General features: G+C 47.2%; 4 protein-coding genes across 15 annotated transcripts in view; 1 reads left to right on the forward strand and 3 right to left on the reverse strand.

The window, feature by feature from the left end:
* Positions 1-4,893: 4,893 nt before the first annotated feature.
* LOC309381544 (uncharacterized protein) lies at positions 4,894-12,248 on the forward strand (the record flags this gene model as incomplete). 2 transcript variants are annotated; one of them, XM_081932678.1, is made up of 4 exons in its annotated part: positions 4,894-5,426; positions 7,394-8,041; positions 9,952-10,155; positions 11,218-12,248. In XM_081932678.1, exons 2-4 carry the CDS (start codon positions 7,576-7,578, stop codon positions 12,246-12,248), a joined length of 1,701 nt encoding a protein of 566 aa, XP_081788804.1. In that variant the 5' UTR covers positions 4,894-5,426; positions 7,394-7,575. The 2 variants fall into 2 exon arrangements, with proteins under 2 accessions (XP_081788804.1, XP_081788805.1); XM_081932679.1 differs by lacking the exon at positions 4,894-5,426 and adding an exon at positions 6,395-6,458.
* Positions 12,249-14,666: 2,418 nt separating this feature from the next.
* On the reverse strand, positions 14,667-21,462 carry LOC309381545 (uncharacterized protein; the record flags this gene model as incomplete). Of its 4 annotated transcripts, XM_081932683.1 has the most annotated exons (5): positions 21,331-21,462; positions 18,932-19,260; positions 18,034-18,166; positions 16,599-16,712; positions 14,667-16,042 (listed from the first exon to the last, which is right to left on the reverse strand). In XM_081932683.1, the coding sequence occupies exons 3-5, from the start codon at positions 18,158-18,160 to the stop codon at positions 14,667-14,669; spliced, it is 1,617 nt and encodes a 538-aa protein (XP_081788809.1). In that variant the 5' UTR covers positions 18,161-18,166; positions 18,932-19,260; positions 21,331-21,462. The 4 variants fall into 4 exon arrangements, with proteins under 4 accessions (XP_081788809.1, XP_081788807.1, XP_081788808.1 ...); XM_081932681.1 differs by having other exon boundaries at positions 18,034-19,260; XM_081932682.1 differs by lacking the exon at positions 18,932-19,260 and having other exon boundaries at positions 16,599-16,691; positions 21,331-21,458.
* A 2,837-nt stretch (positions 21,463-24,299) lies between these two features.
* Positions 24,300-48,542, reverse strand: LOC309382008 (zinc finger protein 398-like). 2 transcript variants are annotated; one of them, XM_081933440.1, is made up of 8 exons: positions 48,402-48,542; positions 45,360-45,761; positions 44,150-44,276; positions 42,996-43,118; positions 41,766-41,876; positions 40,891-41,013; positions 25,476-25,973; positions 24,300-24,940 (listed from the first exon to the last, which is right to left on the reverse strand). In XM_081933440.1, exons 1-8 carry the CDS (start codon positions 48,423-48,425, stop codon positions 24,876-24,878), a joined length of 1,473 nt encoding a protein of 490 aa, XP_081789566.1. In that variant the 5' UTR covers positions 48,426-48,542; the 3' UTR covers positions 24,300-24,875. The 2 variants fall into 2 exon arrangements, with proteins under 2 accessions (XP_081789566.1, XP_081789565.1); XM_081933439.1 differs by having other exon boundaries at positions 24,300-25,973.
* A 12,870-nt stretch (positions 48,543-61,412) lies between these two features.
* LOC309381542 (uncharacterized protein) overlaps positions 61,413-70,264 on the reverse strand; it is a 137,487-nt gene continuing 128,635 nt past the window's right edge. For 4 of the 7 annotated variants that reach the window (XM_081932673.1, XM_081932674.1, XM_081932670.1 and 1 more), the window contains 5 exons: positions 69,028-69,108; positions 66,441-66,522; positions 64,578-64,690; positions 61,821-61,974; positions 61,497-61,637 (listed from right to left, as the gene is read on the reverse strand). In XM_081932673.1, the coding sequence (XP_081788799.1) occupies positions 61,630-61,637; positions 61,821-61,974; positions 64,578-64,690; positions 66,441-66,522; positions 69,028-69,108 (438 nt within the window). In that variant the 3' untranslated portion in view covers positions 61,497-61,629. Of the gene's footprint in view, positions 61,638-61,820; positions 61,975-64,577; positions 64,691-66,440; positions 66,523-69,027; positions 69,109-70,264 lie in introns of all 7 variants that reach the window. The other 3 variants (XM_081932676.1, XM_081932675.1, XM_081932672.1) reach the window with 2 other exon arrangements.

Raw genomic sequence — 70,264 nt, forward strand, 5'->3', positions numbered from 1 at the left:
TGAAATGAAGGAAATTCCTACTAAAGGTTTGCCTTCAACCTGAGTAAAAACCCTCTGCACATTTTTCTGACCAACCTACTCTATTAGTCCTAAAGTAAAAACCTGGCCTCCAGAAGGCAGTTTTGATTTAGATTTTGTCAACAAATTTGCTGATTTTCTGGCCACCATCAGATGAATCAAGGGCCCCACCCAGATGCAAATGATGTGTTAATGAAAGTCTCTATACATCTTGGATCTTTAAAAATATGCCAGCATGTGCTGGGAGAGCCAACCTGGCTGAATGCAAACAATGTGTGGACAAACATCTCTGTACATTGTTTCTATACATCTTGATATTTAAAAATGCCAGCGCGTGCTGGGATATCAAGATAGAATTTGGATCTTTAAAAATTAGCCAGCGTCCGCTGGCAGGTCCAAATTAGAAACGAACACCCCAGGGCAGAGACAGGCATTAACAATCTAGTGCGTGATCATTTCCAGACCTGGAGGGAAGTTGAGATCCTTTAATAATAGAAAATGGAGCTCATTGGCTTATGTACAGCTCCCTGAAATAATTGTAATAACTGCCTTGCATGAAGAAAGAATGAAATGGGATTTTTGTATGTGAAATTAATGATTGCAGTGCAAATGTGAGTATGTTGATGGTAAAAGTTGGTATGAATGTAGTTTGATTCCCTTTCATATAAAGAAGCAGTAAGTTACAAGGTTGTTTAATGGTATGTGTGTGTATGCATGTGTGTTATCATTTCCAAACCTGAAGGGAGGGTGAGATCCTCTAATAAAAGAAAATGAAGCTTGGTGGCTTGTGAAAAAAAAAAAAAAAGCTTCCTGAAATACCTATGATTGTTTGGCATGAGCAAGCATGAAGGTCTGATTGCAGTATGAATGTATGTGTCCCCCATGCCCCAGGGAGTGATAAGTGAATGGATCCAGAGATCCACGTGATTGCCTGTGTGAATCCCCCCCCCCCTTCCTTCTGGGTCATTCTTTGGAGGGAAGCAGGAAAAGCGGGGAGAATGAGTGTCTGCTCATTTTTACCCTGAGTGTGTGTATGAAACGCCCCAGTGATACCTGTGAATGCCTCTGGGCATCCCCCCCCTCCTTCTTTCCCTCTTTCCTTTTGGGTCATTAAAGGCTGAAATTTTTTCTCCTCACTTTAACCACTTTCCCCCCCCCCCCTCTCTTCTGAGAAATTTGGAGTAAATGGGTGATCTGCTCCGCTTACCTTTCACTATTGTGATCTTTCATCTGCATATAAAAATTATGCAGTTACATTTCTTTGCTCTGAATACAATTTTCATTTTTTTTTCTTCTTCTGGAAATTTTTGAGGTTTAAAATGCTTAATTAAACCTATAAAAAGAAATGATTTTGAGATATTTTGCTTACATTTGTAAATGTTTTAACATACTTAATGAGAATTTGCTTCCATCTGAATGGAATTTGATATTTTGGAGTGTTGACTCAAAGTACCTTTTTTTAATTGCAATTTTTTAAAGCTGTTTTTCTTCCCTCCCTCTTTTACACCTGAGTGCATTTTTAAATGTTTATGAGTCAAGGTGCTCTACCCTATGACATTTTGTTTGTTTGTTTGTTTGTTTGCAACACAAGTTGTTGTCCGTCTTGGAAATTTACTCATCTTACTGCAAAAGTGTTTCAATCATACAGGCAGTGGGAATGTCATGTTCCATGAAATTTACATCGTCTGCCTCCTGAAATAATGTTTGGATTTCCACACTTGGACAGAATTGGTGAGATTCCACAACATGAGACTAAAGATATGTCTGTAAAGAACTGTATTCTTGGCCTCTCCTCTTTTTTTACCTCAGAAACAAAGGACTGCTAGCTCAAACCATAACTCTCCAATTTGCTGCTGGTGATTGCGTGCTGATAAAACCTGACATGAGGAAAAAAACTTAGCCAAGCCTGGAACAGACTACCAAGACTGACTGACCACTCTTACCAGCCTTACCACCAAACCAAGCATGCCACCCTAGCAGACATGAAAGAACCCTGAAGGAGATGAAGAAGTAAAGACCAAAAGACTCTCTTCTATCCCCAGAAGACAGCTGTAAAGACTATGGGGGAGGGTGAAAATTGTTTGAAAAAAAGTTTTCTTTCTTTGCCTCCTTCACAGAAATTGTAAGGTCTTCTTTCCTGTCTCATTTATATTGTAATCGGTTTAATGTATTTATGTAAGAATTGTATTTGAGAATGGCTAGCACAGCAAGTCCTGAACACCTTAGATTTCTGGCTGGTGGGAGGGAAATTTTGTCCAAAATGTCTGTATTTTCTGTATTGTAGAAGCAGCTACACACACACACACACACACAGACAAAGAGAGAGGGAGAGAGAGAGGCTCCATTCAGAATTAGATTGAAACTATCTCCTTGACTTAACTCCACAAAGCATTTCCTAGGTTGATTTTTGTCTTTGCACAAAAGCCTAAACAGTGATATCTCCCTTTTAATCCCATGGGGGAGGGTCAGTTCCCCTCAGGCAATTCCCCCACTTGAAGAGTAGTAGAAAGGATCTTCAAAACTCAAACCCTGACAGTGACCCCCCCCCCCAAAAAAAATGATGTTGCCCAGTAAAGCAGGACATGTTGCACTGGTGGTCTCTGATAGGAAGCCCAGGGCTCATTGTGTGTAGTTTTAAAAATACTAAATAGTCTGGATTGCACACTAGCTAATCTCAATTTGGCCTCACTAAAATAAGAGCTAGGGCAGATTAAAGAACCATCCCCTGAAAATGGGTAGCCTGTACTTCTTTAAAAGGCAGAACCATGGCTGTGAAGGATTTTTGGGATTTGTGGCTGCTTGTAACCTATCTGGAAGCTCACAGAAAGTGATATCAACCATCTGAAAATAATTGGCATGGTAAATTGGATATTGTAAAAATTTTTCCAGAAATTGTGCCCTGGTTGCTAAGACCTTCATGGTTGAAAGCTCTCTGGGAGCCACTGAAGGGATCCTTCTGCTGTCTCTTTCAATGCTTTTCCATCAGAAAAATTAAGTTTCCCTGATCTGACCAATTTTATCTTTTGTCAAAAACATGTGCGTTCCACTCACATTTTTTTGAAAAAAAAAAAAGGAGGGATTGTAGGAAGTTATCACCTAGCCCTCTCCCAGAAAAATGAAATATCCTAGGAAATATTGATAAGGCAGAATATTATATTTTCCTGGATGTGAAAAAGGGAGAAACACATTTTAAACACAGAGTAAATTCCTGCAGCTTCCCCGCTTTGTCAATGGGCCATTAAGAAGGCCAAGCTAGTCCACTTTACATAATAAAGAGTTCTCCCCTTCAGCTCCAGGGGGGATGGCAATGAAGGCAGGATAATATTGCCTTTTACTCAACTGACCACATGGCATCTAAACTCAACCAAACCTGGATTCAAAACTCAGCCTAGAGAGTTGCCTCTGCATGGGCCTATGGGAGTCTGGCAACCAATCAGAATACATTTCTTACACAGGAACAGGAAACAGATAGGTGGGGCCGAACAGATTATAAAAATCCCTGCAAGCCCTTCTTCAGGCCTTCTCTTCCCTTCTCTTCTTCTCCACCAACACTGAAGCATGTGATCACCTTTTCTGTTCAGGGCTCAAGCCATGTGGTCCTGTCCACCATTAAACCATCTTTCCAAGCAGCCTCCATGTCTCCAGTGTCTTTTTCCCCACTTGGAGCCGAACCCAGAAGGACATTTCTTTCAACAGTGCAATATAAAAAATGCAAATATTTTTTTCTGTGGACCACCACAATTTTCTCACAGACCCCCAGTGGTCCACGGATCCCCAGTTGGTGACCGCTGTTCTAGTCCAACCCCTTGGACAGGGCAGGAATTCTTATATTTTGCACACTTCCCCATTTTTGCAGGCTTTCTGTAAGTGCTAGCAACCGCATTCCAGCCTGCAAAATGGTTGTAAGAAAATAAGAGAAAGAAAGACCTCGTGAATACTGTAATTTCCTTTAACCATCCTTTGCAAGGGGGGAAAAAAACTCCATAGATTACGTTTTTGCCCTTACTAAAAATGTCCGTATCATCTTTAAGAAACTCATTTTCGGCTTCTTGCAAAGCTGGGCTTTTGCTGATCCGGCAGCGGCCATCTTTGAAACTGGAATGTCCGTTTCAAAATGCCTCCGGCTCGGAACCAAAGCCAGTTAAAACGAGGACAGGATGGGGTTAAAGGTCCCCTCATGCTGGCTGGGGAATTCTGGGAATTGAAGTCCAGCCCTCTAGATCAAAGAGTCCAAGGTTGAGAAGCATCGTTGTAAGGGGTCAGGAATAAAATTCACTTTTCCCCAAATTTTAAACCTCCTTTCAGGCAAAGGACAATAACTGATCCTTGTATTATTAAACTCTCTGCCTGCAGCCCCAAGAGATTTTTACTGGATTTATTAATCTGGCCCTGAGAGTGAACAATTCACTGAAACTGAAACCATCCACTTCTTTTACAACAGACAATTTCAAGGACAATCAAGCCCTTTCCAACATCCTTGCAATTTTTTTTCTCTGTTTCACCAGATTAAAAACAAAATAATTTAAATACTTTTATTAATTCTGCGCTTCCATGGAAAATCACCACGGATTTAGGAAAATAAAGGGGAACTTTTGCAAAGGCTCTGAATTCACTTTTTAAGATTTTCTATGTTGTTTTCTCAAAAAAGAACCCCGGAATGGATAGGATGGATATAGCCAAATAAAATGAAATGAAAATAGCAAGGAAGGATTCTGCTCTTCTTTTTTCTTCTGCTTCCTTCTTTAGTTTCCTTTTCTCTTTCCTTCTCCATCCTTTACTTTTCTTTCCTTCTCTTTTCTCTTCTCCTACTTTTATCTTCTCTTCTTCCTTTTCTTTCCCCCCTCCTATTTTCTATTCCCTTTCCGTCTTTCCTCTTCCTTTCCCTTCTTTCAGCTTTCTTCTCCCCTTTCTCTTCTTTTCCTTTCCTCTCTTCTCTTCTCCTTCCCTTTTCTTTCTTTCTGTTCTCCTTTCCTCCTCTATTTTTTCTTATCTTTTCTTCTCTTCCTTCTTTTCATTTTTCTTCTTTCTTCCTGTCTCTTCCCCTCCTTCTTTCCTATTCTCCTCTCTTTTCTTTTCTTCTTTTCTTCCTTCTCTCCAGCCACGAACCCATCCACCCACCCGCTCTGGACCAGAGTCTGAGCGCAGACACCCTTTGCCGGAGTGAAAAAACTTGGGGAGAAAGGTGGGGGGCTCTTGCAAAAGCCCAGCCGGGCAGCCCACCCCGTGCCAGGCGCTTGCAAGAGGCGCGCACCAGCGTCATCCCCGCGGGCTTCAGCAGACGGAGGGCAGGGCCGGGGGGCGGGTAGCCGGTTGGGGCCTCCTCTTCGTCGGCGGGCGGGACCCGCAGCCATTCAGCCCCCGTTGCTGCCGCCCCAGCCAGAGCGGGACTACCGGCCCAGTCTCAGCAGGTAAGGCGCCCTCGGACGCCAGGTCTTCTTCTGGCCGGAAGGGAGGGGCAGACTCTCCGCGCCCCCTCACCCGCTTTGGGAGGGGGCGGAGGGGGCTCCACTTCACCAGGGGGGTCCTTTGCAATGATCCCCGCGTTTTGCACAGAGATGCGCGCTGCCCGGGCTGGGGGCGCCGCCATCCTTGACCCAAAGATCGGGGGGCGCATTTGCAACCCGCCCTTCCCCGTTTGCATGGCGAGGGCCTTTGTCCTTGGAGGGGGCTTTGGGCCCTGAAGCGGAAGGTGGAGCGGGCTAACTCCCAATTCACCCCACACTTAATTTGGGGTGCAGACACCCCATCTTCCTCCGCACAGTTTTGCAATCAGGCCAAAGCCGGGAAATTCTCGCATTGCTCTCGGCGAAACCCGGTCGCTTTATTCCCGCGAGCAGGGCAGGCCGGAAACGGATCCGGCGCTTTCACACGTGCTACCCGCAGGCATGCGCCCGGAATGAGGGTCAGCACGGTGCAAGCGTGTGGAAGGAGATTTCCTTCCCTTTGGCGTTGGGAATCAGGCCGGATATTTTTTTCTTCCGATCCTGTGAAAATGAGGAAGGGAATGGGGTCGTGGGGAAGGGTCCTGTGTCCCCAACACGAGGGATTCGCGTGGAAATACACATTTCCGGTTCGTTTCGAATAGATTTCTCATCTTTTTTTTCCTTTCATCATTACCCTTGCAAAAAAAACCAGATGGTTTGGGGAAAACATTTAAAATAAAGCTTGAATTACATTTAAAATACTTTTATTTTATATATAATTTTATATTTGATGCTTTAAAGCAGGAGAGGATTATGGGAGTTGAAGTCCACACATCTCCAAGCTATGTAACCCAACACTGTCCTAACAGCAAACAATGGAACGTCATTTGTTAAGCCAAGCCATAGCTAAGTCGGTCTTTGCCCAGTTTTATGACTTTCTGCCATGGTTGCTAAGTGAATCATGCGGCCGTTAAATGAATCCAGCATCCGCCATTGACTTCGCTTGTCGGAAGCCAGGTGGGAAGATTGCAAAGGCCAATCACGTGACCCCAGGATGCTGCCACCAGAACCATCCATGAGCTACATTTTTTCAGTGCCGTACCTTTGAACGTTTATTAAATGATTAGTTGTAAGTCAAGAACTGTCTGTAAATCGATTTTTAAGCCATAAAAGGCGAGGCTTATTACGCCCTGCCCCACCCCCATAACCAAGAGGAGTATCCCCTAACAGAGATTGTTAAGGTGCCTTAGACTACCGTTCTCAAGATCCCATCAATTACGAGAATTCTCTTTAGAAGGCACCCTAGAAGTCATCTAGACTGACCCCCCCCCCCCCCCCCCGCTTGTTAGTTCTAGCCTTAACCCTTTTCCTTGGAGCTGTAACTTAGACCTAAAATAATCATTTTAAAGGCAGGATTTATTTATTGTTTTTGCTAAGTTCCCCGGGTGAAAAAAAAATTTTTTTTTAATAGTTACAGATAGTTCTTGACTTACAACCCCAATTGGACGGGAACTTCCATCCCTCAGTGATGTATAAGTGATCCTCAGCATATGACTGCAATTCAGGCCGAAATTTCTGTGGCTAAGCAAGGCAGTTTATAACTGAGATTTGCCCCGTTTTACAACCATTTTTGCTACTGTTGTTAAGTGAATTACAGCCGTTGTTAAGTGAATCAGAATCACCGGTTTCCCCTGTGTGCTAGTCAGAAGGCATAAAAAAAAGGATCCCATGACCCCCGGGGCACTGCAGCCGTCCTAAGTAAATGCCAGTGGCCAGGTGTCTGAATTTGGATCATGTGACTCGGGGCTGCTACAACGTCCGTTCGAAAGTCACTTTTTTCAGGGTGGTTGTAACTTTGAATGGTCACTAAATGAGCGCTTGCAATGCAGACGACATCTTTTTGAAAGTTTGTTATTCTTTTTCCTTTTTTCCCCCCCTCCACCTTTTGCTAGATGTCCTCGAGATGACACTGCACAACCTTGGACCACAGCTTTAGTCGACCGCAAGTCAGAAAAGACCGCACGGACCTCCAATCCCATAGGGTGGTCCAAGCCTTAAACCCCACCCCACCCCACTCTTTCCTCCATCTGAATTTTCACGATCCTCCTTGCAACCCGTTTCGGCCCGGGACTCCATGTTTTCCTCAGCCGCGGCGAACGAGCGATGGAGCGTCCAGTTTGACCCTTCCCCGTCCACTTCGTCCGTGGCATCCCTGACCGTCGTTCCTGGACGCAAACGGAAAGCGAACTTCTCCAACGATGAAACGGAGGCCCTCGTCTGGAATGTAGTCCGGCATTTTGGCGCCTTGTACGGCTCCGAAACCTTCCGAGCGCACCCCATACGCCGCAAGCAGCTCTGGACCCAAATTCAAAGCCGCATCAACTTTCTCGGCTACACTGAGCGCTCGATCGATGATCTGAAGCACAAATGGCGGGACCTGCGGCTGGACGTCAAGAAGAAGATCACCGCCAAGAAGCCCCCAGCTGCCCACCGGGCCGGAACCCCTTACAAGCCACAGTTGACACCCCTGGAGAAGATGGTGGCTTCCACGTTCCTTCAGCCCACCCATGATCCAGAACCGGAGATCGTCCTGGACCCTGGTGAGCGGAGAAGATTTGGGCCTTAAAAATTGGGAGCGCCATTTCAGGACAATAAGAAAGGTCTCCCAGAATTCTCAGTCAGTATCTGGGCTGGGGGATTCTGGGAGTGGGAGTCCTTCCCTCTTAGAGCATCCTGGCTGGGGGATTCTGGGAGTGGGAGTCCACACCTCTGCAAGCTGCCAAACGTGAGAAACTAGGATCCAGATAGTTAAGGAATCAAATCGACTTTGAAGGGACCCTTAAGGTCATCTAGTCTAACCCCTTCCTTGGCAGAGTTCCTATATTCAATGTCACCCTCTAGTGACCATCCTCGTGCAGTGAATGCCTTCCGCATCCTGGATTAGTCATTCCACTAACAACTGCTTTGAGAATCCTAGAATGGAAACTGTGCCCTGAGGTCATCTAGTCCACCCCCAAGGGATTACAGCATCCCCCAAGGGGTAACTGTCCAAGGCAGGTTCAGTGAGAGGGAACTGCTGGGCCCCATGGGGAGGACCCCTGTGAAGTGTGTGGAAATATTGGGAGTCTTTTTGTTTCAGTTTCGATTAAGAAAAGTGGGAGGAAATGTCATTTCCTTGATTTTAGCTGAGGCAGGAAGCTGTGAAAAAGGGAATGAAGAAGGATAAGCAGATAGTTGCCCTCAACTTACAACCGCAATTGAGCCCAACAATTGTTGCTAAATGAGACAGTGGTTAAGTGAGTTTTGTCCCCTTCTGGAACGTTTCTTGCTACCGTAGTTAAATGAACCCGTGCAGTTATTCAGTTAGTTGTTAATTGTTCAGTGATCGTTTGTGAAGTGATTCTGGCTTCCCCATTGATTTGGCTTGTCTGAAGGTCTCAAAAGGGATCACATGACCCCAGGACACAGCAACCGTCTTAAGTACATGTCAGTTGCCAAGCACCTGACTCCGGGGGTACTGCAACAGTCGTTAAATGCGAATAACACTAGATGAGAGGGATGGAGGGAGAGAGAGAGAGATGATAGGTGGATGATGAATGAATGGATGGTAGATGGATGGATGGATGCGTAGATGATGGATGGATGATAGACAGACAGACGAGAGATGGATGGATGATAGAGAGGGGGGAAGGGATTATAGATAGATAGATATAGATAGATAGATAGATAGATAGATAGATAGATAGATAGATAGATAGATAGATAGATAGATAGATGATAGATTAGATAGATAATTAGATAGGTAGATAGATGATAGGTAGATGATAGATAGATGATAGATTAGATAGGTAGATTAGATAGGTAGATAGATGATAGATAGATGATAGATGATAGATAGATAGATGATAGATAGATAGATGATAGATAGATAGATAGATAGATAGATAGATAGATAGATAGATAGATAGATGATAGATATAGATGAAGAGAGAGAAAGAGAGATAGGTGATAGATGAGAGAGAGAGAAAGAGTGAAAACTGGTCATAAGTCCCTTTTAATTTTGAATGGTCACTAAACAAATGGTCATAACATTGGTGGGCCTGCCCCTTGTTGCATCATCTAGGAGTCCCATCATCCCCATTTTCGACCTTCCCAGCCGGCCTCCACCCAGCAAACCCTAATAGAGGAAGCTGGATTCCCTTAACAACCGCACGGTTCACTTTAACAGCTGCAGTGATCCACTTCACAACTGTGGACAAAGAAAGAGTCGTAATGTTGGGTGCGGCTCCCTCAACGACTGCCTTGCTTAACCACGGAGATTCGGCTCGCGATGACGGTCGCGAGGACTCCCTGCATTGCAAGATGCTCAGATTGTAGGCGGATTAGAAGTTTGCAAGACAAAAATAATGCGGCGGTTGTTGCAAAATAACAGTGGTGGGGAAACCGGGGAGGGGCAGAGAGATGGTAGATACCCTGAAAATCACAAACATGGGGTGATCTTGTTTCGCAGAGATTTACTTCCCAGGAATCTCCAAACGGAAGCTTGGGCCCGTGCAGCCGGCATACGGCCACTCCAGTATTTATATCAACGCCAACGGGGAGCCGTCCACTCTGCCAGAAATGGAGGGGTTTGCCGGACGCCACCTCAGTGTCCGCAGTCCAGACCCTTCACTAATTGGAGGCTACAGCAGAGGCGAAGAGCAGAGCAGCTTTGGTAAGTCCTCCAAGGCAACTGGATGCTGCCTAGACTGTCCACCAGCGAAGTGAGGCTGCTGTTCTAGGATCATAGTGTTTGAAGGGGACCTCAGAGGTCATCTAGTCCGGAGATCCCCAATCTTTGTGGCTTGGCGATCTGACTGGGAGGGGGGGGGGGAGAGATGGAAACCGGGCCGCATGAGCGGTGGTCTGGTGCACCCCTGCATGCAGATCAACTCGCAGGAACGGTGGGCAGGTATATGCATGCGTGCACCAATTGCCCACACGTGCGCATGGAGCTGCACAGGTGTGTGCTGGCCGGTCGCAGGTAACAAGTGGAGCTGAACACATGCAGGTGGCCCAGTTCCTGATAGGCCGCAGCCCGCTAGTAGTCTGAGGCTTGTGTTAGGGTTAGGGTTTTAGTCCAATCCTCTGCTTAGCACAGGCCCTTTGCTGGCATCCAGCCCAGTGGTGAATTCATTTTTTTTTTACTACGGGTGATGTGGGCGTGGCTTGGTGGGTGTGGCTTGGTGGGCGTGGCAGGATAAGGATACTGCAAAATCCCCATTCCCTCCCCACTCCTGGGGCCAGCCAGAGGTAACCTTTGCCGGTTCTCCGAACTACTCAACATTTCTGCTACTGGTTCTCCAGAACCTGTTTGAACCGGCTGAATTTCACCTGGATCCAGCCCCCTTCTCTTGGCCTCCCCCTCCCCACTGTATCTGACACAGCGACATCTGTGAAAGTGATGATAACAATGACACACCTCGGCTTACAACAATTTGTTTAGCAATTGTTCAAGGTTACGCTCAGAGAACGAGAGACCAAAGTAGAGACATTTAGTTTACTTATTCCTGTATCGCCTTTATTATTTTGACAATGAACTCCAGGTGGTGAACAAATCCAACACAACTTACTCCTCTGATTTCCCCCACAACAACAGCCCTGGGAGGCAGGTTGGCTGAGATAGAGTGATTGGCCCAAAGTCACCCAGCCAGTTTTCATGCTTAAGGTGGGACTAGAACTCACCGTCTCCTGGGATGGGAGCTACCGATCAACCTTGTTTCCTTCTCTCCTCTAGCTGACTCTGGTCCAGAGCTCCAGATTCCCAAAACATCAACTGTGTCTCCCCCAGTGAGAAATGATTCCTTGGTTTCCTACACTTCCGAAGAGGAGGAGGCGGAAGGCCCGGATGGGGATGATGGTCTCGATCCGCGGTTCTCAGCCGAGGAAGACCAGAAGTTCTCCAACCGGCAGGCGATGCTTCTCCATCACTGCAATTCGCAAGGATCGCCCGCATCCGAGCCAGAGGACACGCTTACTCAGGCGGGTGGCCACTCTGAGTGGGGTCACGACAGGTGTGCTGTCCAGGGACCCCAGGCAGAAGAAGAAGAGTCAGAGCCCCCCAATACTGATCTCGGCTCCTTCCCACAGGGACTGATGGGTCCGGCATGGGAGAAGCAGCTGTACGAGTATCAGCAAAGGCAGCAGTCTGTATCTCCGCTCGGCACAGGAGAACTAACGGAGGAGTCTCTGCCTCCTGTATCGCCTTGCGCAGATGGGATATCTCCTTCGCACTCCTTGCTGCGGGGAATCGGGGGCTCCTTCCCGCGGGAAAACCGCCGAGAACCTTGCAGGACCACCCTCCATCGCTTAATGGAGATGGAAGACCAGTGGGACCAGCTCTACCACCATGAGCTAGCCATGTGGCAAGAGGAACGAGAACAGCAACGGGAAGAGCGGGCTAGAGACAGGGACCTCCAGCTGCAGCTGCTGACTGTCCTCACCGAGATCCGTGATGAGCTGCGGGGTTTGCGGCAGGAACGGGCAGCTTCTCGCCAGGAGCTTGTTTCACAAACCAGCGTGGAGTTCACCTCGCCATGCCTGTGTCCGAAACCCGGGGTGTCACTTCCCAAGCCGTCATCCGAACATGTCCCACTGTTCTACCCTGGCAAACCCGAATCAGGCCTCGCGGGAGCATCTTTGCTGAATGGTGGATGGGGAGAGAGGGGTATTGGGCTCAGAAGTCCTCAGGGTATCCCCCGGCGGGGCAGAGGGCGTCCCCGAGGGTCCACATCTCGTCACAAAAGGTTGTTGGTGAGCAACAGATAGGTGGGACGAGTGCTTGCAAAGCCCAGGATCAACAGACATTTAACAAAGGTGGAAAGGTCACAAAATGGGACAAAGCACACTTAACACTCTTGCGTAGCTGTGGAAGTTTGGACATAATTGTGGCCATAAGTTGAGGACTATATTGAGGCAGAATATGGTCAGTTGTACCCCAAAAGTGCCGATTTCAAAGATGGCCACAGTGTGACATATTTTGCACATCTGGTAATTTTGTCCTCTGAGAGTCCGTGAAGACACCGTGAATATCACCTCGGTCAAACAAAACGGGGGAAGAGATGGCATAGGTGGGCACGCATGGATAGGCATGTCAGTGGAAAAAGGTGTCCCTTCAAACAGATCTGCTGTTCCATGTGTCTCCACAGCAGGATAAATTCTTAATGGCTATTTTGAGAAAAACATGGTGCTACAGATGTTCACTCTTCCCCTCATAACTCTTCATTTAGTGAACTTTTTTCCTCCATTGGAAAAAAGTGGCTTATGACCATCCTCACACTTATGACTGCTGTACCATCCACATGGTCGGTCACGTGATCAAAATTCAGGAGCTTGACCAATAGCATGTATTTAAGACAGGGGCGGCTTCCTGGGGTATTGTGATCGCCATTCTGTGATCTTCCTAGCTGCCTTTGTACAAGCGAACTCAATGGGGGAATCTGGATTTGCTCAGTGACCTGAGATTCACTTAACAACCACGGCAAAAAAGATAAAATCAAACAGGGATCACTTAATTAAGAAATTTTGATCATGTGACCACAATGTCAATGTGAGAAACAGTCCTAAGTTATACTTTTCAGTGATGCTGTAACTGAACGGTCACTAAATGAATGATCATAAGTCGAGGAACTGCTGGCACCTGGAATGAGAAGTATGAATGTCGTTTCTCTAGTTATCCATTCCATAGTGATATCTTAGCTCAGCCTGTCAACTAACAAAAAATGCTTGATTTCTGAGCTGGGTGGGGTCAGACTAAATGATCTCAAGGACTCTAGTATTCTAGGACATTACTATCATTTGTAGGTTAAAAAATAAATTATTGTAAGGAAAGTCATGGGGCCAACAAATACAGATAGTCCTCGACATGCAAACATTCATTTAGTGACCATTTAAAATTTGGACGCTTGGCAACTGGTTCATATTTACAATGGTTGCAACAACCGTCATGTGATCCCCTTTTGCGACCTTTTGACCAGCAACCGTGTGACTAACTTAAAAACCGCAGTGATTCACTTAACAACGGTGAACAAAACGAAGTTAACAAAATAGGGCAAAACTCAAACTGCCTCGCTTAAATGAAAATTTTGGGCTCCGTTTTGGTCGCAGGTCGAGGACTTCCTGTACTAATATTGCTAGAATTTGGAATTCATACACACAGGGAGGACTTCCATCTATGCTTTTATTGACAATTACATCTACGTTACAATTAGTTGGCATTTCAAATTCATCCACAACCGTGAACAAACATGTCTTCTCTTTGTTTGCAATTCATCCAATATAAAGAACATTATTTTGAAGTCTGCCATGAAAATGCCTTTTTATTTTTACAGCTTTTTTACGCACTGTACTACAGTAATCGGTCGAAATTAGCTACAAAATGTTGAGGACCTTAAACTCGGCCTGTAGGTTTTGAGGAGGGGATAGGAGGAGGATTCTGGTGGGCTGGGGTTAAAAAAAAAAGCGGTCACTTTGTCCGCCTGTGCTGGAGTCCAGTCCCAAATCCCCTTGGCGCCCCTGATTTTGGATTTCTCAGAGCAACATTTCTCAAGACAGGTGGACTTCAACTCCCAGGATTCATTCATGGCAGGGGAATTCTGGGAGTTGAAGTCCACCCATCTTACAGCTACCCAGGTTGAAAAACACAGTCTTAAGACGTTTGTGAAAGAGGTCCGTCCATCGTTCTTTATATCGTACCAGATTTGTCACAGAATTTTTGAAAATCCAGCTAAGGCACAAAGTAAGATTGCTGGTGGACATTATGGCTACTATCCATCCTCAGGGCAGTTCTCAAACAGGCAGAACATGTCAAGCTACCTGGGGCTCCGGAGTGCAAGTGAGAAGCAAACAAAAGACAACCTCATTCCATCCGCACAAAAGAGGCCTGGCCCACCAGTGTCTTCCTGGTGTGTAGGCGTGTATACAATTCATGTGTTTTTTCCCCAGTGTGCGACGAAAAAGGCGTTTCTTGGAACATCTGGAACAAGCATATTTTGCATAGGGCTCCCGATGTGCAGTCAGCCGAGCCAGGCGCCAAACCTCTGACGCAGGCGTTGCGTTCGAAACCCCTGTTGCCGTATCACTTGAGTTCGCACCAGTCATTGTTTGTAGCACCTCGACATTGTTTGTAACCCCCATTTAGAAATACTGCTAGAAAGTTTTGTAAAGCTGCCTGTCTTTTGCAAACAGCTACTTGGGTCCCTCCGGCTCGGATTCTCCCCCGCTATCCGAATCGGGAGCGACAATGATTTTTTTGATCATGCAGAAACAATCTTTGTCGCCAGCTCTCTTCCCGCATTTCGGACAGTTGATGCCTTCGTCTTTCGTGTAGTGGTATTTCTTGTGCCTCACTGCCCCACTCCGGAAGTTGAAGACTTTCCAGCACCAGAGGCACTTGAATCTTTGTCCCTCGTGGAATGCACGATGCGTGGATATGTAACACTTGCTTAAATTCTTGCCGCATTTCTTGCATGGATATAACGTGTTGTCTTTAGAAGTGCTCGGACGCACAGCCGGTGCGACGTGAGGCTCTGGCGTTTCGGCACAGCCGGTGAGCCCCTTTACGGCAACATACTGGGCCTTTGGTGGCAGCTGTTTCTTCCCATCCACTTTCTTCCTGCAATCTTGCAGGTGAGCCGAGAGTTGCCACTTGTACACAAATTTTTCCCCACATTGCAGACAGCGGAACAGCTTCTTCATCGCACAGGTTGTCGGCGTCAAACTGCGCGGAGTCTCGGCGGTACTCCGGGTGGCATCAGAAATGTCTTTGCTTTTTACCACTCTCTGTTGAGCTTGAGATTGCCATGGTCTGAAATGCAACAAGGGCCCCCTGCCATCATCGCACGGCGGGCTCAGGGCAGGTTTTTGTGGGAGGGGGAGAGAAGCCGCCGAGTCCCCAGTGCTGCTTGACCCTCCCGCGTCCTGCCCAAGGGGAGCTTTCAGGGCTTTCAAGAGAAGCCTGGGGTGCTGCTTTTGCTTCTGACGACAATACCTATAATGTACTCCCAAATTAATCTGCAGTTTGAATGGTTCTTTGCACCAAGGACAAAAGTAGCGTTTTTTCTCCTGGGTGGGGACTTCCAGGGGAGACGGCTGGGTGTCCTGCATCCTCCTAGTGCTCCGTGACAGAGTTGGCGCCGCAGCCTGCCAGCGTGAGTCCGTGCAGTTCTCGTTACAAGTGGCCTCTGCAAACCGCATTTCCTCCACAGGGTGTTCCACACCCATGGCAAAATTATGCTGGAGCGGGATTGTCGCCCTGCGAGATGGCAGCTCGGCAGAGTTTTCTGACGCCACAGCAGGCATGGAGGTAGATAGAAACTCCATCCACACGCGGCAGAGTTGTGGGGTGCCCTCTCTGCGGGCGTCACCTGGAGCCTGCTCCATCGATTCTGTCCGTAGCTGTCCGCCAGAATTGGGCACGCTTCCCTGTTCAGTTGCGGATACACAAGGTTGTTCAGGATGCCCCCCGACGTTGCTACCGTAGGTGGCCTCTTCTATACAGATGCTCTCAAGAGGGCCCACCTTCTCAGGAGAGCAGTCTATGTCCATTTGGGATTGCTGGTCATCTGGAGGAAAAAGAGAATGTATAATTGTGACAGAGGAAAAGGGGAGTGTGTCCAGTCTTGGTAAAAAAAATAAAAATAAACCCGGCCTACTCCGGCGGATTTTATAAGAAGCAAAGCATGACCAAAGGTATTTGATTCAGGGAGAAGTGACCACCAGGAGATCACAGTGCCGTAGGTTAAGTGAGGAAGCAAAGCCGTGCTGAAGAAAGGCAACAGCAAATGATATCCTTTCTTTAAAAATTATAGAAACGTCCGTGGAGGGCTCCCCAGGAGCTGAGAAGGGAAGAGAGGGAGAAGTTCAAGAGAAACGCGAGTGTAATGATTAACCTCTGGATGTTTAATTAAATTTTGCCACTCCATTAAAAGAGCTTTTCTCAAAGCAGGGCTCTGAAGCTCCGCCCCCTCCTTCCACTGAGATGATGGGAGTTGTAGTTCAGAACTCCGGAAGGCAGTCAATTGGAAGAGATGGGATTAGGGAAGCAGCAACGACTGCTAATATAAGAACATCCCTGGGGTCATCTGGCCTTTTGTCCGGTCCCCATAACGCTTCACTCACCTACGGAAAGGACATTGGGAGGAGGGTCTTCTAGGAGTCTCGATGATATGCGGACCTTCAGACGTTCGTTATATTCAACCCAGGCGAAGACCTCTGGGGAGGTAATTGGGCATCCTTGTTGAAGGGAAACAGGCTGATCAGAGAAGATGCTCCAGGGCTCCCCCCACCCCCCCTGCAATGTCTCGACTTAAATTCCCAGAATCCCTCCACCAGCATGTCTGAACTTCAGCTCCCAGAATTCTCCACCCAACATACCTGGATTTCAATTCCTAGAAATCGCTAACTAGCATGCTTGGACTTCAATTCCCAGAATTCCTCAGTTAGCATGCCTGGACTTCAACTCCCAGAATTCCCCCTCTCTGGACTTCAATTCCCAGAAATCCTCAGCATGCCTGGACTTCAGTTCCCAGAATTCCTGTTAGCATGCTTGGACTTCAACTCCCAGAATCCCGCTGCTCAGGACTTCAATGCCTAGAATTCCCCCTTTCTAGACTTCAATTCCCAGAAATCCTCGGTTAGCAAGCCTGGACTTCAACTCCCAGAATCCCGCTGCTCAGGACTTAAATTCCCAGAATTCCTCAGTTAGCATGCCTGGACTTCAACTACCAGAATTTCCCCTCTCTGGACTTCAATTCCCAGAATTCCTCAGTTAGCATGCCTGGACTTCAACTCCCAGAATCCCACTGGTCTGGATTTCAATTCCTAGAATTTCTCAGTTAGCATGCTTGGACTTCAACTCCCAGAATCCTGCTGCTCTGGAATTCCCAGAATTCCTCAGTTAGCATGCCTGGACTTCAACTCCCAGAATCCTGCTGCTCTGGATTTCAATTCCCAGAATTTCTCAGTTAGCATGCTTGGACTTCAACTCCCAGAATCCTGCTGCTCTGGAATTCCCAGAATTCCTCAGTTAGCATGCCTGGACTTCAACTCCCAGAATCCCGCTGCTCTGGATTTCAATTCCTAGAATTCCCCCTCTCTGGACTTCAATTCCCAGAATTCCTAAGTTATCATGCCTGAACTTCACCTCCCAGAATTCTCCAGCCAGTGTGCATAGACTTTAACTCCCAGTGCCTCCCACCCAACGTCCCTCATTCCCAGTTAGGAAAGCAGAAATGCTTGGGATGAGGGGTGTTATAGTTTAAGCTCTCAAAAGTCGCACATCGGCAGACAACTGGCCCTTTAAATAAGTTGTTGGTTACATTTAGTCCCCACTTTTCCTTAGGGGTAGTTTGTCTGTTCCTCTTCATCCCCAACAACCCCCCCTGCCAGGTAGGCCGGCCCAAGGCAGAAGAAGTCCTTCCCAGGAGCCTCTTCTGTGGCTGAGCGGGAATTGAACTCAGTTCTCATGCTTCTATAGGCCAGCCTGTCCTCGGTTCACCCCTGCAGTCCGGCCACCCCAAGCCCCATATCACCAATGAGAAGACCCCCTACTCACCAATGAGAATAAGAGACTGGTAGGTTTCCTGCAGCATCTCCCAATACAGCTGCTTCTGGTCTTCGGTTAGCAACCGCCATTCGTCCGGCGAGAAGTATACGATGACGTCATTGAAAGTGATCGGCATCGACCCCTCCAAGGAGAAAAGTTGCATGGGAGAAAAACAAGCAAGTCGGTTCCCCACCCCAAATTTTTTTTGGGGGGGGGGGAAGAACGAGGATGGAGAGGGGGCAAGGAAGAGTGGGTCAAGGTCTTCAAATCTAAGTTTAAGTCAGCTGTGGGACAACTCTTGGGGGTCCCTTCACACATGCAAAGGTTGGAACCCGGGTTGAGGGCACAGAACAAATCACTCACTCTGCTTCTTTGCAAAGTGGCCCAAAGGGGGGTTCACAGCAACACACCCTAAAAGTTGGTTAGTTGGTGGCAAACTCAAGCCTCATTCTTCTATGCTGGCTGGAGAATTCTGGGAGTTGAAGTGGCCAAGTTTGGGGACCCCTGTTGTTCTAACTGTTTGCGTGAATGCGGCTTAAAAGGGTGCAAGCTTCCAGAGAAACAAAGCAAATACCTAATAGTCATTAAATGAAGATTTGTAAGTAGAGGACTACAGTAACTGCATTTTTAAGAGGTAGGGACTTCAACTCCCAGAATACCCTAGCCCGATTATGCTTGGCATTATAAAATTTTAGAGTCCCTGACTTACCACCATTCGATTAGCCACGATTCAAAGTTATGGCGGCAAAAAAAGTGATTTAGGACTAGTCCTCGCACTTATGACCACCAAAGCTTCTCCACAGCATGAACAAAATTAAAGAATTCAGTTGGATTCGCTTAAGATCCAAGTGATTCACTTAAACAACCGTCGCAAAATAGGCAATGAAATTGGGTGCCGCTCACTTACCAGCCTTGCTTCGCAAGAGAAATTCAACTCTCAATTATGGCCGTAAATTGAGGACTAGCTGTATTTCTACTTGACCCCAAACAAATTGATCCGATGCATTGAGAGAAGCACTTAAAATAAGAAATTATTTTGAGGAAAAAAAGCAATTAAAGTTGTCCACCAGTTCTTCAGATTGCTTGGATTTATCCAACTAACCAAGAGTGCAAATTTTTCTGGGGCTGAAAAACTTTTAATTTCCCCAGCCAGAATTGTTGACATCCTGCCAGTGCCAGATGCAAAAACCCGACCTTCTTCCCAGGTCACAATCACTTTTACACCCGCCTCTTCTTCTGAAAACAAAAGAAAAGGAACTAAACCCCGGAAAGAAGAAAAATCAGCAAATCAGCTTAATCTGACATTTGAGCCCTGCAAGGCCGAATAGACAACAAGCGAAACTTAATTTACAAAACTGCACAATTTTCTCTGGAAACCTTGGAACATAAGCGCCTGATCACAATTTATCACAATTTTCAAAATTATGGGTTTTCAAAGCTGGCGTATTTCAAACTGCAAAAGCCAAAAGAGGCTCTTTGAATTACAGCCACTCGTTTAGTGACCCTTCCGAGTTACACCACCACTAAAAAAAGTGATTTGTGACTGTTATCATCCCCGTCCTTGGTTTACAACAGTTTGTTCAAAGTTACAACAGCACTGAAGGGGACTTGTGACCGTTTTCCCCACTTAACGACCACTGCAGCATCCTGTGGTCACGTGATCAAAATTCGGGATGTTTGGCACCTGACTCACATTTATGACCGTGGCAGTGTGTCCTGGGATCACACGATCCTCTTTTGCAAAATGTCAACGGAGGAAACAGATTAACAATCCTATCAGTAATTTAACGACTGCAGTATTTCACTTAACAACTCTGGCCAGAAAGGTTGTAAAATGAGGCAAGACCCACTTAACCAACATCTTGTTGGCAACAGAAATGTTGGGCTTCTTTGTGGTCTTAAGTGGAGGAAAATATGGTATATTGCCCAGAGTCACTTAAGGCAACATGGGTGGGATAGAAATTTAATTCAATAATTTATTTTAGTAAAGCCAAATGTAGAATGTAAAAGTAATAATCAGTCAACCGTACAGAGTCACTTGGAGTGAGACAAGGGTGGCACAAAATTACTTTAAATAAAGAATGTGAAACTAAGAGTAAAAATAAGTTACACCGAAAAAGTTAAGTAAAAAGCACAAGGAGTTGACTTGACTTACAATATTTTATTAAGAGAGTGTTCGAACTAATAGCAGCACTGAAAAAAGGGAGTCAGGTTTTTCACACTTTTGACTAGGGGTCCCCAAAATTGGCCACATTAAGACTTGAGGACTTCAACTCCCAGAATTCTCCGGCCAGCTATGCAACCAGCTATGATGGCTGGAGAATTCTGGGAGTTGAAGTCCAGAAGTCTTAATGTGGCCAAGTTTGGGGACCTCTGCTTGTGACTGTTGTAACATCCCTCAAGATCACTTGGCAATTCAGGACTCTTGGCAACTGACTCACATTTATGACGGTCGCAAAGTCCCTGGGTCAGGTGATCCCCTTTTGCGACCTTCCGAGGAGCCAACTCAATGCAGAAGCCAGATTCACTTAACAACCATGGGTCTAACTTAACAACTACAGGAGTTCACTTGAGACCTGGGTGGTATAATGAGACTGCAAAGATCCAATTCACAACCGTCTCCTTTAGCAATGCTAATGTTGGGCTTACAGCTCCATTGTGGACATAAATCAAGGACTAACAGGAATTCTAACCCACCCAGAGGAGACAGGCAGCCTAAGAACTTAGTAAAAATTAAAAGGTAGAAAAAGTGTAGAAATTTAATTTAATAACTTATTTGAATTGTGAGACGCTCAGAGTCATTTGCTGATAGAAATCAAATAAATACATAAATTTTAAAAAATCAAGTAATAATTGTAAGCTGCCCACAGATAGATTGATAGACGGATGGGCATTTTAAAAAGTAAAATATGTAACAAAAAAAGGATTTTTAAAAAGTAGAATAAAATTAAATACAAATTCAGCCCCGCATTTGCTAGTTGCTAAGAGTAAACCTTGAATAAGGCGCAAGATTGTGGCCCAGACTCTTCAAGACCCTGACATTTTGACAGGCTAAGACATCGCATGGTGGTCTCCCATCCCGGCTGTCCACACCATTCCAAGCTGCGGAGCCCCAGGGATGCGGAATGGCCAAAGGGGGGGGGGGGACTCAGAAGTCGAGGACCCCCTCCCCCGGGGGACGCTCCCCGCATTGCACCGCCGAGAAGCGCAGCGTTTGCAACTGCCCGCCGGTCCATTTGCAAGTGGGCGCCCCCCGCATAGGAGCCCCATTGACTCGGGGGCGCCACCGGGAAGTCGCCCACCTACCTCTCCCTGGGGTCTCCCGGGTGCGCTGCCGGCCATCCCGGCGGCTCTTGGGCGTCCCGAGCTGGACTGTAGAGTGGTGAGAAGGAAGGACGGACGGACGGTGGGCGGGTGGCTCTCCGGGCTGACGCCGAGGGGGAAGGAAGGATCCCGAGTAAGTTGCATCGCAATTTATATTGCCCAGCCCGGAGGCGGAAAGAGCGGCTGCCTGTAAGACCGCCCCAAACAAACACACGCCACGGTCCACTTCTTCCCAGGCTGCGAACACGTGTCCGCCTTCCGACGTGCAGATAGCTCGCTTGGCGAAAAGGGTTCACAGGGTCGAGGGAATCTGGGAGCGTGGCTAGGCACAGCTAATAAATATTATTTATGTATCTAATAGTTATTAAACGTATCTATTCAATATTATTAATAACATTTATGCATTACACGTAATCTATTCAATATTATTAACGAACTAAATGTACAAGTGTATGTATGTATGTATATATATATAATGTACATGTATAATGCATATACATTCAAACATACATTATATATACATTGTACATATATATAGGTGTATGTACGGTATATGTATAATAATGCGTAATATGTACATATATGTACAATGTATATAGAATAGAAAATAGAATTGAATTCAAGAAAGAATAGAATTGCAAATAGAATAACGAATATAATAGAATAGAAAATAGAATAGAATGGAATTGAAGAGATTAGAACAATATGGAATATGGAAGAATAGAATGGAACGGAACAGAAAAGGAATAGGATAGTAGAGATGGAAGGGACCTTGGAGGTCTTCTAGTCCAACCCCCTGCCTAGGCAGGAAACCCTATACCGTTTCAGACAAATGGCTATCCAACATCTTCTTAAAGACTTCCAGTGTTGGGGCATTCACAACTTCTGGAGGCAACTTCTGTTCCACTGATTAATTGTTCTAACCGTCAGGAAGTTTCTCCTCAGTTCTAAGTTTCTTCTCTCCTTGGTTAGTTTCCACCCATTGCTTCTTGTTCTGCCCTCAGGTGCCTTGGAGAATAGTTTGACTCCCTCTTCTCTGTGGCAACCCCTGAGATATTGGAACACTGCTATCATGTCTCCCCTAGTCCTTTCTCTGGACCAGCCAGACCCAAATCCTGCCTAAGTGTAAAACTTTGGTTTTCTCCACAATTCAATTTCATGTTGCTCGATGGGGCCCATTGTTCAAGTCTGTCAAGAGCTTTTTGGATCCTGAGCTTGTCTTCTGGGGGGTTGCCTATTCCTGCCAGTTTATGTATGTTATGTATAAATATATATGTATACATTATGTGTAATATATAGCATATATCATGTATATATAGTTAACATTCAAGCTAACGGCTGTCTTTGTTGTCATCCAGAAAGAAAGAAAAACACGAGACTCTCAGGAACTTCATGAGGTAAATTAAAGAGGGTTACAGAACAGACAGAAGGAAAAAAGGCGGGAAGAAAGGGGAACACCCACTTTATACTGAGAGCAACCAATCACAGCGCAGATTGCCTCACAGATGAGTCAGCCCTCTCTAACTAATCGACCACAACTGCGTTTTCTGCCCTGTTGTGCACTTTATCAAGAATAGGAACCGTTTGGAAAGTCAAGGGGACTAAAATGATATCCTAATTTAATTGTGAAATAAATGTTTTTCAGGGAGAAAAAGGAAACGGTTGAAATCAAAATTAAAGTATGAATTTAAATATTAAATTCATGGCAACCAAAAGAGCAACAGGGCCTTAGAATTGGCAATGAATCCATCGACATGAGGGACAATTTATATACCCCAGCCAGCCTGTAATGCTGGTGACCTGTCACTGTTCCAAGCTTGGACAGCAAAAGAAGTGGACTAACTGTGGGGTCCAACAAATGGTTTTACTGGTCTCTTGGCTCAGGATGTGATGAACACAACGTAAGCTTCTCTAGCCAATATTACTGGCTTCCGACAGCCAGCTGGCTATGAGAGTGCAGTACGCCCCACTCACGCCTGCTACCGGCCTGCTCCAGCAATCACTCTCTGGGCCTGGCTTCATGGTCTCTGATCTGACTGCAGCTGTCTCTCCTTGACCCTCCATCTGTATGTTAATGCCAACACCCAACTGTGTGCTCCATCTGTGATTTTTGGCAACCCCAACGTCTTGGATGTTGACGCCAGCTTTCAGGATCAACCATCAGCACTGATGATGTTCCCTAGGGGAGTCATGAAACATCTGCAGGAAAAGCACCAAGCCCAGAGAGCACTAAGGATCCTGCAATCCTCCTCCTCCCCGCTTCTAGCACTGATGATGTTCCCTACTGGAGTCATGAAATGGCTGTAAGAAAACCACCCAACTCAGAGAGCATCGAGGACTCACAATTCAACATCATTCATCAATGCAAAAATTCTTCTCCTCCACCACCTCCTCTTCATCCTCCCTTCAACCCCGTTCCCTTCTAGCATTGATTATGTTCCTTAGTGATAAATACAGGTAATCCTCGACTTCCAAATATAATTGAGCACAAAATTTATGTTGCTAAGAGATGTTGGTTAAATGAGTTTTGCCCCATTTTACGATCTTTCTTGCCAGGGTTGTTAAGTGAAGCACTGCAATTATTAAGTGAGTCACACAGATGTTAAGCGAATCTGGCTTCCCCATTGACTTTTCTTGTCAGAAGATCACAAAAGCGGATCATGTGACTCTGGGACACTGCAACGGTCATAAATATGAGTCAGTTGCCAAGCACCTGAATTTTGATCACATGACCATGGGGATGCTACAATGGTTAAGACCTCTCCAAAATGGTTGTAAGTCACTTTTTCCAGTGCTATTGTAACTTTGAGCGGTCACTAAATGAACTGCCGTAAGTCTAGGACTACCAGTAACTGCATTATTTCCCAGTCTTGGTGCCAATTTCTATCTGTAAACATCCCTGAAGTGAATGAACAAAAAAATGCAAGTGATTCTCTCTTTTTTTTGGTAATTTGTCTTTATTTGCAATGCACCTTCAATACAAAACTACATCCTGAACAGAATGTCTCTCTGTGTGGGTAATTAATATATTGTTCGTTAAAAAACAAAACGAGGCGGCCCACATTTTATGAGATAAAAGGGAGTTTTAAAATCCTAAAAGCAGCAGAGGAGAGAGCCCAGGGAGAACAAATTAATATGGTTGCTGCAGGTCAGACCCACAAGATTTCTTTCAAAAATTCAAAAGTTTTTCCCGCACTCGCAATAAAACTGGGAACCAGAAAAGGAAGTGAAGAGGAAAAGAAAGAGAAAGGGAACAACTGGTGGCTTGAACAAGAAGTCCCACGGAATGCGAGCTACACAACGTAAGGGTTTCCGCATAAATGGTTCCATCCGTACATCTGGAAAAACATTATTTTTTTAAAAGCAAAGGATCCATCTGGAACGTGATTCTGCCGCTATACGTTTTGAGTCACTTTGTCAGAAACGGATGGGAAAAGTATAACTGTGCAGCCGGTGGCATCCAACAGAAGCCCGAAAGACACACGATGATGTCCTTGAGCATCCAGCAAAATGAGACCGCTTGTTGTTTAGTGTCTTACGTGCAAGAAATAGCATCCTGCACACGAGCACGTACCATGCAGGCGCGCCAGTACTGAGGAGGGAAGGAAGGAGGGAATTGGGGGTCAGAAAACTTTTCAGACCCATCTGTCCTCTTCCCCACATTCTAAATTCCCCCAAAGGGCCAGGATCCTTCTGTACTAGGGGTGGGCATGATTCTTCACCATTAGCTTCCTCAGCTGAAAAGGAGTCAGACTTGGACAGCCCATCTGTCCAGCTGTTTTTCCACATCAGGTGGAATTAAGGCATGGGACTGGGGGCTGCAGAGGGAGTGCTGGGAGGTGGGGGTGGGTGGTTCGATTGGACGGGCTGAGAGACTGAGCTCTTTCCCGCTGCTGTGAGGTGCTAAGGGAGACCGTCACCCCCCAACCCAGGAAGGAGTCGCTGGGCCGAGGCCTCGCTGCTGTGGGTCCTCAGATGGTCCTTGAGCGACTCCTTGTAGCGGAAGCTGCGCCCGCACTCTGCGCATTGGTAGGGGCGTTCGCCCGTGTGAATGCGCTGGTGCTTGAGCAGATTCTGCTTCCGGATGAACCGTTTCCCACAGATGGGACACTGGAAGGGGCGCTCACCCGTGTGCAGCCGCTGGTGGTTCTGCAGGTGCTCCTTGCGGCTGTAACACTTGCCGCACTCAGCGCACTTGTAAGGGCGCTCGCCCCGGTGGGTCATCTGATGCCGCACCAAGCCCGAGTGGCAATTGAAGCTCTTGCGGCACTCGGCACACTCGTACGGCCGGGCTTGGCCATGGTGGCTGCGCTGGTGGACTTTGAGACTCTTTTTTACCCCAAACATCTTGCCGCACTCACTGCAGCCGTGGGGCCTTTCAGCCGAGCCCTGCGGAGGGCCCAGGATGCTTTGCAGCTCACTGTCTAACTCCAGAGATTTACCCGGTCTACATTTGGTGGGGCTGACGGGCGGCCCACGAGGAGCCTCATAGCCTTCTGCTGCTGGAGGAACAGCGAGAACGGCTGCTGCAGGAGATTCTCCCTGGAAGAGCATCTCCCGAGGTCTCGCCGACTCTTCCGGGCACAGGCGTGGCTGCTCGGCTTTGATGGTCATTGCGTCTCCAGCTGGAATAGAAAGCGAAAGAAAACTAAAATAATTTACAGTGGTACCTCAATACGCAACGTTAATTGGTTCAGGAAGGCACATGAGTACCAAAAAAAAAATTCCCATAAGGAATAGTGGAGAGAATTGCACGGTAGCCGACAAATTCAAGCTTGTTTGCTGAGTACCAAACAAAAGATGTGTCAAGATTGAAAAACACTTAAGCTTCCTGTGACTATTATTCCTAAATCAGATTCACAGAGTTGGAAGGGATCTTTTGGTCATCTAGTCCAACACTCCCGTCCAAGCAGGAGACCCTACACCATTTCTGACAGATTGCAATCCAGTCTCTTCTTGAAAGCTTTCAGTGATGAAGCTCCCACAACTTCCAGAGGCAATTTCTGTTCCATTCTGTTGCTTGTTCTCACTGCCAGAAAATTTCTCCTTATTTCTAGGTTGAATCTCTCCTTGTCTGGCCTTCGGGTGTTTTGGAAAACAGATTGACCTCCTCCTCTCTATTACAGACCCTCAAATATTGGAACACTGATATCATATCTCCCCTGGGCCTTCACTAGACTAGCCATTACCAGTTCCTGTAACTGTCCTTCATATGTTTTAGCCTTTTCAACTTGCCAAAGAACTGGGGGGAAGGGTGAGATGGAATGTGGAAGCTACAAACCGTGGGAACCAAGGACACTTCTGTAGGTATCTGCCAAGATGTGCATGGTTATCAAAAAAAAAAAGGATGATTCCCAATTTGACAATGTGACTTGTTCCATGGGAGGAGGGGATGAAGTTCATCTTTAACTACACAGGGCTTAAGGGGGAAAATTTAGAGTTTTTGCTTTTCTTCAAGTGCCGAAATGATAATAAAGCTTTGCTTTTGGGATTTTAAAGTTCCTGAAGATGCCTACTTTTATATATATATAAACTCAGGATCCAAAAAGATCTTGACAAACTTGAACAATGGGCCCTATCCAACAAAATGGATTTTAATGTGGAGAAAAGCAAAGCTTTGCATTTAGGCAGGAAAAACCAAATGCATAAGTACAGATTAGGCAAGGCCTGACTCAAAAACAGTAATTGTGAGAGGGAACTTGGGAACCCTAGTGGATGATCATTTGAATATGAGCCAGCAATGTGCAGCAGCAGCCCACAAAATTAATCCTGGGTTGTATATACAGAGGCATAGAATCAAGTATGAAGTATTAGTGCCGCTTTACAAAACCCCAGTAAGGCCACACCTGGAATACTGCAACCAATTTTTGTCCCCATACTACAAAAAAGATCTTGAGACTTTGGAAAAAGTTCAGAGAAGAGCAACTAAGAGGATCAAAGGCCCGGAGGCTAAACCATAGGAAGAACGGCTGCAGGTTTTGGATCTGTCTAGTCTAAAGAAAAGAAGAATTCGGGGTGACATGATAGCAGTCTTCCAGTATTTGAGGGACTGCACCAGAGGGGGGTCAAATTTTTCTCCAGAGCATCAGAGGCAGTGGTGGGTTCCAGATCCCGTTGCAACCAGTACGGTACAACGGGGCCCAGCATCTCCCACATGCACGCATGAGCACGCGTCCTTACCTCTGCACATCACTGCGACGCTCAAGCTACTCGGCGGAGGCTCACACAGGTGCCGTACGCTCCGTGCGGGGAAGCGACGAAGAGCTCAAATACAGGTAAGGAACTCGGGCAGGCGGGAGGGCCCTCCGGAGTACCATACTGGAACGGTACCAGGGCGTACCGCCTGCAACTCACCACTGACCAGAGGGCACGACAAGAAATAATGGTTAGAAACTGAGATCAAGGAGAGAAGCAACGTGGAATTAAGTAGAAACTTCCTAACAGTGAGAACAATTAACCAATGGAATAGAAGTTGCCTCCAGAAATCGTGTGTGCTTCACTGAAAGTTTTTAAGAAGAAACTGGACGGTCACTTGTCTGAGATCGTATAGGTTCTCCTGTTTGAGCAGAGGGCTGGACTAGAAGACCTCCAAGGTCCCATTCCATTCTCTCCATTAGTTGACACGATGAGCCCTGGGACAAAAGCTAAGGCTTACAATGAAGAAAGGCTTGCGACAAAAGTAAAAAATAACAAAAAAAGCTTCTTTCAAAAAAAGTCAAGGAAACCATTGGTCCATTGCTGGAAGAAAATGGCAAGAAGATGACAAGCAATGGGGAGAAAGCAGAACTACTTAACTTGTTTTATGCATCTGTCTTTACACAAAGGGAAAAACAGTCCAACCTACCAAAAACAGCACCACGAAAAACAGATTAGGAACACAAGTTAAAATAGGGAAGAAAATGGTAAGTGAACACCTGTCTACCCTAGACGAGTTCAAATCACTGGATGGATTACACCCCAGGGTTCTGAAGGAACTGGCAGACGAGATCTCAGAACCACTGAATTATATCTTTCAGAGATCCTGGAACACCGGGGAACTACCAGAGGACTGGAAAAGAGCTGATGTGGTTCCCATCTTCAAAAAGGGTAAAAAAAATAGATCCAGGAAACTATAGACCTATCAGCCTGACCTCAATACCAGGAAAGCTTCTGGAGATGATAATCAAGCAATGAATCACCGAGCACCTAGAAGCAAAGTAATAGAGTAAATAGTAAATAGAGGGATAGAATCAAGATCACGTGAAGTGTTAATACCACTTTACAATCCCTTGGTAAGGCCACACTTGGAATACGGCATTCAGTTTTGGTCACCATGATGTAGAAAAGATGTGGAAACTCTAGAAAGAGTGAAGAGAAGAGCAACAAAGATGATTAGGGGACTGGAGACTAAAACATATGAAGAACGGTTGCAGGAACTGGGTATGTCTAGTTTAATGAAAAGAAGGACTAGGGGAGACATGATAGCAGCGTTCCAATATCTCAGGGGTTGCCACAAAGAAGAGGGAGTCAAACTATTTTCCAAGGCACTTGAATGCAGGACAAGAAGCAATGGCTGGAAACTAATCAAGGAGAGAAGCAACTTAGAACTGAGGAGAAACTTCCTGACAGTTAGAACAATTAATCAGTGGAACAGAAGTTGCCTCCAGAAGTTGTGAATTCCCAAACACTGGAAGTCTTTAAGAAGATGTTGGATAGCCATTTGTCTGGAACGGTGCAGGGTTTCCTGCCTAGGCAGGGGGTTGGACTAGAAGACCTCCAAGGTCCCTTCCAACTCTACTATAGTATTATTGTATTGTAATAGCCAAAAGCCAACGAGTTTGTCAAAAAAAAATCATGCCAGACTAATCTCATTGCATTCTTTGACAAAGTGACAAAATTAGGGGACCAGAGGAATATTGTCCATATAATTTACTTGGACTTCAGTAAGGCATTTGATAAGGTAGACCATAACCTACTACTAGATAAACTAGAAGAATGAGGGTTAGACAGCATCACCACCAGATAGATTCGTAACTGGCTGACCAACCACACTCAACGTGTAGTCCTCAATGGAACTGCATCTACATGGAGGGAAGTATGCAGTGGAGGACCCCAAGGCTCTGTTTTAGGCCCAGGACTCTTCAACATCTTCATCAATGATTTGGATGAGGGAATAAATGGGGAACTCATCAAATTTGCAGATGACACCAAGCTGGCAGGAATAGCCAACACTCCAGAAGACAGGCTTAAGATACAGAAGGGTCTTGACAAACTTGAACATTGGGCACTGTCTAATAAAATGAAATTCAATGGTGAAAAGAGTAAGGTTCTACATTTAGGCAAGAAAAACGAAATGCACAGGTACAGTATAGGTGGTACCTTCCTCAACAGTAGTAACTGTGAGAGGGATCTTGGAGTCCTAGTGGGCAACCATTTAAAGATGAGCCAGCCGTGTGCAGCAGCTGCCAAAAAAGCCAACACAGTTTTAGGCTGCATTAATAGAGGGATAGAATTAATACCAGAATTAATAACACTTTATAAGGCCACACTTGGAATATTGCATCCAGTTTTGGTCACCACGATGTAAAAAAGATGTGGAGACTCTAGAAAGAGTGCAGAGAAGAGCAAGAAAGAGGATTAGGGGACTGGAGACTAAAACATATGAAGAACGGTTGCAGGAACTGGGGATGTCTAGTTTAATGAAAAGAAGGACTAGGGGAGACATGATAGCAGTCTTCCAATATCTCAGGGGTTGCCCCAAAGAAGAGGGAGTTAAGCTATTCTCTAAGGCACCTGAGGGTAGAACAAGAAGCAATGGGTGGAAACTAATCAAGGAGAGAAGCAACTTAGAACTGAGGAGAAATTTCCTGACAGTTAGAACAATGAATCAGCGGGACAGAAGTTGCCTCTAGAAGTTGTGAATGCCCCAACACTGGAAGTCTTTAAGAAGATGTTGGATAGCCATTTGTCTGAAATGGTATAAATAAGGTTTCCTGCTTAAGCAGGAGTAGAAGATCTCCAAGGTCCCTTCCAACTCTGTTATTCTATTCTATTCTAAAAATTTTCATGTCAAAATGCATTGTGTACCAAATCCAATGAATTTCAATTAGTTGTGTACCAAAGTACTGGTAATCCTCAACCTATGACCAAATCGGAGCCCAAAATTTCTGTTGCTAAGTGAGACATTTGTTAAGTGAATTCTGCCTCATTTTACAACATTTATTGCCAGAGTCATTAAGTGAATCACCGCAGTTGATAAATTAGTAACAGGGTTGTTAAGTGAATCTGGCTTCCTCATTGATTTTGCTTGTCAGAAGGCTGCAAAAGGAGATCACGTGACCCCTGGACACTGCAATGGTCGTAAGTATGAAACAGTTGCCAAGCATCCGAATTTTGATCACATGGTCATGGAGATGGCTGCAATGGTCGTAAGTGTGGAAAACAGTCACAGGTCATTTTTTCAATGCTGCTGTAAATTTGAAGTCTCTAAATGAACGGTTGTAAGTCAAGGACTACCTCTACCATTATAATCCAGTAGAAAGGAGGAACGTAGAACCTGCTTCCCAAACTCAGTTACTGTAAGACGTGCAGACTTCAACTCCCAGAGTTCCCCTATCAGGTGTAATGAGCAGGGGATTCTGGGAAGCAAAGTCTATAAAATGGCCAAGTTTGAGAAACATTTGCATTATAAAGAATCTTTGTCTTACAACCAAAACAGAGGTCAAAATTTCCATCACACGTCACTGCGGTTGGAGAGTCAAATCAGACTTGATTTTAAGAAAATTTTTTATTATGGCCGTTAAGCAAACACCACAGTCCTAAACACAATCTCATTCTTTCAAAACGGGTGGGGTTTTTGCAGCAAACTATTAAAAAAAAAAAGGGTCATGAATTGTGACCATATAATGCTGTTAGATCATTGCAACAGGTCGTAAATGTGCCCGGATTGTGATCATGTGGCGGGTACGATAGTGTGAGGATTCAGCTTTTTTCAGAACAACGGCGGCAAGAAGGATTGTGAAACGGAGCAAAACTCAATAATAATAATAATAATAATAATAATAATAATAATAATAATAATAATAATAATAATAATAATAATAATTTAATTTGTTAGCCACTCCCTCTCCGCAAGGGACTCGGGGCGGCGTACAATAACATACATACATACATATAAACATACAGATACACACATATACATACATATACATACACGGAGGAGGTAGTAATTAAATATACATCACATTAATAATAATAAAAATTAGCCATTAAAAAACCCCATAGTAATAATACAATTTAAAAAGGACTGTCAGGAGGAATAGGATAAACTACGGTTGAGCCAGGCCAGATAATTGAAAAAGGTGAGTCTTGAGCTTTACACGGAAGGAGCGGAGATCGGAAGTAATCCTGATATCAAGGGGGAGGTCATTCCACAGGGCTGGGCCCATCACAGAGAAGGCCCTGCTCCTGGGTGTCGCCCCCCGACACTGTTTAGCGGACAGCACCCGGAGAAGTCCCTCTCTGTGTGAGCGGATTGGTCGTAGGGATGTATGGGGCAGGATGCGATCCCGCAAATAACTAGGTCCTGTGCCATGGAGCGCTTTAAAGATCGTAATCAAAACCTTGAAACGCACCCGATAGACCACAGGAAGCCAGTGCAGCTCGCGCAGGAAAGGTGTTGCATGGGAGTACCTAGTCCTCCCCATAATCACCCATGTGGCCGCATTCTGGACCAACTGCAGTCTCCGAGTGCATCTCAAGGGAAGCCCCATGTAGAGAGCATTGCAGTAGTCCAGGCGAGACGTCACCAGCGCATGGGTGACTGTGCGTAAGGCATCCCGGTCCAATAAGGGGCGCAATTGGCGCACCAGGCGGACCTGGTGGGACGCCCCCCTTGCCACGGCTGTTACATGGTCATCCATGGACAGCCGGGCATCCAGGAGGACGCCCAAATTGCGCGCCCGTTCCATGGGGGCCAGTTGCTCGCCCCCGATGGCCAGAGATGGAAGCAACTGGTTGAACCGGGGGGCCGGAAGCCACAGCCACTCCGTCTTGGAGGGGTTGAGTTTGAGTCGGTTGTCATCCATCCAGACCCGTACGGCTTCCAAGCACCGGGACATCAGTTCGACGGCCTCGTTGGGGTGGTTCGGGGTGGAGATGTACAGCTGAGTGTCATCAGCATACAGATGATATCCCACCCCAAAACCACGGATGATCTCGCCCAGCGGTTTCATGTATGTGTTGAACGGGAGTGGCGAGAGGACCGACCCCTGTGGCACCCCACAAGTGAGGGGGCTCAGGGTCGATCTCTGCTCCCCTGCCAACACACGTTGCGTCCGACCGGAGAGGTAGGAGCCGAACCACCGCAAGACGGTGCCCCTGACTCGCAACCCCTCTAGCCGGTGCAACAGGATACCATGGTCGATGGTATCGAAAGCCGCCGAGAGATCTAATAGGACCAGGATAGAGGAACAACCCCTATCTCTGGCCCTCCAGAGATCATCAACCAACGCGACCAAGGCCGTCTCCGTGCTGTGCCCGGGTCGGAAGCCGGACTGGCGCGGGTCTAGATAGTCATTCTCCTCCAGGTGACGTGGAAACTGTTGGGCCACCACACTCTCTACAACCTTCGCTAAGAAGGGAAGGTTGGAGACTGGACGGTAATTAGCTAGCTCCATTGGGTCCAGGGAAGGCTTCTTGAGTAGGGGTCTCACAACCGCCTCTTTCAAGGCGGCCGGCAGAGACCCCTCACCCAACGAAGCGTTCACTAGGCCCAGGAGCCAGTCGCGTGTAACCTCCCAGGATGCCAGTACAAGCCAGGAGGGACACGGGTCCAATAAACATGTGGTAGGTCGCAGACGTCCACGTAACCTGTCCAAATCCTCGATGGCAACCGAGTCAAACTCCTCCCAGAATGGTCTCTCAAGACTCGCCTCGGGCGCCTCCACTGGACCACTGAAAGGGACCCATCCCCTCCGGATCTGAGCGACTTTGTCCTGCAGATATTTCTCAAATTCCTCTGCTCTGCCCTGTAGAGGGGCTTCCCGCGGCCTCTGAAACAGGAGGGAGCGGGTCACCCGGAACAGGGCAGCAGGGCGGTTATCTGCGGACGCAATAAGAGCGGCACAATGTTGACGTTTGGCTGCTCTTAATGCCACAAGGTACGTCCTTAAGTAGGTTCGTGCCTGTGCTCGGTCAGATTTGGAGCGGGAGGATCTCCAACGACTCTCTAGGCATCTCTTGTGGCGTTTCATCACCCTTAGCTCCTCGGTAAACCAAGGGGCCAGGGTGGTTCGTTGCCGCAGGAGAGGCCGCAAAGGCACCACTCGGTCTAGGGCCCCGGCAGTCGCACTATTCCATGCGGCTACCAGGTCCTCCACCTGGGGGCGGGTCAGGTCTACAGAAGGTGGCCCAAGCTCCGTCTGGAACTTATCTGGTTCCATCAGGCGCTTGGGGCGGAACCATCTAATGCCTTCCGGTTCCGCCTCCCCGCAGCGGGGGGTAGCACCAGGGAAGTCAAGTCGGAGAAGTGAGTGATCTGACCATGACAGGGGAGTGATAGTTAAATCCCCTATTCCTAGATCACTCGTCCACTGGCCAGAGACAAAAACAAGGTCCAACGTGTGGCCCCCTTCGTGGGTAGGGCCCTGAATTAATTGGGTCAGGTCCATGGCTGTCATGGAAGCCATGAACTCCCGAACCCCCTCAGACGCTTCTCCCATCGACGGGAGGTTGAAATCCCCCATCACTAAAAGTTTGGGGGTCTCAACCGCCACCGATGCGATCAGCTCGAGGAGTTCAGGCAGGGCCGCTGATGTATAGCGAGGAGCCAGGTATACTATCAGCAGGCCCAACTGCCTCCCTGGGCCCCATCTCACGACAAGGGACTCACACCCGGATGTCTGCGGCACAGTGAACTCTCTCGGCTCTAGGTCTTCCCGGATAATCACTGCTACCCCACCGCCCCTACCCTGGGCCCTTGGCTGGGGAAATGCTCGATAACCTGGTGGGCACATTTCCACGAGGGGTACACCTCCCTCGTGGCCCAACCAGGTCTCAGTTATTCCTGCGAGGTCCGACTCCCCCTCCAGAATTAGATCATTGATGAGACTTAACAAATGTCTCACTTAGCAACATAAATTTTGGGCTAATTCCAGTCGTCACTCAAGGACTAACCTGTATGTAGCATCCTGGGGTCATATGATCCCCATTCAAGAACTTGCTAGCCACCGAAAGTATTAATGAATTTACAACTAGACTATATATTATAATTATATAAACTGATTGAAAAGTATTTTTTCTAGAATTAATATGCTGATTTTTTTTATGACTATGTAATAAGGTTTGATATTTTGATGTAACCTAGGAGTCTGGAGGGAGGGGGCGTCTGCCATACTTGCAACTGCCAAAATTTGTAACTATTCCACTTACCCTTTTCCGCATAAATGTTTTTAAAAAAACCAATAAAACTTCTTGAAAAAAAAAAAAAAAAAAAGAACTTGCTAGCCAGTGTCCAACCAACCAAATCAAGGGGGGGAGCCGAATTTGCTTAAAGACCAAGTGATTCACTTAATGACCACAGTGACTCACTCAACAACAGTCGCAAAATAGGTGGTAAAATTGAGGACCACTAATTTAGCAGTCTTGCTTCGCAAAAGAAATTCAACTCTCAATTGTAACCGTAAATCAAAGACTAGTAATAACCAAAAGCCAACATAGGTTTGTCAAAAACAGATCATGCCAGACAAATCTTCATTTAAATAGGAGCCAGCCAACACAGTTCTAGGCTGCATCAACAGAGGCATAGAATCAAGATCATGTGAAGTGCTAATACCACTTTACAAAGCCTTGGTGAGCCACACTTGGAATACTGCATCCAGTTTTGGTCGCCACGATGTAGAAAAGATGCTGAGACTCTAGAAAGAGTGCAGAGAAGAGCAACCAAGAGGATTAGGGGATTGGAGACTAAAACAGATGAAGAACGGTTGCAGGAACTGGGAATATGTTTAGTTTAATGAAAAGAAGGACCAGGGGAGACAGGATAGCAGTCTTCCAATATCTCAGGGGTTTCCAAAAAGAAGAGGGACTCAAACTATTCTCCAAGGCATCTGAATTTTTTTAAAATTGATTTTCCATTCAAGTACATTTCTTAGTGATTAATAAACATCATGTTGTCTGAGTATTTAATTTGCTTAACAGTATAAATTTACATTCTTGATTTTCACCCCTTTTTTCTAACCCTTGGTAAAATAAAATCCATGCTTGATAATATTCTACATCTGCTTCCTGTTTAAATTTCAATGTCAAGTTATCCATTTCTTCACAATCTAATATTTTCCTGACTATCTCAATTTTATTATGGCTTAAATTGTGATTAATTGGAATCAGGTGCTGTGTTCCAATGTTTCCAAAGATGTTTTGTAAATTTAAGTTTGTTTTTCGGCTCTTCGGCCTTGTAAGGCTGAGTGTCAGATAAAATATCAGAAATTTGCTGATTTTTCTTCTTTCTTGGTGCTTAGTTCCTTTTCTTTTGTTTTCAGAAGAAGAGGCGGGTGTAAAAGTGATTGTGACCTGGGAAGAAGGTCGGGTTTTTGCATCTGGCACTGGCAGGATGTCAACAATTCTGGCTGGGGAAATTCAGTGTTTTGAGTCCCAGAAAAAATCGGCGCTCTCGGTTAGTAGCCCCCATGGGATAAATACAAGCAATCTGAAGAACTGGTGGACAAAACTTTAATTGTTTTTTCTCCCCAAAAATAATTTCTTATTTTAAGTGGTTCTCTCAATGCATCAGATTAATTTTAGAATTAGAATCACAGAGGTGGAAGGGACCTTGGAGGTCTTCTAGTCCAGCCCCCTGCCTAGGCAGGAAACCCTATACCGTTTCAGACAGATGGCTATCCAACATCTTCTTAAAGACTTCCAGTGTTGGGGCATTCACAACTTCTGGAGGCAACTTCTGTTCCACTGATTACCGTATTTTTCGCCCTATAAGACGCTCCGGAATATAAGACGCACCCAATTTTAAAGGAGGAAAATCTAGAAAAAAAAGATTTTTGGGCTCAATTGCCACTCAATTTTGGGCTCAATTGTGGTCATAAGTTTTCTTTCTTTGTTTGTTTCTTTCATCTCTCTCTCCCACTTTCTTTTTTTTTCTTTTCGTTTTTCATTCTTTCTACCTTTCTTTCTCTTTCTCTCTCTTTCTGTTTCTCTGTGTGTCTGTCTGTCTCTCTCTCTCTCTCTCTCTGTAGCTCTTTGTCTCTCTCTCCCTCCCCCCTCTCTGTCTCTCTCTGTCATTCTTTCTGTGTGTCTGTCTGTCTGTCTCTGTATCTCTGTCTCTCTCTCTCCTCCCTCCTCCATCTGTCACTCTGTATGTGTGTGTCTGTCTGTCTCTCACTCTCCCTCCCTCCCTCCCTCTCTCTCTCTGTGTTTCTCTCTCCTCCCTTCCTCTCTGTCTGTCACCCTGTGTGTACGTGTTTGTGTCTGTCTGTCTGTCTGTCTGTCTGTCACTCACTCAATCACTCACTCACTCTGTGTGTGTGTGTGTGTGTGTGTGTGTGTGTGTCTCTCTCTCTCTGTGTGTCTCTGTCTGTCTGTCCCTCTCTCCGTCCCAACTGGAGAACAACCTTTTCTGTCCCCTTACCATCCGGGAAGATGAGGAACGCGAGGGGGATCCCCCCCCCCGCAGATGGGCTCCGAGCCACAGTGGGGTGGGGAATCCTCCCTTTCCCCCTCTCAGGGATCTTTTGGGAAGGAAAAAGTGAGGTGGGGAATCCTCCCATTGAAAACAGCGCTGAGTGGGGTGGGGAATCCTCCAGTTCCTCCTCTCAGCGATATTTTGCTAAGGGAGGCTTCTCAAAATGGGAGGCCCCCATCTCTTTGCACCCTTCAATCCGTCTCTCTCTCCCTCTGACGTCCCCCAATGGCTCAGCGTGAAAAACTGGGAAAGAGGAAAAGGAGGAGGAAGGAAAGGGGGGAGAGAAACGGGGGGGGGGGGAGGAAGAGAGAGAATCTCTCCCTTAAAGATCGCCTGCTTAAAGATCCTGCTTAAAAAGAAGCCTCGCTGCCTTTTTCTCTCTGATAGCTGCCTGCTTAAAAAGAAGGACGAGGCTTCTTTTTAAGCAGGATCTTTAAGCAGGCGATCTTTAAGGGAGAGATTCTCTCTCTTCCTCCCCCCCCCCCGTTTCTCTCCCCCCTTTCCTTCCTCCTCCTTTTCCTCTTTCCCAGTTTTTCACGCTGAGCCATTGGGGGACGTCAGAGGGAGAGAGAGACGGATTGAAGGGTGCAAAGAGATGGGGGCCTCCCATTTTGAGAAGCCTCCCTTAGCAAAATATCGCTGAGAGGAGGAACTGGAGGATTCCCCACCCCACTCAGCGCTGTTTTCAATGGGAGGATTCCCATTCGGCTGCACAAGCGCTGCCTTCTCTCTGATAGCTGCCTGCTTAAAAAGAAGGACGAGCCCCGATGCAAAAAAAAACGCCATGGACTTGCGAGTGAGTTACAGGGGCGGGGCTTCCAGGTTCATTGACCAACCAGCAGAAACCCACCACTGCCCAGGTACATTCGGCCTATAAGATGCAACCAGATTTTCACCCTCTTTTTTGGAGTAAAAAAGTGCGTCTTATAGGGCGAAAAATACGGTAATTGTTCTGTCAGGAAATCTCTCCTCTGTTCTAAGTTGTTTCTCTCCTTGATTAGTTTCCACCCATTGCTTCTTGTTCTGCCCTCAGGTGCCTTGGAGAATAGTTTGACTCCCTCTTCTTTGTGGCAGCCCCTGAGATATTGGAACAATGCTATCATGTCTCCCCTAGTCCTTCTTTCTCTTAAGCTAGACATACCCAGTTCCTGCAACCGTTCTTCATATGTTTTAGCCTCCAGTCCCCTAATCCTCTTTGTTGCTCTTCTCTGCACTCTTTCCAGAGTCTCCACATCTTTTTTACATCATGGTGACCAAAACTGGATGCAGTATTCCAAGTGTGGCCTTAACAAGGCCTTGTAAAGTGGTATTAACACTTAACATCTTGATTCTATCCCTCTGTTGATGCAGCCTAGGACTGTGTTGGTTTTTTTAGCAGCTGCTGCCCACTGCTGGTTCATATTTAAATATCTACTAGGACTCTAAGATCCCTTTCAGAGTTACTATTGTTGAGGAAGGTATCACCTATACCCGTGATGGCAAATCTGTGGCACGCGGAGCCATTTGTCAGGGCACGCGAGGCGCTGCCTTGTCAGCTGGCCAGCGCGCATGTGCGTGCTGGCCAGCTGAGTTCACCTTTTTAAAAGCTATTTTTCGCCTTCCCCAGGCTCCAGAGGTTTTATAGGAGCCTGGGGAGGGCGAAAAGAGCCTCCCCCGCCCCTCCGGAGGCCCTCCGAAGGCTTCAGGGACCGTCCAGAGGCTTCCCTGACGCCTTCGGAGTGCTTAAAACAACCCTCCGAGCAACCCGGAAGTCCTATAAAGCCTCTGGAGCCTGGGGAGGGCGAAAAAAGCATGTAAAAATGGGGGGGGGGGGGCGCGTTGTGTGCGAATGCGCCCTGGGAGATTGCGCGTTGCATTATGGGTGCGGCATGCCCGCACACGACCCCCCCGCGCTCCCACTTGTGGCATGCGAGCCAAAAAAGGTTCGCCATCGCTGACCTATACTGTACCTGTGCATTTCGTTTTTCTTGCCCAAATGTAGAACCTTACTCTTTTCACCACTGAATTTCATTTTATTAGACAGTGCCCAATGTTCAAGTTTGTCAAGACCCTTCTGTATCTTAAGCCTGTCTTCTGGAGTGTTGGCTATTCCTGCCAGCTTGGTGTCATCTGCAAATTTGATGAGTTCCCCATTTATTCCCTCATCCAAATCATTGATGAAGATGTTGAAGAGTCCTGGGCCCAAAACAGAGCCTTGGGGTACTCCACTGCATACCTCCCTCCATGTAGATGCAGTTCCATTGAGGACTACACGTTGAGTGCGGTTGGTCAGCCAGTTACGAGTCCGCTAGTAACTAACTTTAGTAGTAGCTCAGGAATTCTGGGAATCAAAATCTGTACCTAACTAAGGTTGGAAAACACCAAATACTTTGTAAGTATTCCTTGACTTACTACCGCCACTGACATCAAAATGTCCATCATACATTATTGTGGTGGTAAAGTCAAGTCAGACCTGATTTTACGACCGTTATTACTACGGCCATTCAACGAATACCCCGATTGTTAAAACACAATCTCGTTCTTCCAAACAGGCGTTTTTTTTGTGGCAAACTATCCCAAAAGTCACAAATTGTGATCACACAACAATAGATCGTAGTGACAGGTTGTAAGGATGCCCAGATTGTGATTGTGTGATGGTGAGGTGGTGTGCTAGCCGTAAGCATGAGGACTGGGCTTTTTTCCCGTACTTTGAAGAAGTGGACGTAAGCTGAGGACACAATACAAGCTGCATGTCTCCATTTCAAAAAGGGAGTCAACAAGATTACCTTAAGGCAGATCTCCTAAGGGGTGTCCAAACTTGGGAACTTTAAGACTTGTGGACTTCAACTCCCAGAATTCCCCAGCCAGCCATGCTGGTTGGGGAATTCTGGGAGTTGAAGTCCACAAGTCTTAAAGTTCCCAAGTTTGGACACCCCTGTCCTAAGTATAGGATCTGTTTTCTCTGGCCAAAGAGGATCTTAAGCAACCAGAAACTCTTTACAATCACTCATTTAACAACTCTTCAAAATTCCAACAGCACTGGAAAAAAATAGTGGCTTATAACCGGTCCTCAAACTTATGACTATCCCGGCATCCTTATGGCCAACATGATCAAAATTAGGGCACGCTGCAACCTGTACAATAGTGAATCACGTGGTCCCCATTCGGGATCTTCCCAGATGGCTCCCCACAAGCCAAGTCAAAGGCGAAAGCCGGCTTCTCTTAATGACCGCACAATTCATTTAATGACTGAGTGCTTTGCCTAACCACTGTGGTCAAAAATAGCAATGTCCAGCACGAGTCACTGGACCCCTGCCTTGCTTAATGACAGAAATTGTCATCCCCAATGTGGGCGTTAAGTCGAGGCTCATTGTAAGGTTGTTGTTTTTTCCCTCCGGTCAATTTCAGCAAAATCTGTCAATTTCAGCATTCATTCCTCTCTCATTTTTTTGAATAATGGGTAATCCTCGACTTATAACAGTTTGTTTAGTGAACATTTGGCCCTGAAAAAAAGCGACTAAAGGCCATTTTTCATAATTACGATATGGCCCCTGTGAGTTACAGGATCAAAATTCAGACGCTCGGCCATCAACTTGTATTCATAATTTGTGAATACATGATGTCCGTGGGGTCACGCGATCGCCTTTTGAGACCTTCTGACCAGAAAAGTCGAGGCAGAAGCTGGAATCACTTAAAGATTCTGTTCCTAACTTAACGGCGGCAGTGATTCACTGAACAACAGGGGCAAGGAAGGTCATAAAACAGGGCGAAACTCCCCTTAACGGATTGTGAGTCTGTGATTTTAGCAACGGGAATTTTGGGCTCAATTGCAGTGTTAAGTCAAGGACTTACAGCACCCCAGTGACGGGGCGAGTCGGTATGGGACTTACCCGGGCCCCCATGCACAGGAAGGGTCTCCCTTTCCGACGGGTCCCACTGATGTCGGACGCAAGAACTCTCTTCTTGTTTAATCCAGGATAAGAAGTCATGGGTGGACATGATCCCCTGGGCACCTGCAGGAGAACAGAGGGGATGCTGGATTCACACAAAGGATTTCTGGGGTCCTGCCCCCTGCTCCCCAAAAAGGCAGAAGGGGACAAAGCCCAGAGAAACACACCAGCCCCAAGCCCACCCCAAGTAGGACCACCTACCCAGAGGTGTCAGAATCGCCCATGTTTGCACACGGAGCCATTGGCCTTCTGCATTCAATTCACACAGGTAAACTGAGCAATCCTCTCCCTTGGCAGCTTTAAGAGGGGTGGACTCCAACTCCCAGAATTCCCCAGCCAGCACCCTTGAAGAGACACTCCAACTCCCAGAATTCCCCAGCCAGCACCCTTGAAGAGAGGGGGACTCCAACTCTTGATGGAGTTCACCCCTCTGAAAGCATGGACACTGGGGGGGGGGGGTCTGGGAATGGAATTCCTCCCTTCTTAAATCATCCCAGCTGGGGGATTCTGGGAGTTGAAGTCCTCCCCTCTTAAAGGGGCCGAGCTTGAACCCCACTGCACTAAACCAACAGGCTGGGTCACGTAATGGGTTTAAGCCACCCAAACAAGCCATGGTTAATTCTATCCATGCTGTTCTCTCCAACCAGCCAGGACATTCAATGGGTCAGGCTGTCGTAAATTGAAAATATAAATAAAAGCATCAGTGCTATTAAGACTCTGCCATTCTTCGACCCCCTTGTGCGGGAGGATCAGAATCTGTGACACACACACACCCCTTTTGCCCCCAAATATCAGCCCCCTCCCTCGCCCATCACCTGCGCAAGGATCCGCCACCAGGCCTCTGTCCTCGGAGAAGGGGCCTCCTCCGCTGAATGCCCCCTCCTGCTTGATGCGTGTCAGGATATCCGGCGTGGAGGCCAAGGGTCCTGGGTTCGAGGGAGAGAAGGGGAAGAGAGACGGGGCGCAACTTGGAAACACAGCCTGGGAGCCACCACCATCACCCACCACGGGGCGGAGGGCACCAGCCAGCCCCAAACCCTCCTCCTCCTTGGCTCAGAAATGCACCCCGTTGGGGGGGAGAAGGCAGACTGGGAGGGGGTGGGCGTCCTTCCAGCGATGGTGGAGCTAGAGTGGGTAGGTGCAGGAGGGCCTTTGGGGAATGGCACAAGGCTGAATGTGGGCAGAGGGAGCTTCATGAAGCAATTGTTGTTTTATTCGATGGTTGGTTGGAAGAGGTGGGGCAGGATTGGACACTTTCGCATGTATAAGGGTCTTGGGTCTTGGGAAGGAAGGAAGGAAGGAAGGAAGGAAGGAAGGAAGGAAGGAAAGAAAGAAGGAAGTAAAGAAGGAAGGAAGGAAGGAAAGAAGGAAGTAAAGAAGGAAAGAAGGAAGGAAGGAAGGAAGGAAGGAAGGAAAGAAGGAAGGAAGGAAGGAAAGAAGGGAGGGAGGGAGGGAGGGAGGACAGTAAGGCATGAAAGAATAAAGGATGGAGGGAGGGAAGGAGGGAGGGAGGGAGGAAAGAGTTAAGGCGTGAAAGAATAAAGGAGACAGGGAGAAAGGAGGGGAAGGGGGAGGAGGGAGGGAGAGTGGGGGAAGGAGTAATGCATGAAAGAATGAAGGAGGGAGGGAAAAAGGGAAGAAGGAAAAAAAGGAAAAAAAAGGAATGAGGCCAGGTGGAAAGGGAGGGAGGGAGGGAGGCAAAGATAAACCAGAACAAAGAGAGGAAGATAAGAAGAAGAAGAGAGATAAAAGCAGAATCAGAGAAAAAGGAGGGACCGGCACAGAAGGAAGGAAGACAAAACAAAAATTTTGCTTTTGACTAAAGGCATGGGAATCTCATCTCCAGCAAACTGTGTGTGTGTGGGGGGGGGGGGTGTTTGTCTTGCGCGGGAGCGCCTGTGAGACCCAAATCTCACAATTTAGAATCAGAACAGAGCTGGAAAGGACCTCGGAGGTCTTCTAGTCCAACCCCCTGCTCAACCTCAGGAGACCCTTTCCAAACAAGAGACCACCTCCCCCACCCCAGATACCCTCCCCACCCCCACCTGTGCAAGGCTCAGGGATCACATCGCGCTCCTTCGCACTCGGCTCCGGGACGCTGGGTTCAGGCGCCACCCGCTCGGCCCTGGGGTGCACCTCAGGTTTGGCGATGTTGGTGGTGTTGGCACCTGGGAACGGGGGAGTCGATCAAAAAGGCTGCCTGAAAAGGGATCTCAGCTCCCCCCACTGGCTTTCCCTACCTCACGGGGGTCGGCATTGCGACCCGAAAAACCCACCGGTCCAGCAATACAGGCAATCCTCGACGTACGACCACGACGGAGCCCAAAGCTCCCGCTGATAAGTGAGACGGGTGCTAAGGGAGTTTCACCCCATTTACGACCTGTTTTAACACTGTTGTTCAGTCCCCGACTTACGAGCATGACAGAGCACAAACTTTCTCTCACTAAGTAAGACAGTTGTTAAGGGAGTTTTGCCCCATTTTACGGCCTTTCTGGCCACGGTCGTTAAGTGAACCCTTGCAGTTACTGAAGTAATCACACAGTCGTTTAGCAAATCTTACTTCCCCGGTGACTTTGCTTGTCAGAAGTTCACAAAAGAGGAACACGTGACCCTGAGGTCACAGAAACCGCCGTAAATATGAGTCAACGGCGAACTGTATGACTCTTGGGATATGCCACAAGTGAGAAAAACAAGTGAAAAATCCCCGTTTTTTGGTGCCGTAACTTCAGATGGTCACTAAATGAACGGTTGTAAGTCGAGGACTAGCTGGAATATGGCAAAAATTCCCAAAGTACACCTTCAGGTAGTCCTTGATTTACAACCATTCATTTAAGTATCCAGTTGATCTTTCAATGGTGCTGGGGTGAAAAAAAATGACTTAGAACTGGTCCTCGTACTTACGACTGTCGCAGCATTCTTAGAGTCACCAATTGCCATTTAGGCATTTGGCAACGTGCTCCCATTTACAACAGAGTCACACGATCATCATTTGCGACCTTCCGACCTTAAAATCGAATAAGGGCAGCCAAATTCACTTAATGGCCGTGTGCTTCACTTAACGATGGTAGTGATTCACTTAACAACCGTGGGCAAAAACGACATAATCGAACTGCAATGTTTAACAATGGACGTTGTAAGTCGAGGACTAGCTGTAAAGACAAATAAAAGACCGGCAGGCTGCCGATTAACCTGGTTATACCGAGTGCTAGCAAGGATTCGTAGTTCTCCTTCAGAAGGTTGTTGTACAGGTCTTTCTGCCAATCAGCCAAATTCTTCCACTCTTCAGCGGAGAAATAAACCGCAATGTCCACAAACGTAACCGGCATCTGCAAATAAAATTAAAATAAAAACAAGGGCAAAAGGCGACTTTCGCACCCAGACCCCGAATTTGTTGCACCTTCCCCATCACGAAGTCACATTTCCGAATGGCCACTGCTCTGGTTCTTCCCTGAAAAACTTGACAAAAAAAATTGAAAGAAAAACGAGACGTCCTTCCAAAGTTTTTTTAAAATTTTAATTTACATTTTTTAAATTCTGTTTTAATTTTTTAAAATCTATTTTTAATTTTTCTAAGTCCTTTTTTTTAAAATTAAAGATGGTTTCCTTGCTAAAAAAAAAATAAATACCAAAAGTGAAATTAGTTGCCAATCCAACTGATAAGGAGAAAAACATAAGTTTTAGTCCTTTTTTTTTTTTTAGCTTACATTTTAATTTTTAAAGTTTCTTTTTAAAATTATTATTTTTTTGCTCTTTTTAAGATGATTGTTTTGCCCCTAAAAGATTTGCTAAAAGTAAATTCATCGGAAATCCAGTGTTGAACGATAAAGTAGAAAAAAAATATGATTTTTTTTTCTTTTCTTCCTAGTTTGTAGTTTTAATTTTTCTAAGCCCCTTTTTTAAGGTGATTCTTCTTATTTAAAAATTACCAAATGTGAATTCAGTTGTAAATCCTGTCACAATTTGGAAATAGAAGAATAGAAGACACTTTTTTTTTTTAAATTTCCTTTCCTAATTTTGGATCTTTCATTTTGAAAAAAAAAATATCTCTCCCAACATAACCACCTTGTGAGGTAGGTTGATTTTAGGTTTGAGAGGGAAGGATGGGTCTCTTCCCACTTGGAGGCCACCAAATCAGGGTTTGTGTCCCATCAACAAATTGAAGGGCCTGAGCCCGTAAGTCTCCAGATGTTTTGGGGGGAGACAATTCCCATCGCATCCATCTGAGACACAATTATGGAAGTTCTGGTCTCAACGCAACGTCTGGAAACCACCACAGGGAAGAAGATGCCCAGATCTAGGCCGCCATTGTGGTTCCTTCAGGAGAAGCCATCACCCACGGTTCTTCCCTTCCCAGGGCTCCTTCTCCCACTCAAGACCCGCTCCCCATTCCTCTTAAGAGGACCCTTGACCTTGGGGATCTCTCCCTTGGATCCCGGGGGCAGCCTGAGGACCCAGAAATTGCGATTCTTGAGAAGGTTCTCCATGTTCTCCAGCCTTCTCTGCAGGAGGCCATATTCTTGGATGAGGGTGCCCAAAACAGCCCACTTGTTCTCCAGCTGGTTGCCGAACTCCATAGCCGTCTTCTCACAATCCAAGAGTTTCTTCTCAGCCGTCCCGGATCGGCCTTCCAAGCTGAGCAGCCGGGTGGCCAACAGGTCGATCTTCCTCTCCATGGCTTGGACGGTGGCCACCACGCTCCAGAGGGAGGCCTCGGCGGTGTGCAGTTGCGCTTCTCGCATGTGGCTCAGCTCGGGGACCAGAGGAGGCTGGAGGGGCATCAGATGTTGAGCTTCCACATTCCATTCCTGGAGCTGGAGAAGACCAAGAAGGAAGACGAGAAGATGGGAAGAAGAAGTTGAGTGACCTTCACCAAGGAACCTTCCACCGAAGGGACAATTGCTGATTGCAGGAAGTCCTCAGCTTACAACACTCCTTTCACAGAGTTACAGCGGCACTGTAAAGAGTGTCTTAGGACCCATTTTCACACTTACTACTGTTGATGTCTCCCCACAGTCATGTCATCAAAATTCACACAGCTGACTCACATTTATGACGGTCGCAGTGACCTTCTGATGAGCAAAGCCAAGGGGAAAGCCACAACTGTGTCACTAAGTTAAGAACTACAGGGATTCACTTCACGACGGCAGGAAGAAAAGTGGTCAAAGGGGACAAAACTCACTTAACAACTGTCTCGCTTAGCGACCGTAATTTTGGGCTCAATTTTGGTCGAGGACTATCTGTGTTTCAGCACATGCTACTCCCTCACGGCCCAATGCTCAGACAGCAAGACTTCAACCGGATCAGAACCAAATTGCAGCGTTTCATGAGGACTAGAAAGCTGCGTTAAACAGTGGAGCCATATATTTATTAAAAGGGGGGAATATGCATGGGATTAAGAGGTGTAATATCTGGAATAAAACACACTTCTATACAACTCACATGGCTTTTTCAGCTCTGTTCATAAAAGGGAAAGCTATTATATCATCTACAAAACGGCTAAAATTGGGTTTGCAAAAGACATAGCAGCATAGGGACTGTACAGCTGGTCCTCGATTTACAACCATTCATTTAGTGACTGTTGGAAGTTGCAATGGCACTAAAAAAAAGTGACATGTGACCAGTTTTCGCACTTACGATATCTGCAGCCTCCCCTGTAGTCACGTGATCCAAATTCACCCGCTTGGCAACCAACTCACATTTATGACAGTCGCGGTGTGCGTGGGCCACATGATTCTCCCCTTTTTGCGACCTTCGGACCAGCGAAGTCAAGGGGGAAGCCCAGATTCGCTTAACAACCAAGTAACTAAAGAGTAACCGAGTAGCTAACTTAACAACCGCAGGGATTCACAACAGCTGTGGCCACGAAGGTCGTAAAATGGGACAAAACTCACACAATTGTCTCACTTAGCGATGGTAATTTGGGATTCCGTTGTGGTCGTAAATCGAGGACTACCTGTATATGGAATTCACCAGCCACCCTGTGGATGATCAGGAGGCCTGGGGACTCCAACTCCCAGAATTCCCCAGTCAATGCAAGCAGGATGGCTGGGGATTCTGGGAAATGGAGTCCCCAGGCCCGGAGATTAGAGGAGGCAGACCGAAAGACAAAAGGTGTGTGTGTTTCTCTCTCTCTCTCTCTCTCTCTCTCTCTCTCTCTCTCTCTCGCCTGTTCTTATGAGCCTGGCCTGCTCTGCAGGGTTGTTGTGATGGGAGTCACCAGGTTTCCTTGGAGGAGGAGGAGGAGGAGGAGGAGGAAGGGAGGGGCCCTTACAGAGCCTGCCTGGCAAGGGGTGGGGGGCTGGCCAGGAACAGGGGGTGCTGTTTCAAAGGAGGAGGAGAGGGATCTACTGGGTTCCCTGGGGTTGGGGCAATCATGGAGGAAGGAATCTCCTAGAGCCCTGGGGAATGACCGTGGGGTCGCTGGAATCTCCTGGATCCCTTGGGGGTGGGGGTGAGAACCCCTGAATCACCTGGGGCAGGGGCCAATCCTGGGGACGGGGATCTACTTGATCCCTTTGAGAGGACGGCCAGGGGTCTCCTGGACTCCTTGGGGTAAGGAGGAGGCAGGCGAGGGAGAAGCCCAGGATCCCCTCAGGCAGTGGGGAAGAGGGGGGTCGCCTGAGGGAGAGGGCCACAAGGGGTCTCTTGGAGTGGGGAATCAAGGGGCTGGGATCTCCTGGGGATCAGGGAGGGGGGAAGTCAGGGAATCTCCTAGATTCCTGGGAGGGATGGAGTCAGGAGAGGACAGGGAGAGGGGATCGCTTCTGATCCCTTGGGGGCGAGGGGTAGTCAGGGGGTCTCCTGGAGTGGGGCAGCCAGGGGAGGGTGATCTCCTGGTCTCCCTGGGGGCTACTCAGGGGATCCGCTGGACTCCAGGACGGGATGAAGTCGTGGGGGGAGGGATCTCCTGGATCGGGTGGGACTGGAGGGCAGAGGGTGGGGTCTCCTGGATCACTGCGGGGGGGGGAGGCGGGGGACAGCCAGGGGATCGCGTGGAATGGGGGCAGCCAGGGAGGGGATCAAAAGGTGAGGGGGGAGGGGACTGGGATCTCTTGGGGGGGGTCTACGGGGTCCCCAGGGGGCCGGGTTGGAGGGGAGATGTGCCATAAAGGGGGGGGGGTGGAGAAGGAGAATCAGGGACAAGCAGAAGGAGGGAGAGCAGGGACCCCCTCCCCCTCCAGCCCCCTCCCCAAAAACTTGCTCCGGAGCGGCATCCCCCTCCCCCTCCCTCCCCATCTCCCCCCCTCCTATTCCAACACGGCAGACCGCAGGGCTGGTGGGGTGGGGGGCCGAGGGGGGTGGGCTAAGGAAGCCCCCCGTCCTTTCCCCTCCCTCCGCGAAGCCCCCTCCCCCCCGGGCAGCCCGATGCCCCCTCCCCCCCACTCCGACGGGGTCCAGCTGCCGGGCCTGCGGGGAGACCCCTGCCCGGGGGGGTGGGGCGGGGGTCTCACCTGGGCGGGGGCCCACTCCGCCATGGCGGGCGGGCGGGCGGCGCTGGAGCGGGGGCGGCGCTGGGGAGGGGGCTGCGAGGCCGGGCGTCGTCGTCGTCTGATCGGCCAGGAAGCCTCGGGCGGTGCTGGATCCTCGCCGGGAGGCGCCCCCTGCAGGGCTCGAGAGGTACAGCCCCGCCCTCCGCCCCGCCCCGTCCCGGGACCTTCGCAGACCCCTCCCACCCGCCCCCCACCTCCAAGCCCCATTCGCAGGTGCTCTGCACGGACGGATAGCCTGAACCGCTGGGGACCCCCCCCCCCATCCCGGCCGCCCAGGAGGCTGCTTCACACGTGCTTTAGAAGGGCACGTGTCCTGGAAGACCCGGGACCCCCGCGCTGCAACCCAGCTCCATCCCCCCGTTTTGACTGTCTGAGTTCTGCCTTCCCCCATCCCAGTCCCGAGGATGCCGCTTCACACGTGCCCTGGTGGCCCAATGCAACCTAAGGAGCTGGAGATCTGCCTTCCCAACCAGAGACCTCAGGGTGAGGATCTCCTCTTGGTCCCACATCCCAGCCCCCATATGCTTTGGATGAGCCAGGTGCATTGGAAACCCCGGGCCAGATGCAGCCCGTGTACAGCTAGTCCTCGACTTACAACAGTTCATTTAGTGACCAAAGCGACAGCCATGAAAAAAGGGAGTTAGGATCGTGTTTCACCCTTGCGACCGTTGCAGCATCCCCATGGTCACACGCTCAAAGTTCAGACGCCTGACAAGTGACTCCTATTGATGACGGAGGCGGAGTCCCCGGGGTGATGTTATTCCCTTTTGCCACCTTCGGGCACCAAAAATAAATGGAGAAGCCAGATTCACTTAACAGCCGTGGAACCAACTTCACAGATGCAGTGATTCGCTTAACGACTGTGGCAAGAAAACTCATAAAATGGGACAAAGCTCACCACAGATGTCTCACTTAGCAACAGAAATGTGGGGTTCAATTGTGGTTGTAAGTCGAGGACCTACCTATAGCTGGGAATCTGCCTTCCCAGCCAAGCAGGTTGTTTTCCTCCTGCCTTCCTCCGGGGGCCGCTTTCGAATCCACCTCCTAGCCTCTATTCTGGGAATTCCTGGTGGTCCCCCATCCGATTCCTAGGTGCATTTTTTGCATCTTCTTCCAGCCAAGTAGATTTTGGAGAGGATCTCCCCTTGGTCCCCCATCCCAGCTTGGTCTTTTTTCTCACCCATATCCTTAGCCAGGTAATGCCAGTGGGTTTCCTGCTTCCCACTGCCCGCACTAACCTCCATCCCTGGGATATCCTGGTGGTGCCCCATCCGATTCCCAGCCACGTCCTTGTGTGAAATCCACACATCCGCAGAGCTCCCTGCTTTCCATGCATATTTGGGGGGGGGGAGTGCGGGGGGGGAGGAAAGCAAATCTGGTTCAGCTCAGCTTGATTGAACCTCATCTTGGTCTTCCCAGCCAAGTCGACCCTGGCGAGGATCTCCTCTTGGTCTCCCATCTCAGCTCCAAGCTTTTCCTTTGTTCTTTCTGTCTGCTCAGCCAGGAGATGCAGGTGAGTTTCCTCCTTCCTCTTTCCAGGCTGGAAAAAGGGGGTGGGCTTAACTCCCCCTCCGAACCATGTACCCTGAGATTTCCTGGTGGTGCCCTATCTGATTCCCAATCAAATCCTTGTATGAAATCATCAATTCCCTACCTTGACCAGAGACGCTTCAGCTATGCTTTGGCTGGAAGCACATGTGAAGGGGGCAAAATGATCTCAACACGGCCCACTGAAGTCAACCCCTTTTTCCAGGGTGGGTTCTCCCTTCCCAGCCAAATATAACATCCCATGGATTTCCTGGTGATGCCCCATCCCATCTTGCTCGCTTTTCTTCTCGGACCTGTTTGATCGATTTTCTTTCTTTTTCCCATTTCGGAACCAGCCTCACCCTCAAAGAAACACCAGGGGGCGATCTCCTGTCTCCTTCTTCCTCCTGCTTTTGAGCTCCCCCTCCTTGTCTGTGGATTTCCTGGTGGTGCCCTATCCAACGTCCAACTGGCTGATGTGAAATCAATTCCTCCACTGAGAGATTCACAGAGAGGTTTCTTCTGTTTTGAGAAGGGGGCGGCGGCATGGATGGGATTTTACTGCCTCTGTTGGGACCCTGGCCTTGACCAGATATTTATGCATATTGATAAGTATTTAAAAATATGTGTATTTTTTTCAAGGATTGCCTAGGAAAGAAAAGTTAGTAAAATTAGATGTTCTCCTGCAAGCTCAGTGGCTGAACTTCACAGATGCCACAAAAGTAGTTTCCATGATCTGGATCCTTCTTAGACCACTGACTCTTAATTCAGACCCGGAGATCTCTGAGTGGTTTCCCATCCAAGGCAACCCAGATTCAACCCAATTTGGGTTTTTTGAGGTTCTATAAAAAAATAAGCTCTGGGGGTTTGTCTTGATGTCCTGAAAGACCCAAAGTTGAACTCTCAGCAGCATTTCCTACACAAACACACAAAGACACATGTAAGCTAACTTTACATTTAACTTCCAGAATCCCCCAGCTGCCGTGATTTAAGAGGGGAAGACTTCCGCTCCCAGAATTCTGGGAGTTGAAGTCCACGCATCTCTTAGTTGCTAAGCTGCCTAGGGGATTGGGGGAGTTGGAACTCTACAGCCCTTAAACCCGCCAATATTGTGAAACACCAGAACTGAATATTGTGCTTTTTTTTGACAGATGAATAAGAAATGAATACATTCATAAAGCTGCAGGGATTTTAAAGCCAGGTATTAAATTAGTGCAAATTATTCAGGTTGCATTTGGTTCTATTTTTAAAATAATTGCTTTTTGCCCTTTGACTCCTGTAAATTTAGCCCCTCTTTTTCCTAATGCAATGATTTTGCAATGAAACTTTAAAAAGTTTTCAATTAAATCCGTTCCTATTGCAACGTTTATGGGAGGTAACTTGGAATCCGTGGCCCAAATGTCAGTAAACGGCCTGTTCTGCAAGGTTTCCAACCCCTGTAGTCTTTTGGCGGAGCAAGAAAGGCCGGTGGAACTCCTAGCAACTCTTCCCAGCCTTTTCTCACCCCGCTCTAGCGAGGAAAGAGTTAACCCCACGAGGAAGGGCGGAGCTCAGGGGGCGTGACGCGGTTGGCTGCCGCTTTTCATCCGGCGCGACGCTGCCTCGCCGACAGCGGATCCGGCGGAAAGTTGTTCGGCAGCGACACCTGCCGGCAGGGACTGAACGTCGCGCTTGCGCGGAAGACACCAGGACAGGTAAATGCCAATTTAAGGATGGGTGAAAAAGGCTTCTGCAACTCGGCGCCCGCGGGCGGTAAAATCGCATTATTCTCGCAATGAGAGCATGATGGGAATTGTAGCCGACAACCTGACAGGCAGGGCTTAAAATTCCATGCACCAAGTGGAACTGGACTGCAAAGCAGCTTCCACGCACACCTTTCCCCAGGGGTAGCCCCATATTTCTTGCACCCTAAGAAAGTTAGGCGCCTGGAGGCAGGAAGCCCCCTGCTCCTCCCTCCTTTTTTTTCCCCAGTTGCAAGGCCAGGAGAGAGGGTGGGACGCATGCATTAAACATGACTGTGCATGCTTGGGAAGTTAAGCAGGGTCCGCTCAGGGTATGATTTAGATGGGCAGCAAGCTCATTCACAGCTCCCCAAACTCTGTGGCTCATGGACCCTTGCCATTAAGTGTCAGCCTCAAACTTAAACATACAGAAGTGACTCACTTCACAACAGTGGCAAGAAGGGTCGTAAAATTAAATTTAGATAACCTGGAAGGTTTTTAATTAGAGACTGGGCAGTCATATGCCAGAAATGAAATGACAGTTTCCTACATGTGCAGAGGGCTGGATTAGATTACCTCTAGGCCCCAACAGTGCTGTCAGGCCTGGAAGCCAAATTTTGCACTGGGCCTTCCACACTCAATGCTTTGGGAAACTGGGAGGGGGGATTATATGGAGTATGGGAGATAGTCATAACAACATTCTTTTCTCCCAGAGTCAAGGACATTTTGCCTTGCAGCTTTGAAGGGGTAACTGGGAAGCATCTCCAGTTGGGACAGTGGATTGATTGGACCACGTGATGGATATGTAGGCGCTGGGGAAGGGTCTTGAACTTTCAACTGGGTGGGGAAAACCTGGAGACTTTCAGATTCATGTTTTCCCAGATGTGCCAAATATGCCAAGCAGTGCCAGCGAGTGACGCCTAGGAGTAGAGCCTTCTCTGTGATGGGCCCAACCCTCTGGAATGACCTCCCCCCCCCATATTAGAATTACCAATGACCTCCGCTCCTTCCGACAGAAGCTCAAGACTCACCTGTTCCGACTAGCTGGCTTAGCTGATTGACAGTTCCATCTTCCACCTCCTGGCAAACATTTTATTGGGGAATTTTTAAGGGAATTTTAATATTTGTATTTTAACTAAGAATTGTACAGTATATTTTTTACCTCCTCCGTCTACGTCTACGTCTACGTCCATGTCTATGTATTTGTATATGGTTTTAACATGACTGTACACCGCCCCGAGTCCTGCCTAGGAAAGGGTGCGGTCTAGAAATAAAAGTTGTTGTTGTTGTTGTTGTTGTTGTTGTTATTATTATTATTATTATTATTATTATTATTATTATTATTATTATTATTATTATTATTATTATTATTATTATTATTATTATTATTATTATTATTATTATTATTATTATTATTATTATTATTATTATTATGCCTCTAATAAAATGGAACTTTGAGGAAACTCAAAAGTCTCGGAGTCTTCTTTCATTGTGGGTGTTACTTGGAACCTTGACACAGTGATTGTTAAAAAGCAAACGAAAAAATGATTGAAATTTATGCAAAAAACAAAAAAGGCATCCTCGAGTTATGACAAGGGAGCCCAAACCTTCCACTGCTAAGCGAGACAGTCAAGTTAGTTCTGCCAGACTTTAGACTTTCTTTCCCTCGGTCGTTAAGTCAATCACTTTGGTTGTTAGGTGAGTCACACAGTCGTTAAGTGAATCTAGCTTCCCTATTGATTTTACTTGTCAGAAAGGCACAAAAGGGGAATCACACGGCCTTGGGACACGGCAAGCGTCATAAATGTGAATTGACGGCCAAGTGCCTGAACTTTCATTGTGAAGTGTAAAAAAAAGAGTCCTAAGTCACATTGTTGAGTCCCACTGCAACTTTGGTCACTAAATGAATGATTTTTAAGTTGAGGACTACCGTTGTTCTCAATGTATGACGACTCATTTAGTGCCCATCCAAAGTTAAAATGGCACTGAAAAAAACCAGACTTGGGAGTCTGTAAGAGATTTGCTGTGCCCACTAGGGGGCAGCAGCTAACCAAGTAATGGGTGATTTTGAGATAAGTAGATGAAAAAATACCACTTACAACAGGGGTGTCCAAACTTGGCAACTTTAAGACTTGTGGACTTCAACTCCCAGAATTCCCCAGCCAGCAGTGCTGGCTGGGGAATTCTGGAAATTAAAGTCCACAAGTCTTAAAGTTGCCAAGTTTGGACACCCCTGACTTACAATCACAATTGGCCCCCAATTGTTTGTTGCTGAGCGAGAGCTTTGAAATGGGCTTTGACCTCATTTGATGAACTTTCCTGCCTCCGTTGTTCAATGAATCACTGCAGAGGCTAGGTTGTTAAGTGAATCTGGCTTCCCATGGACTCTATTTGCCAAATGTTACCTGGTTGTCTTGCACTTACGACCGTTCACTCAGTGACCACAGTGATGAAAAAAAGCGACTTAGGACCGTGTTTCTCACTTACGACCATAGCAGCGTCCCCCTGGTGATCAAAATTCCAACGCTTGTCAATCGACTCAAATTTATGACGGGTGCGGTGTCCCCAGAAGTCCCATGATTCCCTTTTTGTGACCTCCTGACGAGCCAAGTCAATGGAGGAAGCTGGATTCATATAACGACCTAACAACCGCAGTGACTCATTTAACAAACGTGGCAATTAAAGTCATAAAATGGGCCCAAACTCAACGTACCTTATTTAGCAACATAACTTTGCAGCTCACTTGAGGTTGTAAGTTGAGGACCTACCAGTAACACAGTTGTTAAGTGAACCTGTCTGCCCCCATTGACTTGGTTTTTCAGAAGGTTGCAAGAGGGGATCATTTGACCCTGGGGAATGCCACGATCGTCGTAAGTACGAATCAGTTGACAAGTGTCGGCATTTGGATCACGGGGATGTTACGATGGTCGTAAGTGGGGAAACGGTCATGTCTCTTTTTTTCACTCCCATTGTCACTTTGAATGGTCATTAAGTAAACAGTCATAAGTCCAGAACAACCAAGGAACTTCTGGCAAGGAGAGGCAATGGGGAAGACAGGTTCACTTAACAAGATAGCCATTTGCCAGTGGCCAAGCAACTGAATTTGGAACATGTAACCGCGGGGATCCTGTGACGGTTGTAAATGTGAAAACAGTCCTAAATCACTTTTTTTCAGTGCCGCTGTAACTTGGAACGGTCACTAAATGAACAGTTGTACATCGAGGACTACCTTTAATCTGAAAAAAGGCAGTGCCAATCATAACCTTCAGCCAAGGAAACCAAATAAATCAAGTCCTGTCAATCACCCAGGAATTGGTCTCGGCCAAAATTAGAATGATGTTATCTGATTATTAGGAAGGGAGACCACAATCCCAGGTTAGAGACTAAGATGGGAAATGCTGAAAAAAGGGACTTAGGACTGTGCTTTGCACTTATGACCGCATTCCCCTGGTGATCGATGCTTTGGCAACAAACTCACATTTACGACAGGTCCGGTGTCACATGATCCCTTTTGTGACTGACGAGCCAAGTTCACGGAGAGCCAGATTCGCTTAACGACTGTATGATTAAGGAACACTAGTGATTCACTTAGCGGCAAGCCAGGTCGTAAAATTGGGACAAAATTCACGTAACAACTTGTTATTGGTTAGGAATGAAAATTTGGGGCGCTATTGTGGTCAAAAATTGAGGACTTCCTGTAAAAGTGGGCATATGATGCCACGGCCCATGTGATGACCGTCAGCAAGTCACTTTTTTCAGTGTTGTAACATCCAATGGTCACTAAATGAATTTTAGGTGCAACTGTGGTCGTAAATCAAGGACTTGTAGAAATGATGACCCGCTCTCTTCTATACGGGTAGTCCTCAACTTACAACCTTGATCCAGTCCAAAATGTCTTGCTGAGCAAGACATTTGTGAATTGAAATAGGTTCCGTTTTAAGAACTTTTTTGCCACTGTTGTTAAATGAATCCCTGCATTGGGTAAGAAACATGGTTGTTAAGTGAATCCGGATTCTCCGTTGTTGGAAGGTCGTAAAAGGGGATCATGTGACTCATCACACGACTCCAGGGAACGCGGCAACCTCCATGAAGAGGAATTAATTGCTGAACGTCTGAATTTTGACTATGGGGATGCACTCACAGTCATTAAGTGTGACAAACGCCTGTGGTTACTTTCTCCAAGGGTATTAACTTAAAAAAAGGTCACTCAATGAAGTGTTGTAAGTCGAGGACTAACTCTACAAGGTCAGGAGCAAGGATGGGTAATCCTTCACTTACGACTTCGCTCCAGTCTACTCAATGCGAAGAGGAAACATGCCAACAGTTTGGGGAGTGGCGTCAAGCTGGCCATGCCCCCCAGTCAGCCACGCCCAGTGAGTAGTGTCACGTTTGCCACACCCATGCTATTGGCCACACCCCCAGATCTTCTCTCCTCCCCCCCCCACCCCGAGGTCAACGACAGCCCTCTCAATGAAAGTGACTTTGAAACGTCTGGTGTAGGAGTCTCCTGCTTTATTATTTTATTTCGTATAAGTTTCATTTGCAGTTTTACTTTAACAACCAACATTTTGTTTTGTGGACATTGTAATTACTGGGTTAACATATTTTTCACAGTGTTCACAGTAATAATACAGTTACATATACATTTTTTTTTTAATTTTCCAACTTCTAACCTTAATGTGATCGTTATAGTTGTAATATATTCGCTTATATACTTATTAACTCCTAACATTTTGATATTATAGATGTCACTCAAGTGTTCCACCACATTTTCAATATGCCAACTTTCTATAAACACCATCAAAACCAATTATCAGTTAAGATCCAACCAGTCCCAAGTTTAGATCTCCCTGGATTTATAGTCCTTACAGGCTAACAGTCATGGGCTAAGCTTTTTGTCGTTGCATGTCGAAAGCACACGTCTGAGTGTGTGTGGGCTCCTACACCAACAATGCAATGTACGCACAACCCCCTCCCCCACGCTCACCCCAGCCCATGCAACCCCCCACCCCCCAGGCTCCCCCGCCTCCCTGCGCATGCACCCCGCCCCTCCCCCTCGCCCACTTTTGGCTCCCAGGTTGGTACAGCCAGCCTCCCAGGCCCAAAATGGGGCAATGGGGGGGGAGGGCTGTGTGCATTGCGCAACACCCAAAATGGAATGCGAGCCCCCCCCCCCTATGCATGTCCCCACACCCTCAGGCATTTACGGCAGACCTGAAGACCAGCTGGCCGGTGGGAGGCCGGTGGGAGGCCGGTGGCATGCGCAATGGAGCCGGGCTGGGGCGATGGGCTGCCATGCCCACAGAGGGCTGTGTGTGCCATGCATTTCACCATCACGGTTACAGGCTCTATTTCCCAATATATATTTTCCAATCCTGTTAATCATGATACTTTTAAACATACCTAGTCCTAGTCTTCCATCTCCTAATCTTAATACATCTGTATTTGTAATAAGTTCTATTATATATGTGTGTGTGTGTGAGCGCTACTATTTTCCCAATGTAAACTTTCTATTACGGTATTTCTATTGTTTTTCAATAGTTACTACCTTACAAAATATTGTTTCTCTATCCGTCATCTCTCAGCCTTTCTAGAATTTCATTATTTGTTTTTTGGCGATTTTTTTTTCCACATCTCTCTCTTGGAATCCTGTTATGACTTTCTAACATTTTTACACAAGCTGATTATTCCCTCTGTCTTATCCTTTTATCTCCTTCTGCTGCATATTTTGAATATCCATCACAATTTCTCTGTTTTTGTGAGCTCCTCCTTTCTCCCCTCTATTCTATTATAAACTCTTAAGGGATTATCTATTTGATTTTTAGTATTTGTCATTACTGTCTTTTCAATATTTTTATCTGTTTTTATTATCTTTTTGTAGTTTATTTTACATTGTCCCCTCCACCACTCCTTTCTCAGCTGTCTTCTGTGTATCATATTCATCTTTCCCCACCATTTCTTGAGTGCCCTTCTACTTTCACATCCTTATCTTCACATATTCCCATTAACTTCTTATAGTTCTTTGTCACTATTTCTAACATTTCTTCATAAAACATTATTGTCTCCTGCTGAATCATTTTGTAACAAATTAATATCCCTCTAATATTCCAGTATCCCAATATCAAAAAACTCCAAAATATCAATCCACCAAGATATGATCAATCCCAGTTATTTCTCCATGTCCCCAAAATGTCTATAAATTTATGCTTTTCACTTGGTAATTTCCAATTTGTCCAGATTTTAAAATCTTTATCTTTGTTTTCCCCCCCTTTCCCTTTCTGTCATTTTTCTTCTTTTGCTTTGTAAGATGATCTATCACGTAATGTTAATAACCCAAACTTAGTCCACCAAGTTTCTTCCAATCTTTCAAATCCGCTTTTCAGTGTATTGTTCCAGCAGTTTTTAGTGTTTAATTTAATTTGCCTTCTAATCTTCAAGCTCAGTAAATATTTCCCAGCATTCTAATTGCCTACTAAAATAAAGTCAAAGTCAGATAGTTTTCCAGATGTTTACTTTCTCTTCATTTCCTTTCGGATTTTGTACAATGCAGTAATATTCTTTCTCCAGTAGATGGCTCCCCTACTACCAATTCCAACTTCCACAGAATATAAAAAACAACAGAAACAGCTGATTGTCCTCCAGTTAGGGGAGTCAGAGATAAAGTTTAGAAAAGCAATTTCTCCCAATAGTCACTTTTCACAACGTTGTTTGGTTTTTCAAGGATTTCTATGTTTTAAATCATCCTTTAGGTTTTTCTTTTACTTCTAAATCATCCTCTTTAGTTTTTAATCTTTAATTTTTCTCCATAAATCTAATTGATGCTTTTTTTTAGTGTTTGGAGATTTTTGGAAGTTTAAGTCTCTAAGGTAACAGTTGGAAATTTTCTCACCCAGTTTCACTGCTCCATCCACGCACTGCCTCCAGCACAAGATCTTAAGTGTCCCGGTTGTCCCAGCTTGTGACTGACCAAAAATGGCCGTCGTCCCTGCTGCTGTTCAGGAGAGCTTTCTTCGGATCACCGAGGAAATTGCGTTTTCCTCACGATCGACGAAGCGACTCTCCTTTCTTCACCTCCCCTTCAAGGAGGCTTAACCCCATAGGGTCTCCCAGCAAGCAGTTGCCGGCTGCATTGCACAGAGCCTGGCAGAGCTCCGCTATTTTCCAGCCGTTCTCACCGCGTTGTCAACCGGAAGTCAGGGTCTCCTGCTTGAGTACGTGGGGTGGACTAGAAGATCTCCTAGGTGCCTTCCAGCTCCATTCTGATTGACTTCCAAGCCCACCACACCTGATATCAGTGGAGGGAAAGTTGTGATAGTCTCCCCTTCTGAAAACTACACAATAAAAGAAGTTAGGACATGTCCAAGGTGGGTGGGGGGGAGAATCCGTCCTGTCTTGGAAGGAAGATAGGTAAGGAGGGGGAAGGTGCTTCAAACAGCCCTACTTTTGGGCAGCACAGAAAGGAAGGGGAAGGTGGATAAGAGGGTATAAATGGGAAATAAAGGACAGGTAAGCCCTCGACTTACAATAGTTCATTTTGTGACCGTTTAGTTACAATGGCCTCAAAGAAGTGACTTGCGACCATTTTTCACACTTATGACTGCTGCAGCATCCCCCACGGTCCCGTGATTTACACTTGGATGCTTGGCAGCTGGTTCATATTTATGATGGCCGCAATGTCCTGGGGTCCTGTGATCCCCATTTTGATGACCAAATTAATGGGAAAGCCAGATTCATTTAATGACCGGGTTGCTAATTTAACAACTGTAGTGATTCACTTAGCAGGAAAAGTTGTATACAGAGCTGAAACTCACTTAACAATTGTTATCGCTTAGCAACATAAATTCCGGGCTCTTTTGTGGTCGTAAAGTCGAGGATTAAACTGTTCCTTTCCTTCAGGACAAAATCTGCAAAATTTCTATTACCCATCCATTTTCTCTCCTGGGACTTGCGTTTTTTTTTTTTAATTAGCAGATTGCTCGGATGCTCCCAAAAAAAATGAATAATAAACCCTCGTTAACAGTTTGAAATGCTATTTTATTAGAAACCATGCAATCTTTAATAGATAATATTTATATATATAAAACAATCACGAGCGCAAGAATTCTCGGTGAGAAGATGCAAACCATGGGCTACTTGGAAGAGCCCCCGAAGGAGCATCCTGACTCTGGGGTGGTAGGAAAGAGAATAAGATTATTTTTTTAAATTATTTTTACACAGTTCCTGTCCAACGCCTTCCAATGTAACCCACCCCCCCCGCCTCCCCAGAAATACCCCCTTCTTAGACTCTCATCAAAGGTCATTTTAAAACTTTTATTTACAACTCTGTTTAGTGTCGTTTGCAGTGTGGAAGACGGAACACAGACGAGGACCTCCCCATGAGACTCAAAGCCAGAGGGACTCCGATTCCCATCCTGCACAGCCCAGCATTTTCAGACCTTCAAACACTTTCCCGTGACTTTCCCTCTCTCCCTGCTCGATTTCCTCGCAAACATTCCAGCATATTTCAGTGTCCCTTGGTGGTCGCAAAATCTCCGGAACGGAGTCCCCTGCACGGTATGAACTGCTCAGATCCCTGGTGTTGGATTCTTTGGAAACCACCTGAAAAGGCAATTTTCAAATGGAAACCCACCCGGTATTTGTGCAGGAGTGGCCGACTTTCAATGCCCATCTTGGAGCTTTTGTCTGCAGCACGTTGGTGCTCTACAGCTATACATCGCCTATTTTCTTGTACACACTTGTTCGCCTGTCAACTTTCGTCTCCACGATCCCTCCCGCCCCCTGGAGGGCCTTTGAGTCCCTTGGCTCCGTCGTTCTCCAAATATTTTGAAACACACACGCAAAAGAACCACCACACCAAAGAAAAGAAAAGAAAAAGAGAGAAAAAGAAAACAAAAACAGAACACTGTTTAAAATGGCAGGATATGTGGATAACAAAGCCAACAGCGCTGCAATAGCAGAATTGATAATGGTGCGGGGTTTCTTTTGTTTAATTATCCTATGGCGAAGGGAAGGGCAATGCGGACGAGCAGGGAGGGGAAGCATGAGCCGGTGGGGGAAGCCACAGGGACCACTGCTCAGCACAGCCACACCGCTCAGTTTGGACGCAGGGGAAGAATGAGAAAATAAAAAAGATTACGGCGTTGTTTGCGGGGTATGCTAATGAGCATGACGTTATGTGCGAGAGTAACGGGTCAGCGCTAAACAGGGTGGAGAGGGGATCCATGGGGTGGGAGGAAGTCGGAAAGAGAAAGGAAGAAACCTTGCCCCCTTTAACTCTCATTGGCCTTTGAACCCTTTCTCGGTGTCTCCAGTGGGGTTTCCGAAAACAATCCAATATTCCCAAAAAGAATCCACTATTTGCGGCCTCAAAGCCAAATTCGTAATTTGCACTTTGATCCTGGCATCCAAATAAGCAAGAATTGAGAAATGAGGTCTGGGAGGCCAGAGGTCAGCAAGACCCCCTGCCTGTCCCGTCCCATCCGAGTCCAAGACTTGCGCAAAGGATCAATGGACAAACCACTTACTGGAGCCCCACTGAAGCCCGGGCAGGTGGATGGCACCGGATTAAGGGAGGCAAGCTGAGGAACTGGGGGATATTTGGGGTCTGGGATTGGGTACAGGGCAGGAAAGCAAGTCACAAGCCTGGCCGAGAGAGCGCAGCAGAGGTGTCTTCTGCGAGGGGAGCCCGCCAGGGCAGCCGTGGGGGCAAGGAGGACACGGCGGCGGCGGTGGTGCCCAGGCTCTCGCTGAAAGAAGTGCTCAGTGGTGGGGAAGTGGAGGGACTGCCGGCGCAGACTGCGAAATCCGCCCCGTGGTCCGTGCGAGCCTTGGCGTTCTCACGGAAGGTCAGCTTGTGGGATTCAATCTGCAGCGACACATTGGGGGGACGGGGGAAATGGGGGGAGAGACAAGGGACGGAAGGCGATACCAGAATGTCAGCATTAAAGGCCTGGAAAATAAAAGGCAATTGATTGCATTAACGACATTAGCATAAGACAACATCACCCGCAAACAACCATTCAGGGTTTATTTCCCTCCCCCACCCTCCAAGCCCTGGAAAAAAAACGAGAATTCAACGGCTCTCCCAGACCCGCTACCTCCTCTAGGACTGCCAGTTTCCCTGGGCACTTACTTGTCTCTTGTATGTGAGTATCGAAGCACTGAATTTCCCTTTGATCACCATTGCCCTGCGCGGGCTCGAGCGGCCCTGCGCCATTCTCCTGCGGGGCACTGCTGCCCGATGGGGGCGCTCCGTTCTCTGGGGCTGCCTCCTTGCCCCCCTCAGTCTAGAAGGAAACAGTGGGGTGGGGAGGACAATGAAGGGTCACTGCACAGAGGGAAGGAGATGGGATGTAAGGGAGGACGGCTGGGAGGAAGAGGGTCCCCGCCTCTCTCTCTGGAGGGAACAGACCGCAGCCATCTCATCACGGCAAACCCGCGGTGGCTATTTTGCCATCTCTCCTAGGTCAACTCGCCTCAAGTCGCCACGGGACAATTCTACCTGGGATAACGTGACGTTATTTGCCACTATTTCTTTTGCCAGCCCAAAGGGTCCATCTTTGGTCAGACTTTACGGGGCAGTCAGAGTGGGAACGGGAGAGTAGCGAAGGGAATAAATCATAATTTCACATGAGGTCAAGGTCTGGCTGATGGCACCTGGAGGGGAGTGAACGAAGTTTGGCGGCAGCTGAGACGGGGAACCGATGGGGGCTGTGTGATGGAAATGTCCCTAGACAGGTCAGGGTGTGAGTTTTAGTGTGTGTGTGTGTGAGAGACGCGGGATTTCAGATTCGGGTTTTCCCCAGATGTGCCAATATGATTTCTCTAATTAAACCTTAAGTTCTGGATTGCAATGAGGAGTTAATTAGAACACTGACATCTTTGACATTACGTGCATGGACAAAAACGGAAATCACATTGAGGATAACAGCGGCAGATAATATTTATCGTGTTATTCAGCGTGGAATTGCGAGTTGGCCATGATGAGCTGGCCACGGTAGGTTGGCCCCAGCAAAATGGCCACGTCCCAGCATGATGGCTATATAGTAAGTTGGCTGTGGTTGGTTGTTGTAGAAAGAGAGATTTCCACCCGATTGTTCCAAGAAGATCATTTAGTTTGAAGGGCGAGACTGATCCCTTTCGCTTCAGTCTCGTCCAGGCTCATTTCTCCTGCTCAGCTCCTCAGCTCCTCTGCCCCACACCCCTGCCCAAATATTGTACTCTCCTGCAATCTCGGGCACTGGATTGGTTGTGAAGTGAAGATGTGAGAACACAGTGGGCGTGTGGGGAAGGGTGGTGGAGGGACGACAGACACAGGCGATTGTTGAGAAGGATGCTGGGAGGGGACCTGTCCTGTCCATAAACCCCCCCACCCCCCGAAGACGTTTCTGAAGGATGACCAGCCCAAGGCAGACACATGGGATGAGCTGAAGCTACCCATGATGCAACTCTCCGACTATCGAGATGCCCGTGAGGGGACTTTTAGAGATGTTAACTCTCTCCGTCTGCCAAGGAACTCGGCTGGTCTTTGTAGCAGTCATCAAGGATTGAAGACAACCTTAAGGTAATCCTCGATTTACGGCCACAATTGGGAGTAGAATTCTGTTCGCTAAACAATATGGACATTAAGCGAGTCATCACATCACTGGACCCAGTTTTACAGCCATTTTTACGGGGAATGGTTAAATGAATCCCCTAGTCATTAACAGCCTAATCATGGCTGTTAAATGAATCACATAGTCATTAAGCAAATCTGTCTTCCCAGATTGACTTTGCTTATAGGAAGCTCACAAGTTGCAATAACGGGACTGCATCCATCGTAAATCGACAGTGGCCAGGTGGCCCACCAACTGCGATCAGGTGACTACAGGGGTGGCTGCAACGGTTGTAACTTTGAGGATGGGTCATACGTCACTTTTTCCAAGGCCGTCATCACTGCTGATTGATCGACCAATTCAATTGATCGCTCGCCCATCTCGTAACAAAACGAAACCATTATTAAACAAAGGTCTACGGGCCCAAAAGTGCTTTAAAAAAGAAGAAGAGGAGGAGGCAACTGGATGGTGGGGAACGGAAGGATTTATATTCCTTGCAGACAGCTGGTCATTTGCAGCCTTTGTAGAGAGGCGCTGAGGCCACTTGGGGGTTTGTGGGTGAGCCTTCTTGGCATTGCTGAACATCCTGCAGAAAATAACAGCTCCACAACACCCGTCCATTCAGCAGTGCCGAGAAGGCTACACACCTGTTTGCAGTCCTCAGGTGACACCGACAAACCTCCAAGTAGCCTCAACGCCTCTCTAAAAAGAATGCAAATGACCAGCAAGGAGTATCAATCCTTCCGTTCCCCACCATCCATTCAGAAGCTGAAGAAGCTTCTCGGAGGAGAAGCGAAAGGTCTTCAAAGATAAACCAAGGAAGTACAGTCGCCTCTGGGGGAAAAACACACACACACCTTCGGGGCAGTTGTTAAACGCACAGTCGTAAGTCAAGGACTACCCCTTTAGGAGATGTTGCAGAGATATCCCTTCTCTTCTGGTGAGAGGGAATGGGAGTGGGCAAGAATCCTGCTCGTGCCCCACAGGATGGCGAGGCGGCAAGCGGACTTGGACCGTGGGGAAGGATGCCTGCCAACGCCTCCTCCCCGCTGCTCACATCACGGCCACCCAGAGGAAGGATGGATGTGAGCAGAGGAGGTGGGAGAACATCACACAAGGTCTCCCTCCTCGGTTCCTCCTGCTCGTTACCCGGCCTCCCTGAAGGTCCACCATATTTTAACAAGTCCTCCGTTTCCACCTCTTGTGCTCTGGAGAGATTTGATTCAACCGGCCACTAAGAACTTCTTGGTTCATTCACGGTGAGGAACCTCAAGGAGGGTAGGCTTCACGCATACCTTCACGGTGCCTCCAGCTGGAACGTGCCCGACGTTGTCCAGAGAGCCCACCTTAGCTTGGGCCTTCTCCTTGAAGTTCAACTTCTGGATCTCGATCTTCACGTCTCCCCCGCCTGAAAGAAACGAGGGGAACGTAATTTTCACCAGAGGTCCATCGTCCCGACCGCAACAACTTGGGGAACAGCCTTGTTTCCAACCACTGACTCAGATCGCTTTGCTTGGGGCAGAGACGGTGGGTGAGTGGAGTGGTGCGGTAGACTAGAAGTGGCGCTCACGCCTCATAGTCAGAAGGCTGTGAGTTCGATCCTAAGTAGAGCAACTCAATAGAGCTAGCAGAGTGTTTTAATGGCCTGATGCCCTTCATGTCGCCAGAGCGGAGTTTTTGTTCAGCAGATATTTCTCTCTCTGGGCACATTGAGAATATATCTGCTGAACAAAAACTCCGCTCTGGCGACATGAAGGGCATCAGGCCATTAAAACACTCTGCTAGCTCTATTGAGTTGCTCAGATGCCACCCCTGCAAAGGGTTATGTGATCCTTAAAAGAAGATGATGATAAGGGATGATGGGCGAGTGATCCGTGAGGAACCTCTGGAGGAAAGTCCCATCCCATCTTTGACGTCTTCTCTAGGGGGGCCCAAGTAGGATCTCCACCGTTCGATTGAAGGAAATCACCAGACAAAGCCATCCAGTGTCCACGTGCCCTTATATTTAAGAGTACGACTTATATCTATCAGAATTTCCATCCTAAGTCATTACGGTCCCCAAGGTCTCACTTGGTGACCCTTTCTACCCTGATCATTAAGTGAATCACTGGTCATCCAGCAAATGCCAAGTTCTCAGGTGCGAAACCAGCAAAAAACAACAACAAATGGTTGCAGGCCATAAGCCCACAGTTGCAGGACACACTACAATGCGAACCCAATGGCCACGGGCATGAATTGTGATCATGTGACTTGGGCAGGAAGTGGTTGTAAGTGCAAGGACCGATCGTAAATGTGACCAGTCCTTTTGATGCTACAAATTGGTTGTGATCCAACAGACGCAACCAATGGAGATATCAAAGATTGGATCTGGCCATTTATTGATGGGTCTTCTTCTAGGACACATCAGCTTGGGTTGGCTCTTGAAGGAAGGCCAGAGACCCTATTGCTACCTGTCTGCAACAAGACTCTTCAAAGGACAAGGTCATCACTTCTCCTAAGTCCTGCCTTGGTGGCTCTTTTGACACCTTCTCCAAGATCAGCCATAAAGTCCTCTGAAGCTTCAACCTGTCCTTCTGAGGGATCATCTACCTTCGACCCAAGGCTCTGGAGCTGCAGATCTTCTGTCCAGTGGAGGTCCCTTGGACTCTCCTTCGCTCAAAGATCTCCTCCCAAGATCCTGTCCCTCTGGATTTAAGCTCTTGGGAGATTAAAGTTGGAGGACAGCACCATGACCTGCTTAGAAACTTTCCAGAAGACTCCTAGGCCCAATAATAATAATAATAATAATAATAATAATAATAATAATAATAATAATAATAATAATAATAATAATAATAATAATAATAATAATAATAATAATAATAATAATAATAATAATAATATTTAATGCTTCTAGACCGCCCCCTCTCCCGCAAGGGACTCGGGGCGGTGTACAGTTCATACAAAATATAACAGGATACAATAAAATTAAATATGTACAGTTGACAATTGCCAATGTTGAAGGAGCAGGATTCTGGGTTGAAGGCCCACACAGTTCTCTTCTCCTCCATGTCTCTCACCCAGCCTCCATGTTCACCACCCTAGGTTGATGCTCGAGTGAAAGCCGGACCCATAAAGTAGCCCACCTCCCTTGGTGGCCACCTACTTCTGCTTCTCACCTGGCTTATGCTTGATGTTGGTCTTGGAACCACACTTGGAAGACACCTTAGAAAGGTCAATTTTCTTGTTCTGGATCTGCACCTACAGAAGAGGAGAAGGAAAGAAAGGGACAACTGAGGGAGACGGCAAGCCCAGGTCCTTCCTAAAGTTCTGCAGATGTTTCCAGGGGCCAAGAGTCCCAGATGTTCTCCCACCAGGTCCAAGCTAACGAAGCTGTCCTTCCAGGAACGTGCAAGACCGTGGGATCTCTTGAAGCACAGAAACAGGGTTGGTGAGAAGGACCATTCAAGAGTCCTAAAATGTGAGCAGACCGCCGTAAAAAACCAGAGAAGACCTATCCAATGAGGACGGGCTTGTCTAGCAAGGCCATCCATCCGAACAGCGCCGATCTTTGGACCACAGTCTAGAAATCTCCGACTCCAGAATAGATGTGCTTAGAATAAATTTCACGCGAGGGGGGAAGACCTCTGCATAATTTATTCCAAAGCAGGGGTGGGGTGGGATAAGGACAGAAGGAGAAGGAGAGAAGCTGGAGAAAAGAAAGGATAGGGCCAGATGTAGGACCTCTGGGGGTTTCAAGCTCTTAGAAGATAGGGGAAAGGGCTGAATTCTAAAGACTCCCACCCCCCACGAAGCCCTGGACCCCTCTGATTGGGCGTCAAGCCTTCTCCAATCTTCTCCAGATGTTTCAAGCTCCCTCAGGGACCAGCAAGAAATAGGAGACGATTGGTTACACCAATCCCAGCTTCAATTAAAAAATGTTTATTTGGGACCGAGATGTCTCCTTGCAGGACCAAAAAAAAAAAACACACACACAAAAAAAAGCTGGAAAGAACAATAAGATCCACTGTTCCCGTTGCTACTAACGCCCTAGAGATCATGTGCTTCCGATTTCAACACAATGCAACACAACACAACCCTCTGTGGGACGGAGCAGAGGAGTTCAGCACTCCTACCCTACTTCTCAAGTCAAGCACCTTGGTCGCTCCAGGGGTTTCATTGGACGTTGGAGAGGGTCTCCAGGAGATCAAAGAGCCACGTTTGGGGTTGGGCTAAGATGGAAGGGGTCCTTTTTAGCGCCTGCCCGTCTCAAAAGGGCGGACAGTCCCAAGCCGAGAACCACCATGTCCCAATCTTTGGGGTGTGTGGTGAGATAGGTGAGTGGATTTGGAGAATCGGTAGAAGAGAATATTTGAAGCTCAGGATTGAACTGTGGTGCTCTGTGAGTTTGGTGGTTTTTGAAGACGTCTCACGACCCAACTAGAGAATGTTGTCAGTGCTAGAAGGCAGCTGTGTTTGTAGAAAGGAGGAGGAGAACTGTGGGAGTTCGTAGTACTCTCTCTGAGCTTGGTGGCTTTCTTGCAGACGTTTTACAGCCCAACTAGGGAACATTATCATTGCTAAAAGGGACTGTATATGAATTGAGCACAAACCCCCTTCCCTTCTAACGCTGATGATGTTCCCTAGTTGGGTCATGAAAGGTCTTCAAGAAAACCACTAAGCTCAGAGACCACCAAAGACCTCGTCACTTGAAGAATCACCACGCGTGTGCCCCAGGAGATAATGGTTCTCCGAAGGTCAGACTCCCCTATTTTGGGAGAACCGGTGGCCTTCTGATAGTAGGAGAACCTCAAACTGAAGAAGATGGGACAGCCATCACTACCCCAAGATCGCAGAAGGTCCTATGACACCGGAGAAAGTTAGAAACACCATCACGTTGAAGAACATAGAACAATAAGGTCAGAAGGGACCTTGGAGGTCTTCTAGTCCAACCTACACCATTCCAGTAAATGGAGCACCCACCACTTCTGGATACAAATTGTTCCACTGATTTAATTGTTCTCACTTCCAGGAAATTTCTCCTTAGTTCCAGGTTGCATATTTCCTGGATTAGTTTCTAGTTACTTATGCTACCCTCGGTGCTTTGGCGAATAGGTTGACCCCTTCTTCTCTGTGACAACCCCTCAAGTACTGGAAGATGCTACCATGTCACTCCTAGTCCTAGACAAGTTTCCATAACCATCCATCATCTGCTTCAGCCTCCAGTCCCCTGATCATCCTTGTTGCTCTTTAGCAAAGTGGCTTTCTCTCTTCACTGACCCTCTCCATCCCTCAGCAGATCATGGTTCTCCAACAGTTAAACTCTCATGTTTTGGGAGAAGGGGGCGATCTGTGGGTAACAAGAGAACCTCAGAGACAGATGACGTTGGAAGACCCATCATCTCCCCAAGAGTTCAGTTGGCAGGATGAAAGTCCTAGGCCTAGAAGGTCCTATGACACTGGAAAAAGGTGGAAATTCCATAACATCAAGTCACTTGGCCAAGAACATCCTATGAAACTGGACGAAGGTACAAAGTCTGCAACATCAAAAGTCACTTGGCCAAGGACGTCTTGTGACACTGGGAGAAGGTAGAAACTCCATAACATCAAAAGTCACTTGGCCAAGGACGTCTTGTGACACTGGGAGAAGGTGGAAACTCCATAACATCAAAAGTCACTTGGCCAAAGACGTCCTATGACACTGGGAGAAGGTAGAAACTCCATAACATCAAAAGTCACTTGGCCAAGTCTAGTGGTTCTACTCACATTGGTACTGCCCCGGCTGGGCTTGGGGTTGGTCGATGGCTGAGTTTTGTTGCCTGAAGCTGGCTTGGGGACAATTTGGACCTGAAAACAATAGATACTTTACTCTGTGAGCCGAGTAGTTGGACAGACTGATTGGTGGACGATGGAGAAGGAAGGAGGGAAAGACAGTGGGAGGAGAAGAAAAAGGAAGACGGACAAAGGAGCTTCCTGGAGGAGACAGATCTAGAACAAGACCATTCAACGAGAGGAACAGAAGGAAATCGCTTTCGCACATAAATCTGGAGATCGTATGAAATTGATTGGCAATTATGATTATTATTTTTCGGAGAGGGGGAAGAAGTCCGAGAGAGAGAGAGAGAGAGAGAGAGAGAGAGAGAGAGAGAGAGAGAGAGAGAGAGAGAAAGAAAAAAGAACAGCAAAATTTGTCAAATCAGGTTGAAAGTACAAACAAACCCCAACAATTTATACAGGCAGGTTAGGGAGTAGCCGACTTCACCCCTGGAATGGTGGTTAAAAGCAGGGTCCAAGAAATTCAAGGCTTCGTGGCACCAGGGAAGGAGGAACCTTTGGGGATCTACCAAACGTGAAGGTAGATGCTGGACCTTGAAAGAGGCCCCTTGAAGATGGGTGGACTTCCAGAACTCTCCGGCCGGCAATGTCCATACATCTGAAAAGGGACCGGGTTTCGTCCGGATTGAGGGGCCGGTGACAGATGACGTGATCACCTGGTTCTTCTTCTCGCTGTCAGAGAAGTTCCTCCTCTGGAGAGGATGGAAGAGATGAGCGAGGCAGTGCGGGTCAACTTTGGCCACTGGAAGATCGGTGGACTTCAACTCAAAAGAATTCAAGGTCAACTTCATCCATCCCACCTATGCTGTAGTGAACCGTCCGGAGACAATCAGGTGAGATGGGTGAAGTGGGATGGATGGATGGATGTGCATACACACACACACACAATCTCCACCCATATCTATCATCTATCTATCATCTGTCTGTCTGTCTGTCTGTCTGTCTGTCTATCATCTATATCTATCTATCATCTCTCTCTCTCTCTCTCTCTCTCTCTCTCTCTCTCTCTCTCTCTCTCTCTCTCTCTGTATATATGTATGTATGTATGTATGTATGTATGTATGTATTGTGTCACAACCCCTGGTATGCCCAAATATGGGAGGGAACACACTGTTTCCCTTTGTCTGTCTTTCGGCTCACTCCAGGAGACCATCCAAGCAGAAAACCA

Source organism: Natrix helvetica, assembly GCF_964273705.1.
Source record: "Natrix helvetica genome assembly, chromosome: Z".
NCBI lineage: Eukaryota > Metazoa > Chordata > Lepidosauria > Squamata > Natricidae > Natrix > Natrix helvetica.

Bases quoted from the DNA above. Each gene is read 5' to 3' on its own strand.
- LOC309382008 (XM_081933439.1), bottom strand. From the start codon at position 48,425: ATGGCGGAGTGGGCCCCCGCCCAG. The intron at 44,277-45,359 runs GTCAAGGGTCCT...TTTTATTTGCAG, and splicing joins CCAAGGGAGAGATCCCCAAG to ATGCCGGTTACGTTTGTGGA. The intron at 43,119-44,149 runs GTATAACCAGGT...CCCCGTTCCCAG, and splicing joins CGAATCCTTGCTAGCACTCG to GTGCCAACACCACCAACATC.